The sequence below is a fragment of the Sarcophilus harrisii genome, chromosome 3 (genome assembly GCF_902635505.1).
Source record: "Sarcophilus harrisii chromosome 3, mSarHar1.11, whole genome shotgun sequence".
NCBI classification, from domain to species: domain Eukaryota; kingdom Metazoa; phylum Chordata; class Mammalia; order Dasyuromorphia; family Dasyuridae; genus Sarcophilus; species Sarcophilus harrisii.
Genome location: NC_045428.1, coordinates 592,199,478 through 592,268,903, shown reverse-complemented (window position 1 = coordinate 592,268,903; position 69,426 = coordinate 592,199,478). Strand labels below are relative to the sequence as shown.

Below are 69,426 nucleotides of genomic sequence, written 5' to 3'. Positions count from 1 at the left end.
ATGTGTGTGTGTATATATATATACATATATATTATAGAGAGTGGGGGGGGGAAGGGAGAGGGGAGTTAGGTTGTATAGGAGATAGATCCCCGGGGTTAGAATCAGGAAGATATGAATTTAAATCTGCTTTCAGGCACTTCCTGTCTATGTGACCCTAGAAAAGTCACTCAACCCCTATTTATCACTCCACTTACCAAGAAAACCCCATAGTCAAGTCCCTGGACTCACTAAGGTCAGATATGACTGAAAGGTTAAAGAACAATGGGTCTGTGCTCAGCTGATACAATACTGTGCTTGAAAGGGGCCTGGGAGCCTGCTTCCACGAGAGTACTCATGATTTATCCAGGTAGTGCTTTGCAGAAGCTCTACAATCTGTTTCAACCTCAGAACTCACACCTCATCAGTAATCCCTCCTCCCAGGATCCCTTGATCTGACTGGAGGTTGGGGGCTCCTCCCAGAGCTTCTGTTTAAGGAAGGCACCTAGACCAACTGTCTCTTTTTTTTCCACCAGCAGACTCCTCCATCATGCCCCCACTCTGGGGACCTTCTCTCTCCATCCCCTTTTAAGCTTCCTTTTGGACAGTGTCTTCACCCCTTAAAATATAAGTTCCTTGAGGTTTATATTTGTATTCCCAGCACTTAACAGAGTGTCTAAAATATGGTTAAGTACGTAGCAATTGCAATGGCCTTTTTAAGCTAAGCTCCTTCCCAGGTCTCAGTTTGTCTGAAGCAACTCCTAGTTCAACATCGATTCCTTTCTAGCAGTCAGTCAACCAGCAGTTGTTATTGTGGTTGTTGTTTGTCCTTCCATCGGGAAGGTAATGCCATGAGAGCAAACTGGATCTAAGACGGGGAGAGCTGTGCAAGGTCACCGGCCTCACTTTACTCTTGCTTGCTGTAAATCAGGTACCATGCTAAGAGCTGGGGACACAAAAGGAGGCAAAAGGAAGGTCCTGACTTCAAGGAGTTCCCAGTCTAATAGGAGAAGAAACCTGCAAATAACTGTACAAACAAGTTATAGAGAGGACAAATTGGAGGCAATCTCCGGGGAAGGCAGCAGTGTTAAGAAGGATCCAGAAAGGCTTCTTGCAGAAGGTTGGATTTTAGCGGAGACTTGAAAAAGCTTGGGAAGCCAGAAGCTAAAAGTAAGAATAGAGAGAGTTCTAAGTATTGGGATAGAGGAGAAAATGCCTGGAACCAAAGGATTATCTCAGATTTAAGGAACAACAATAGTATCACTGGATCTTAGAGGGTGTGGAAAGACAAGAAAACTGGAAAAGTAAGAAGGGGCCAAGTTAAGTGAACTGGAAGAACCAAACATCATCTTCTGTTTGATCGTGGAGGCAATAGGGAAGCACCGAAGTTTACTGAGGAGGGGGGCTGACATGATAAGACCTGTGCTTTAGGAAAATCATTTTGGGATCTGAAGTGGAAAAGTGGAGGCAGGGAGACCCAACAGAGACTGCTTCAATAGTCCAGGTATGAGATGATGAGTGTCTCCTCCAGAATGGGCCAGGATTGGAAGAGAGGAGGCCCATTGGAGAGATATTATGAAAGTGGAAATGACAGGAGCAGTGAGTGGGGAGAGGATGTATCTTACCTTTATATTTATGTCCCTGGCAGCTGGCACGGTGCCTGGAACAAGGTGGGCACTTAATGAACCCTTGATGATTGACTGATTTAGCTCCACCACCCCCATCCTCCCTTGCATCATTGTAGTGAGCTATTTGGAGAGTTCAAATTCAAGAGGGGCTATTTCGCAACTCAAAGAGTGTTTCCTTTCTGGGTGAGTCCAAAAGAAGACCCACAGAGCCTCCTAATGCAATCCACAGTCATTTTCCTCCCACTCCTCTCATTCCTCCTGGCATCTAGAACCAGAACATACAAATTAACCCAGGAAACGAATTATTCATTTAACAACATTAGACTAGCCACCTTTGTTCTTCATTACTGAAGTTATATTCAGCTTGTTAACTTCTTACCAAAAAACCATTCAAGAAAATATCTATAACTATTAAGCCATATGCTCACTTTCCCAGCTTCTCCATTAGACTGGGAGCCATCTGAAAGCAAAGATTATATTTGTATCCCCTGAACTTAGCAGAGAGCCTAGCACACAGCAGGTGCTTAATAAATGTTCCTTGACGGACCTGTATGTGCCAAAATGTTTGTGGCAGCCCTGTTTGTAGTGGCCAGAAACTGGAAACTGAGTGGATGCCCATCAATTGGAGAACGGTTGGGTAAATTGTGGCATATGAATGTTATGGAATATTATTGTTCTGTAGGAAATGACCAACAGGATGAATACAGAGAGGCCTGGAGAGACTTACATGAAATGAGCAAAACCAGGAGCTCATTATATACCTCAACAACGATACTGTATGAGGATGTATTCTGATGGAAGTGGATTTCTTCGACAAAGAGAAGATCTGACTCAGTTTCAATTGATCAAGGATGGACAGAAGCAGCTACACCCAGAGAAAGAACACTGAGAAATGAATGTAAACTGTTTGCATGTTTGTTTTTCTTCCCGGGTTATTTCTACCTTCTCAATCCAATTCTCCCTGTGCAACAAGAGAACTATTGGGTTCTGCACACATAGATTGTATCTAGTATATACTGCGACATATTTAACATGTATAGGACTGCTTGCCACCTAGGGGAGAGGGTGGAGGGAGGGAGGGGAAAAGTCGGAACAGAAGTGAGTGCAAGGGATAATGTAAAAAATTACTTAGGCATATGTTCTGTCAATAAAAAGTTACAATAAAAAAAAAAGAAAAAAGAAATGTCCCTTGACAAATTGACTCATTCCATAAAATATTTATGAGATGAATCTGCAAATGTATCAAGGGCATCATTAGTGAAGCTCTGAGAAGGGAACAATCGGCTTTCACAAAAGATATTCTATCACAGATATCTTCATGGTCACAGAAGAGTACAGAAAACACGAGATTTGTTTTTGCTTGTATGATTGTGATCTGTTTTTTTTTCTCTAAAGCACTGAATTTTATAGAGCAAGATGCTGCTTTAATGCTCTCCTCCTTGAAAGATTTAATAGAAAGAACGTTGTTAAAGTATTCCTTAGGTTATTAACAAGGGAGGCACGAAGAAGGAAATAAGTGTTAGCCCACTCTCCTGTAATAGAAAGCCCGAATGGAAGATAATGAGCTCCTCCAGGTGCTTCTGTTTGAGCTGATTGCATTCAGCCCCAAAACATTACAGAGTTTCTAAAATGAGATCCATAATCATTCAAAAGTATAACCTAACACCAGTCCTGGAGCCAAGAGGATCTGAATTCAAATCCAGCTTCAGATACTTAAACTACTAAGATTGCCTTTTTTAAAAGAGTGTGTAACCTATCTACACAGAAAAAAACCAAGTGGATGAAGAATATCAATTACTCACACTATGTTATACAGTTTGGATGATCAATTCAGAGATCTAGATAGCTAAGTACAGGCAACATAAACACTGCAGATAAAGACCTGGGCCCAGAATAGACAGAGGCTTCCTTTTTAACTTCACTCTTTTTCCTATAGAGCTAAAGACCACTCCTATTTCCAGATCTCCACCATCCAATCCATTCTCCACACAGCTGCAAAAATAATCTACTCGGATCATGTCATTCCCCTGCCAAAAACTTTCATGAGCTTCCTTTCCTCTAAGCTAAAATACAAAGTCCACCAACCCTGGCATTTAAATCCCTTGTTCCCATTCTGGCTTATTCCCATCTACTTTTCAAGATATTTTAATCCCTTTTATGTGCTCTACATTCCAGTAAAGCAGATTTATTAGCTGTCCCATGCCCAGATTTATTCCATTCTTAAAAAAAAAAAATCCTGGGGGCAGCTAAGTGGCACAGTGAGTAGAGCACCAGCCCTGAAGTCAGGAGGACCTGAGTTCAAATCCGACCTCAGACGCTTAACAAATAAGTGTCCTAGCTGTGGGACCGTGGGCAAGTCATTTAACCCCAATTGCCTCAGCAAAAACAAAACAAAACAAAAAAAAAAAACCTTTACTTGTCCCTACCATAAATCAATAAGCATTTATTAAGCACCTACTATGCCTCAGGCACTGCGCTAGACAATAGGGATACATCGACAGAAAAGTAAATTATCCTTACTATCAAGGAATCTACCATCTTTTGGAAGGAGATAACATGCATATATATGAAAACACAGAATATATGTATGTATGTATACATATGTAGTATACACACATATATAATATCTATATAAATATATAATATCTACATATAAAGTATTGCTCCTTTCTTACATGGATATTTTCTTTGCTAAAAGGGGTAAAAATAAAAAAAAAAAAAAGACATTTACGTTACAAATATGGGGGTAAGCAATTTGAGCAGAAACCCAGACAGTTCTGAGAGGATTTGAGACAAAAACAGCAGTTCAAAGGTAAAATTGTACTAACTAATGGTACTTGTGGCTACATGCATTGTTCCCCAGCTGCTAATATATATATTACTTATTTAACATCTACTGGTCATCCTGCCATTTAGGGGAGGGGGGGGGGTAAGAGGTGAAAAATTGGAACAAGAGGTTTGGCAATTGTTAATGCTGTAAAGTTACCCATGTATATATCCTGTAAATAAAAGGCTATTAAATAAATAAATAAATAAAATAATAAAAAAATAAATAAATAAAGAGGGAGTCAATAATTTAAAAAAAAATAATATATATATATATATTACTGTTTTTAAACATGGGAATTTTGTACATGGGAAATTTTGGATCAAAGAACCCTCTAAGGATTATGGGACAATTGTATATTGACTATTTATGTAATATTTGACAGAAATGTGGATTGGGTTTTTCCTAAACCTAAGCTAGAGAAGGAAACCAAGCTTTGAGATAGGAAAGAGATTAAAAGCCAATTTTTAAAAAGCCAAAGAGTTTGAGGCAGAGACATTAGAAGCCAGAAGCCAGAATATAGATCACAAAAGCTGGTGGAGTTAAGAAACCAGCAGAAACAAAAGAAAGGAAGACGATAGAAGCTGCTTCAAGTTAAACCTAGCTAAGATCAGATCACTAGAGATAATCAATGCTCTAAATCTGTTGGTAGGGAACTGATCTGATTGGAGGAAGAAAAAAGGATGATGTTTGAAAGAACTGATTGTAAGTTAGAAGACACTTGTGGTTTGAAGAACTGGGTGGACTTATCTGCCTTGGTTTTTAGCACCATCGACACCTTGAAAGGTGGAAAACCCCTCAGAAGTTTGCCCATTGTCCTCTTCTGATCAAGGGAGGGAAATCCCGAAAGCCCCCTCAAAGCCTGAATAGCTTTGCAGATCTCAGACTTGTGGCTAAAAGAATAGCAGATCCATGACTTCACCTAGTAGATTACAGAGGCCCAAAAAAGTGGGCCCAGGCAACAAATGATCCATGGTGCGAGATGTTTCTTACAGAGATCAAGGACAATAAAGTTTGTCTAGGAGTTTGATTTACTCCAACTACATGGATTTCCCTATTCACCTGTGTCACTTCTGGGTTCTTTTCAGTTTGTGCCCATTTTCCTTATGGAAATTGTGTGTATTTGTGAGAAAGTGTGATCCAGGCTTATAAATAAACCTTATGTCATGATTATTATTACTTCATATTCTATGAATATGAGTAAAGTTGATATATTTAATAATTAATAGTGTCATCTTCATTGATTTGTCTAAGTGAGAAGCACATTGGTGGGGGCTCAGGATTTATAGTTGTAAGTAAAAGAGGTATACATCCTCCACACCAGGATTCTGAACTGAATTCAGTTGTCATCGGTAGAGGTGGGCTGAGTAAGCTAAACAAGCCTAGAGAGAGAGAAGAAAAAAGGAGCAGCTAGATGGCCCAGTGGATAGAGCACCAACCCTAAAGTCAGGAGGGCCTGAGTTCAACTCCAGCCTCAGGCACTTAACACTTCTTAACTGTGTGACCCTGGGCAAGTCACTTAACCCCAATTGCCTCAGCAGAAAAGAGAGAGAGAGAGAGAGAGAGAGAGAGAGAGAGAGAGAGAGAGAAAATAAAATAAAAGGTGACTTGGGAGAGCAGGAAAGGCTTCATATAGCAGGTAGTACATGACCATCCTTGCAATCTATATCTTGCCCCAGTGGACCCAGATGGCTCTGGAGGAGAAAGTGAGTCAGACGACTTTGTATGACCAGCTGTCCCTTAAATCAAATTTACTTGTAACTTTTGCAAATTTACTTACCCAGTTTACTTGCAAGATGCACATATGTGAAGGAGAATAATGTGCACAGTGCATAGAGCTAAAAAGGAAGATTGCATCTCATAAGTAAACTGACTTCCTGTCTGTTCACACATGGTACTCTATCTTTCATACCTGTGTCTTTCTCTAGTCATCCACAAGTTACTGCCCTATTTAGAAGTATGCTCAAACCACGGAGCCAATTGTTAAATTTTCAATATGTGAGCCTTTATTTACCTGCGGAAATCAGCAAATTCTACAGATCAGGTCTTGATTTATTGTTTTGTTGACTATCTAGAGTTAAGAACATGACAGAGAAAATACTAGTGATGCAAATTAAATTTAAAAGTGTGTCATTCGTAGATTTTTTTTTAGAGGGCCACTTGTTAAAGATTTGCCAGTTCACTAATGCGTATATCTCTCCTGCTCCCTTTTATGGCCAAACTGCTAATGGAAAGAAGCTATCAATGATATATATTCATTGGCTCCATTTTCTCAACTCCCACATGCCTGCCAGCCTCTTACAATTTGGCTTTTGTCCCCAACTGCATCTCCAAGGTCTCCAATGATTTCTTTATTGCTAGAATAAAGAGCCCTGCGGCAATTGTTGTGGTAATAAAGACTTGGAAAGAAAGTGGGTTCCCAGACAAAAAAAAAATCAGAAAATAAAAATAAACTCTTCCCTTAGCTCTACTATTAACCAACCAGCATGTGCTGAATTCCTACTAAGTATCAGGCACTGGAGATCCATGAACCAAAAAAAGTATTCATGCGATAGAACAGCACCATACAATAAGCAATGATGGGTGCAAACAATTTGGGAAAACATGGTAAGAGTTGTATGAATTGACACGGAGCAAAACAAGGGAGAAATCTGTATTAGGACCGCATATGGTATAAGTGAAAGGTTTCCTAAAAGGCAGTTGAACTATGAATGATGGGGGAAAAAATGGTGAAGATGGAAGAGCAAGAGAGAATAAAACAAAGCTGCTCCTTCTTGGGAAAAGTGGGGATTACTAGAATAGGGTATCATTGACAGAGTCAAAATTGTTCCTGATTTGTTTTTCTTGGTCACTTGGGAGAGTTGGATCTCAAGGGGAGCAGGATGGGAAATGATTGTGATATAAGTACCAAAAAAAATCAAAAAAACTTATTTTTAAAAAATGAACCCAGTAGCCTTTCCTCAGTCCCCTTCTTTCTAGGTTTCTGTGACACTGTTTTCTCCTGACTTTCTTCCTGCCTGTCTGACCCTTCTCCCCTTCTCAGTCTCTTTTGCTGGTTCATCATTCAGATCACTCTCTGTCCTTCTTCCCTTCTCCCTCCACACTCTCTGGGTGACCTCCTCTGCTCTCACCGGCTTAATTCCCATCTCTATGCAGATGACTCCCAAATCTATCCCACCTGCCAGATATTGTCATAGATCCCAATAGATCCCATAGATCTCATAGATCTCAAAATCAATCTATCCAAATCAGAACTCATTACCTTTTCCCCAAACTCTCTTCTCTTTCTGGAGAAAATCCACCACCATTCCAGTCAACGAAGTTCACAACCTAGAAATTATTTCCAATGAGTCGCTCTAATCCCTATAGCCAATCAACTGCCAGTCAATGAGTACATCAATCAAGAAACATTATTAAGCACCTACCATGTGCCACTCATCCCATGAGCCTCCCTCACTCAGGGCTTCCTTAGAGAAGCCTCCCTCCTGCTGTTCTCCATCCAATCTCTTCTTTCTTCAATCCATTCCCTACATCCCACTCAAATGGATATTTCTAGCACATGTCTGACTATGTCATTCCTTCTCTCAATGACTGTCGATGCTTTGTAGGTACCCTCTAGGAACAGGGAGATAGGAACAGGACCTATAATTTCAGTGGTCTAGGGAACTCCTGGGTGGGAAAATCGCCACCACCTTTTGTGAATAGATTTTGGGGAACTGTCTAAAATGTGGAGAAACTGAATGACTTGGCCAGGATCACGCAACCGGTATAAGTCAGAGGAAGCACTTGACCCTGTGTCTTTCTGACATGTCCCTATGTCAGACTTTGTCAACTTCAGAGTCCTCTGCCTGGTGTTTAAAGTCCTTTACAATCTGGGTCCAGGCCATCTTGCCAGGCTCACTTCATGCTGTCTAATTATCTCAAACTGACCTGCTTGCAGTTTGACTTTTGGGACATTCATTTCCAGCTAGGGAGATTTTGTCCAGGCTTCCTCTCCACCCACCCACCCATCAGTCCTTGCTCTTAGAGTGCTCTCCCTCCTCTGCTCATTAGCTCCCTTTAAGGCTCTGGGCTCAAGCATTTCCTTCTCCCAGAACCCTTTCCAGATGCCCCCAGGTACTAGCTGGGTATCCACACAGAGACACAAAATGATTACATGCTCCTCAAACCTTGTGGGTCAGATTGGGCTTTTCTTTGGCACATTCCTCCAGTTTATACACAGAAGGAGCTGGAGGGACGAAAGACTCTGTGGCATCTGGAGGCTGAGCTCTGGAGGCTAAAATCTGGAGGCTGAGCTCTCAAGGCTGAAGTCTGAAGGCACATATGTTTAAAGCTGAACCTTTCTATAGAGGCCTGGGCTTTTTTTTTAAACTGGGAGTAAGTGATCTAAAAATCAGGGAGGAAGGAAGCAGAAAGGCACCCTACCCCCAGTCCCTCAAATAAGGCCATTGTGCTCCTCTTCATACTGATTATTCTTAATAATTAGGTCTTCAAGTCAGTTGTTTCTTCCTGTTTGGCATTCAATTAAGAGACTTATTTCTAGGAACTGGAGAGAAGTGGGGGGAAGAGAGAGAAGAGAAAAATGTAGAGAGGAGAGAGATAGAGAATAGAGACAGGAGAACAGAGAAAAACAGGCAAAGAAAAGCAGGGGGAGGGTAAGGAGAGGGAAAGAGGGAAAGGGAAGGAGGGAGAGGAAGGGAAGAAGGAAGGGAGAGACACAGAGAGAGAAACAGGGAAAGGGAGTAAGGAGAGGGAGAGGAGGAGGAGGAAGAAAGACAGATAGAGACAAAGAAAGGGAGAGAGAGACACACAAAGAAGAGAAGCAAGAGGACAGAGAAACAGAGAAACAAAGACAGGAGTAAAGGAAAGGGGGACAGAGAGAGAAGAGACAAGAAGATAAACAGAGAGAGGGGAGGTGGGAGAGAAAGAGACAGACAGACAGACAGACATAGGCAGATAAAGACAGATGAACAAAGACAGAGAGAAAAACAGAGAGGAGAAACAGACAGAGACAGAGAGAGGTAACTTTGATAAACAATAGATAAGATGCTTCGGGGATGGGAGCTGTGAGAGGACTTGGAGCTAATCCCTCACAAAAATTCCTCAGATTCCCATGAGGGAGCTGGCAGATACCTTAGGGATAACAAATTTTGACCCGAAGGAAGCTTCGAGGTCATCTAAGCCTTCATTTTCTAGAAAGGAGAACAGAGGCTCTGTGGGTTAAGGGAAGTATATGCCCAGGACCACTCAGATAGTAAGTACCGAGAACAGAATTTGAAGCTCAGTGATTTGGCCAAAGTCCCACAGGTAGGACTCACCCTCCAGACCCAGCAGCTTTCCCTTTATACCACCACGTAGACCAATTTCTTAATTTTTACAAAGATGGAAAGTAAGATCTGAGAGAGGAGGGGACTTTCCTAAGAGCTAAGAGGAAGATTCATTCAATTCTCACTGGGATGGAGGTCGGCCCTCCTTGTCCAAAACCCTTATTTCCCAGCTGGGGAGCTTCTCTCTGTGAGCCACTTTTAAGTGGTTGGGGATGAGGGATTTGGGGAGTGGGAGGCAGGGAAGTTGGCCTTTTCCCCCTGGGGAAGGAGAGGTGATCCAAGGCAGCCCCTGACCGTAGCCAGCACTTGACCTCATCTCCTTCCCCATTTCACACCTTTGACACACCCAAGAGAGACAACAGGAATGATGAGATCACTGCAAGGTCTATGGTAAGAGCAGTTCTGGCTATTAAATAGGAAATAGAGATTCCTCTCTCTCCTGGGCATCTATGAGTCAGAGCTGACAGCTTTCTAACTAATAATAGCTAGCATTTATATGGCACTTAACTGTGTGTTGGACACTGTAATAGGTGCTTTACAATTATTATTTCATTTGATCTTTGTAACAATTCTGGGAGGTAAGTGTTATTATTATTCCCATTTTACAGATCAGGAAACTGAGGCAAGCAGGTTAAGTGCTTTGTCCAGGATCACACATCTAGTGGGTAATGTCTAAGACTAGTTTTGAACTCAGATCTTCCTGACTCCAGGATACATTACAAAACTCAGATGGCCCTAACATAATGGCTGATTGGACAAGAATTATACCAGCTAAGTCCTAAAGGAAGACTACATCCGAGACATACCTGCTAGAAATAGAGTTCCTTCATCAGAGAATATGACCACCAACACTGTTTTGGAAGGAGACAATCCTGGTCCTGGCAGAAGGCATGAAATGAGAATTGTACAGTGAAAAGCCAAAGTGAAATGTGCAGCGCCCCAAAGAAGGCCCACTTACTGGTGAGGTTGAAACATCAGCCTCCTGAGAGAGGATAACAATAGTTGCAAGTTAAAAAGATGTGTTTTAAGTCTGTCAACGCACCCTTGTAAGTTCTTTATCCTTTACCATTTGTTTATAGAAAATAAATATCCATCCCACACCTGACTTATATTGCACACTGAGTACCTTTCTACTCTCTCCTCTCGGGAAGACTCTAGACATGAGCCAAAAATCTCTACTTTAAACAATTTTCCCCCATGACACCAGAATAGAGACGTAACAAGCAATCTTATCTCCCCACCCAGTTGCCACGTGTCCCTGAACACATGGAACCTGTTTCTCCCCCCCTTTTTATTCTGTTCTGATCTTGACTGAAAGAGTATCTGGAGACACTAGAACAGGTTTGTAAACTTCAAATGATCAGAAGAGCCAGAAGACATCTCCTCAACAATCAGAGATAGTAGGAGAAATTGTTGAGCCAGCCAGCAGCAACATTAACCGGATTGTGCAAGATATCCCTGAGGAACAACTTGAAAAAATCCAAGAACAGGTTGCTCCATCAGCCAAGGCACTACGTCCTGCAAGGAGCTAGGCCAGATGAACAAAGAAGCAATTTCTGCCACCTGCAGAAGCAAAGTATGGAGACTCACTGATGGAAGAAAAGGATTCCCCAGAGAGGACCCATGAGGCACTCCCTCATCCCCACATGCTCCCTATATGTAGTCCTTTACAAACTTTTCTTGTCTATTTTTGTACTCACCCTAATTTCTGGGTCACAGATGAAGGTTCTTGGTTCCACTTTCAGGTATCAAAATGTAATATTCTCTCTAAAATGTAATGTTCTTTGTTGAGGTTTCCTTGGGGTCTCTGGGAGCCTTTGTTTCAGTTCAGTAATCACTGCAAGTGCAGCCAGGAGTTAAAGTCCAAATCCTTTATTATCTCCTTCGAAGTCTTGTCTCCTTCAGTTGGGGCTCGGCTAGTTTTTCTGGAGGCCTTCCAGAGCTTGGTTTCAGTGGAGAAACGAAGGAGGACAGCCTGCCACCACTTCTCTGGTCTTCCCTTGTTCTCCTTCTGGCTGAGTTTGTCCGAGCTTATATCCTCTCTCATCATAGGTGTGAGTCTTGTGGAACTATAGTAAGTACTAAGTACCTGTACTGAACTAGAGACCTGCTGAGCACTCTGCTAAATTAGATAACTATTGTCGCTATCAATTCCACTGCCTTAGCACCTTGTTTCAAGTTCTGGCCCATAAAACCGTTAAGTTATTCAGCCATTCCCCAACTGATGGACATCCACTAAGGTTCCGGTTCCTTGCCACTACAAAAAGGGCTGCCACAAACATTTTTGCACATGTGAGTCCTTTTCCCTCTTTTATGATCTCTTTGAGATAGTAACAGTAATGATACTGCCAACAGGTTTTTTTTTTTTTTTAATTTTTCTTGATAGCTTTTGTTTTTCAAATACTCAAATTTTTACCTAAATTTCTTCTTGTATTTCTCCCATTCACCCTTCCTAGAGATCCATTTTGTATAATAATTAATTTAAAAAAAAGAAAGATGAGGAAGAGAAAAAGTGAGCAAAATCCTATCACTATATTGAAAAAATAATTCTGACAGAATGCAGTATTTCAAATTCACAGACCCTCTACCTCTGCAAGGAGGGGAAGGAGGGAGCAATATCTCACATCTCCTCTCAGGAGCCAAGCTGCTTCTTTGTAATTGTGCAACATTCTTTTTTTCAAATTAATTTTATTTATATCTTTTTAAAAAACATCATCAGAATTTCTCCCAGTAACCGTCTTCCTCTCTTGCCATGCCACATAACAAAAGAAATAATATTTTTCTTTTTGCTGAGGCAATTGAGGTTAAGTGACTCGCCCAGGGTCCCACAGCTAGGAATTATTAAATGTCCGAGGCTGGATCTGAACTCAGATCCTCCTGACAAATAATATTCTTAAAGAAGACCAAAAAACAGAAGGAAAAGAAGAAAAATCAGCAAAAAATAACCAATACATCAGAAAATATATGCAATCTGTCACCTAATCGGCCTCTCACCTTTGCCAAAGAACAAAAAAAAAATGGTATTTTCTCATCTCTCCTTTGGAGTCATACTTTTTTTGGCAATTTTGCCACATTCACATTTGACTATTTTATGGAGATTGCTTTTTTCCCTTTTAGATCATTGAAGTCATTGTGTATATTGTGTCCTTGATTCTGCTTACTTCTCTCAGCATCAGATTGTGTAAATCTTTCCATGATCCTTTTTATTCCTCAGATTTGTCCTTCCTTACAATACAGTAACATTCTAATATGTTCATGAACCACAACTAATTTTGCCAGTCCCCAATTAATGACCATCTACTGTTTCCACTTTTTTGCTACTGTGTAACTTTATTCCTCAGATTTGTCCTTTCTTACAATACAATAATATTCTAATATGTTCATAAACCACAAATAATTTTGCCATTCCCCAATTAATAATCATCTATTTTGTTTCCACTTCTTTGCTACTGTGTAACTTTATTCCTCAGATTTGTCCTTTCTTACAATACAGTAATATTCTAATACGTTCATAAAACCACAACTAATTTTGCCATTCCCCAATTAATAATCATCTACTTTGTTTCCCCTCCTTTGCTACTGTGTAAATCTTTCCCCAATCCTCTTTATTCCTCAGATTTGTCTTTTCTTACAATGCAGTAATATTCTAATACATTCATGAACCACAACTAATTTTGCCATTCCCCAATTAATGAGCATTAACTTTATTTGCACTTCTTTATCACTGCAAAAATGAAATACTTCTATAAATATTTTGGTGCATGTGGGACCATTCTTTTTTCAATGACTTCCTTATTTCCATGCCTACCAGTGGAATCTCTGGGTCAAAGGATCGGAACATTTTAGTCACTTTATTCTCATAATTCCAATTGTTCTCCAGAATGCTTGTACTAACCAAGTTCCACCAAGAATTCATTAGTGTGCCTATCTTTCCACAATTTCTCCTACACCAATTATTCCCATCTGTCATTTTTACCAATTTGCAGGGTATGAGGTAAAATCTCTGGCTTGTTTTGGTTTTCATTCTCTTCTTGCTAGAGATTGAGAACATGCCTGCATACGGTTGTTAAGAGTCTGCAATTTTTATTGTTAAGTAAGAAATGACCAACAGGGTGAATAGAGAGAGGCTTGGAGAGACTGACATGAACTGATGCTGAGTGAAATGAGCAGGACCAGGAGATCATTATATACGTCAACAACGATACTGTATGAGGATGTATTCTGATGGAAGTGGATTTCTTCGACAGAGAGAAGATCTAACTCAGTTTCAATTGATCAAGGATGGACAAAAGCAGCTACACCCAAAGAAAGAACACTAGGAAATGAGTGTGAACTGTTTGCATTTTTGATTTTCTTCCCGGGTTATTTCTACCTTCTGAATCCAATTCTCCCTGTGCAACAAGAGAACTGTTCGGTTCTGCACACATAGATTGTATCTAGGATATACTGCGACATATTTAACATATATAGGACTACTTGCCATCTGGGGGGGGGGGGGGGGGGAGGAGAGAGGGGGAAAATCGCAACAGAAATGAGTGCAAGGGATAATGTTGTAAAAAAAAATTACCCAGGCATGGGTTCTGGCAATAAAAAGTTATTAAAAAAAAAAAAAGTCTGCAATTTTTCATTTGAGCGTAACCCTAGGTTAAAAGCCCACTGGTATGGGACTCTCCTCACTGGTGGCAAGGAATGTCCTGCCGTGGTGGAAGGGCTGAGGAGAGTTGGTGGCTCCAGTTCTGGGCCAGTCCCTTCTGAGCCTCATCAACCTTCAAGTGTTCTTCAGGACTCCAAGTTTCAAGTTGCTTTGGGTGCTTCTGGTTTCTTGTTTGGGAGAAGCTGAAAGAGGCCAATCCCACTTCAGGTTGTTAAAGGAAAAGACAGGAGAGAAGTGGGCAGTCTCCACTGTCCCCATCCTTGGCTTTGTTTCCCTAGACACTGTAGGCGGTTTCCTCTTAGTGAGATCAAAAACTCATGTAAGTTATGCCAACAGGAGAGTTCCTTCACTCTGTATATGTTCTCCTTTGTATATCTTCTCTTATTTTTGTTTTATTATATAGGGTAAATGGCTTTCTTCGCTATTCACTACTGTGTTCATTATGGAACTGGTGTTAACTGGGAAAGGGTCAAGCCTTGGATCTGGGGGGGGGGGGAGCCTCCCTCCCCTCAGAAATGAGGAAGTGATAAGAAGTTTGCATATCCCCTAAATCAATATTTAAAGGCACAGAAAGATATAATTTTAGCCCTGTACCCTCCCCTCTCTAGATTACAGACCAGACTCCAGGCCCAACTTCCTGATTCCCTTCTTGGCAGGAATTGAAAAAGGGTGGGGAGAGAAGAGGATAAAGATGTCTATTTTTTCTCCTTTCAAATCATACAATGACAGGCTTCAACATGTGTGAGCCCCTGTCCATATATGAGGCTTGCCCCTTCTTGCTCTTTGTTCATCATGTTCTAAATTCTAAGGCCTCTCCCAGCCCTGACATCGCCTGTTCTAAGGTCCTCCTCCTAACCCTGACATCCCCTGTTCTAAGGCCCCTCCCACCTCTGACATCCCCTGTTCTCAGGCCCCTCCCAGCCCTGACCTCCCCTGTTCTAGGCCCCTCCCAGCCCTGACACCCCCTGTTCTAAGGCCCCTCCCACCTCTGACATCCCCTGTTCTAAGGCCCCTCCCAGCCCTGACCTCCCCTGTTCTAGGCGTTCTCCAGCCTTGACTTTGCATGAGCTGAATAAGAGGCTGGAGCTGATCAGGTGCTTTGGGTTCCCGCGGTTCTGGATCTCACGGCCCAGGGTTCTGAGCGCGTCCCTCCTTAGACTGGGGGCGCAGCACTGAGAACCTACCCGCCTCCGGGTTATCACCGAAGGTAGGGGGAAGGGAAACCCACCTCTGTCTCCCTCACCCCTTTCTCCTCCCTGGGGTGTGGCTTTCTACATTCACGTGATCGCGTGGCCCCGCCCCCGTCCGAATCCTGGCTGGAGCTACGTGATGACGGCATCCTTCTGGTCAGACCATCTAACTTGTGGGACGAGGGCAGTGTGAGGGTCCCACTCTCCCAGTAGCAGGTTTAGTTAGAAGAAAGAGACAACTATAGCTTTAAAATTTTAAAATCCTCTGTTAGCTCTTTGCTCTCGGGAGATAATCTTCTCCCAATTTATTCCTTTTTTCTCCATGTTCCCCTTTCGCCCTCACACGGTGGCGCGTCCTTGTTTGACGCATTGCAGGGAACGTCGGACCAATGGGCGAGCCCCTCTCATTTCCGCTGCTATTGCGGGCCAATGATGGCTTAGTTCACACGGTGAGGGGGAGGAGAAGAGAAAACGTATCACGCACTATTAGTAATCCTCCGCCGAGCCCGCTATGGCTAAGAGAGAGCAGACAAAATAGTCCCGGAGCCGCGAACGGGGGCGGGGGTGCGCACCACCCCGGCAGTAGATCCGGCTCGAGTCTGGACTGACCGGGCTTGGAATGGGGCGGGCGGAGGAATTCTGCACCGCAGTGCGGCGCTGAAGCAAGGAGGGAGGGGACCTGGTGGGGGCGGGGCCGGCGGGCGGACGGGTGGGGCGCAGGCGCAGGCGCAGGGGGGCGGCTATCGGCGGCGCGCGCTGCAGTCTGTGGTGGCGCGAGCGCGCAGCGGCGGCGGCGGCGGATCCGGCAGGAGCTGTGCCCCCTGCTGCGCTCGGAGCCTCGTTCCCAGCGCCGCGCGACCCCTGCTCTTCCCTCCTCCTCCTCCTCCTTCCTCTCCTCTCCGTCCTCCTCCGGTGCCCAGAGCGCCCGTGCCCCGCCATGGTGAGTGTGCGCAGAGGGGAGGGGGGGACCGTTAGAGTGGGGGAGGGGAAGGCGGCGGGGGGATGGTCAGTGTTCTCCCGCGAGGCCCCGGGGTGGTCGGGGGAGGGGAACGGTCGGTTCCACACCCAGAGGACCCGGAGGGTAGAGGAGGGGAAGAAGAGCTAACTCTTGGGGGGAGGGGGCGCTGATGATGGGGGAGGGGGCATGATCAGTTTCCCACCCAGGGAACGGGGTGGGGAGAAGGGGGGGGAGAAATGCTGACTCGGGCCTTCAGGAGCGGGAGAGGGCCGGCTTGGGGGAGAGGAGAAGAGCTTTGGTTCTGGGCATCGGAGATGGCAGTTTCTGACGGGGTGGGGGAGGGGTGGCTAATTTCCAGGGGGGGGAGGGAGTGCTGTCGGGGCGTGGCGGAGTGTCAGTTTCTGCGGGAGGGGGCGGCTCGGGCCTGAGGAGCGCGAGGTGCTGATCAGGGTTAGGGGGTGTCATTTTTCTGCCGGGGAGGGGATGGTGGGAAAGAAATTCATCTGGGCCCGGGGCGGGGGCATGGGATGCCTTGGTGCTGGAAGCTCCTGGGGGCAGAATCCGGAGTCTTCCTTGGGCAGGGGAAGGCAGAAAAGGAGGGGACCCCGGGGACCCCGGGGAGGGGGAGGGGACCCCGCAGGGATTTCCAGGGGGGGGGCAGATGTTTGGGAGTTGGACCCCTGGGGGAGAAGGGGGAGAAGAGTTTGGTCTGTGGAAGGCGGGGGAGGGTTAGACCGACAGGGAGAGAAGCTTTGAAGGGCAGAAAATGAGTGAGGGGGAGGGAAGGGAGACTGAGCCCTGAGGAGGAGGAAGCCTCCAGGGGGAGGTGGCTGATGGCTGCTGGGAAAGACCTCGGGGAGTTGGTCTCTGGGGAGGAGCCGACGGCCGAGCCCCCGGGTGGGGGAGGCGGAGGATTGGTTCCCGCTGAGAGGGGGAAAGAGTTAGGACCCTAAGGCAGCTGAAGGGTGAGGGGCAGCTGGCTGGGGCCCTTGAGGACAGTTGGCTCCCGATGAAGAGCCCCGGGGTGGGGGATCGTTCCTAGCAGAGAGGACTCTTGAGGAGGACTGAGCTGAGAGGGAGGCGGGTGTCTGGTTCCCAGAGGACAAGGAGGTGGGCTGGTCTTGGGGGGAGGGGAGGCACAGCTGGTTCTGAGAGAATCCAGTCCCAGGGGGGCAGTCCCTGAGAGAGGACTTTGCCTGGGGGAGGGGGGCCCCCACAGCTGGTGGCAAAGCTGGACCCTGAGAGGTCATGTTAGCCCAGGGAGGAGGGCACGAATTGGAGGGACCCCTGCCCAGGTCTGGAAAGGATGAAGGCAGTTCTGAGAAAAGGAGGGGGGGGGGGCTTTTGGGGGAGGCTAAAAGGATTCTGGTGGAAATGGCTGGTTTTTTCCAGGAAAGGGGAGGGGTCTTGAACCTTGAAAAAATAAAGGGTTGTTGGGAGGGTTAAGGCTGGATTTCAGGAAGGAGCTGAAGATGGGCCAGGGAGAGAGCAGGCCCATGCTCTGGGAATGGGGGCAGCCTGTGCCGTGGGTGGGGAAGAGGCTCCTGGGGTCTTGGGGCAGGTGGTCTGTGCAGACAAAAGGTGAGAGTTAATCCTGCAGGCAGGGCTGGGATGCTGATTATAGCCTTTGCAGAAGGAACTGGAAGAGGGAACGATCCCATTGGTAACAAAAAGATGGAGGCCAAGTTGGGGGGGCTGAGAGGGCAGGCCCCAGAGCAGAGGAGAAAGGTGGGATGGCAGCCTGGAGGGAGGGCTGAGGAGAGAGGGCAGGGATGGGTGGTAATAATCGGAGGGCTTTGGGGCATTGAAGAGGAGCCCAAGCAGAGGTGACAGCTGGGGTGTTTGGGAGGAAGGTCGAGCCCCTGTCCTGAGTGTGTGCCCCATGGGGTCGGGGTGTGGGGAGCAGAGGCCGGCCCGCTGGGGTCAGAGAAGGGCGCTCTTCGGTACTGTGACGTGGAATTTAAAATTGGGAAATGAGGCTTTGAGAAAATGGGGTTGAGGGTGGGGGAGGGGTGGCAGGCAGTTTCCAAGGAGGTTGAACAAAGAATTTTCAGTCTGGAGGGGGGGGGGGGGGGGGGGGGGGGGGGGGGGGGGGGGGTCCAGACAGAATAGGATTTGGCCAAGGACAGGTAGCCAGACCCCCGCTCCCACCTTCTGATTCAATGACAGCCCCCAGCCTCTGGCTCGGGAGGGAGGGGTTACCGAGGCCCCATGGGGCTCAGCCCCAGAATGTCAGACCTCAGAAATGATCTTCCTCCAACTCCTCCATTTTCTAGCTGAGGAGATGGTGAGTGACTTGTCCCAGATGTTGGCTTCCTCCTTGGCACAGCTAGAATTTTGAGAGAAAAAAGGAAGAATCCTCCTTCCCCTCCCTGTGACACACCCCCGCACCCTCCCCACACACGTACCCAAAAAAGCCCTGCGCCCCCCTCCCTGCTCAGCTGCCCGAGCTCCCTTCTCCCTCTGGGCCTCCTTCCCACCTGGTGCCCGCTTGGGGTGCCATGGGCAGCTCCTGCCTCCCTTGCACTGGGGGTGGGAGGGGAGGACGCCCTCCCCCTCCCCAGGGCTCCAGCCTCCCTCAGAGCCAGTGACCAGGAGCTGGGGCGGCCTCCCGGCACTCCGTGCCCTGCTGCCGATAAAGGCTCCCAGTTTAGAGCCCAGGCCTGGCCCTGAGCCCTCTCCTCAGCTGTCCCGGTGGAGGGTCCGGGGCAGATTCTTGGCCTTTTGGAGCCCCTCACGGCCTTTCTGAAGGGCTCCCACGCTGCCCTCGGCTCAGCTGCTGCAGCCTCCACATGGAGCCGGGGAAGAAGCAGCTGGGAAAGGCCAGGGCCTCTTCAGAGTGGGTGCCTGGAGGGCCCCGCTCTATAACTGTGGCACCCTCCATGGGCCTGAACGTTCCTGTTTCCAAAGCGGATAAAGTGCTCCCGGGCACTGCTGTCCCGAGAGGAGGCTGGGGGTGCCCCTGTGCCCTCACTGCTTTCCCCCGGCCTGGCCCAGAAGGGTTAATGAGGCGGAGACTCCCCCCCATGCCCCCAGTCTGAGGAGGAGGGGCCCGGGACCCCCAGCCAAAGCGGGGGCACTCTGAGCCTGGTGGGCGGCCTCCTGTGACTGGAGGTGACAGGATTTGGGTTAATGGTGCAGGTCTGTGTTCCGCTCCCTCCCCTGCTCGAGAACTGACCTGCTTCAGTTTGGCAGAACCTTCTAGACCTGCTAGATTAGGCCTCCAAGGGAGAGGCTCCAGCCTCCGTGGGGCGCTGCTCCCCAGGCAGGACCCAGGGTGGGCACAGACCCGGGCCCGCACCCCGCCGCCCACCTCTCTGTGCCCTTCAGCAGTGGAGAGGAGGGGGGCATGAAGGGGAGAGGGGGTGAAGGTCGGCTGGCCCAGGGACAGACTTCTCCTTTTGGTGCTTTTCCAGGCCGACCAGCTGACTGAGGAGCAGATTGCAGGTGAGCCCCCTCCCCCCCCCGAGACTCCTGCATGTACGCCAGGCATCCCCCTACCCCCGTAGTGGTTGTTGCTTGTCTGCCAGCTCTGGGGATGGGCAGAATGCTCCGGAGGCTCTGAGGGGACCATCGTGGGGCATCGCTGTCTCCTGTGGCCCCTTGCCCCAAGGGTCTGGGAGCCAGGCACTTTGGACGCCGGGGCCTGGAGGTGTGGCAGCTCAGCTGTGCCCACGAGCCAGTGAGGGCCAGGATTGCCCGGTGACCAGTATGGGCAGTGATCAGGCAGCTGGGGCGGGGCCCACTCTGGGCTCCCCTTCTGAGGCTCCCTGTTAGGGGCCATGTCAGAAATGGAAGGAGGGACCCGAGGCCCGGCCTCCCCCATCCCCACTCTGCTGCTCAGCCATGCGCCCAGGGGCCCGCGTCCTCCGAGGCCATCGGTGTCATGTCATTGAACATCCCTTAAGAGCAGGACCCCCGCTCCGGAGGAACCGTGGGCTTTGGCCAAAGAGTGGTGGGACACCCTGGGGGAGACGGGCAGCAAGCAGCCCCCACCATCTTCCTCTCCCCACTAACAAACCACTCCCTGCCCCCCCCCCCCCCCCCCCCCCCCCCCCCCCCCCCCCCCCAAACCCCCCCCCCCCCCCCCCCCCCCCCCCCCCCCCCCCCCCGCCCAGACAACACCCTTTGGGCAATGGCAGCTGGACATCAGTTCTCCTGGCTCTGAAGAGGGCTTGGGGTATGGGAGCATCTGGTGCCGAAGTGCACCCGGTGGGAGGAAGGAGCTGCATGCCAGCCTGGCCCCAGCTGTGGCCTCCCACTCGGCACCTCCGGCTCTGGCCCCCGCGCCATTGCCACCCACCCCCACGCATGACGGCTCAGCTCCACCCATGGGCAGCCCTGCAACAGTTGGGGTGGGTGGGGAGACGGGCAGAATCCGGCTCGGCCTGGGGGCGGCTGGTACCTCCTGTGGCCTTCTCCCCTGAGTTTGGGAAAGCTGCTGGGAAAAGAAGGGGCTTGGAGTTAGCTGCACCCTCACGTGGCCCCAGAGGAGACCATGGAGCTGCTTAGGGGCCGGGGGTCTTCCAGACACTCTTGCTCGGATATTCTGTGGCTTCTCTTCCCCTTGACCCACTCAGCGTGGGTGGGCTTGAGGAGTCCCAACAGCTTCCTGTGGCAGACCCTGACCCCCCCAGCGCTGAGCTGACCCTGTGATCTCATGTTTTAGAGTTCAAGGAGGCCTTTTCCCTGTTTGACAAGGATGGAGATGGGACCATCACCACCAAGGAATTGGGCACAGTGATGCGGTCCCTGGGTCAGAACCCAACTGAGGCTGAGCTCCAAGACATGATCAACGAAGTGGATGCAGATGGTGAGGAGGGTGGGAGCTGGGGCGGGCACCCCCAGGCACCGGCTGAGGGCCTTGCCCAGTGGGCATCCTCCTGTGTCTGCTCCTGACCCGGGCACCTGCTTACAGGCAATGGGACCATTGACTTCCCTGAATTCCTGACTATGATGGCGAGGAAGATGAAGGACACGGACAGCGAGGAGGAAATCCGAGAGGCATTCCGCGTCTTTGACAAGGTGGGCCACCGGCCCTTCCCTGCCTTTGCTCCCAGGCGCTCCCCAGCTGCGGGGGGAAGCCCACCCCCAGCACTGGGAAATCCCATCTGGTCCCATGCCCAGATAACTTGGGGTGTCTGAGGATTCAGTGAGGCAGTGCATGGACAGGGCTCAGGACAGGTGAGCGGGCACAGTGCCAACTCGAGGCCTTTTCCATCTGCCCCCCTCCAGGACGGCAACGGCTACATCAGCGCCGCGGAGCTCCGCCACGTGATGACCAACCTTGGCGAGAAACTGACTGACGAGGAGGTGGACGAGATGATCCGAGAGGCGGACATAGACGGGGATGGCCAGGTCAACTATGAAGGTGGGTCTGAGCCCCCAGCCCCAGGGGCAAAGGTGGTGAGGTGGGCAGGGATGGCCTTGAGCGGTCCTTCCCCGTGCTTGATCCTCGGGGCTCACGAGCCTTCTCTGCCCATCTTGCCCCGCAGAGTTTGTACAGATGATGACCGCAAAATGAAGGCCGCGGGCAGCTGGCGATGCCCGTTCTCCTTGGATCTCTGTTCTCGCGCGCGCTCTCTCCGACACTCTTACTCGCATAACCTGGTTCTAAGCCAACCCTGACTGACGACTGAGAATCCGACATAAAGCAACTCGAGATTTGTCCCACGCTGCATGACTGCTCTCTGACCCCCTCCGTTCTTCCCTCTCTGCCCCTGAGCTGACCCTCAGACGGACCCCCCCCCAACCCCAGACCACCCCGGGGGTCCCCGCCTTTGTGGCTCTCGGTAGGGCCCCCCCCTCTCCCTTTGATCTCTGACCCTGTTTTCGGTGGCCAGGAGCTGCAGAAGAGCGAGCGGGGAGAGTGTCCCTAGCGGGCCCGGAGAGCCAGCCCTTTAATGTTTGCATGCCTACCTTGGGGGGCCGCGCTGAGAGATCTGGAGGAATCAGGCCCGGAGGTGTTGGGGGGGCCGCCCTCGTGGCCTTTGGGATTGGAGGAGGGGATCGTGGCACTGGCTGGGGCGAGGAGGAACGTGAGGGCGGGATGAAACCCATTGGCTTTTACCCCCAAATATCAGCAATTGGCTCCACCACATTGTGGCCCATGGGAGAGGCGGGGAGAGAAGCCCCTGCCCCCTTGGCACCTGTCCACCTTGTAAATGTCCCCTCCCCACAAGCAAGCTCTTGAGCTGTTCTGTAAATATCTGGTGCTAACCCCCGCCGCCCCCCGCCCGGCCGGCTTCCTCCGCTCCAGCCCCGCAGTTTTGAGTGAAAGTGTCAGTGGTCGCTTGGCGATGTGCTCAAGTCTTGGGATCGTCGTTCTTTTTCAGGCAAAATCCATATATAGCTTGGGGGGGAGGGGGGTGACCCAGCTACCGTTGTGGATCCTAGCTGCAATAAGAGCAATGTAGGGGACCCCGTCCCCGCGCCCCCCTCGCGTCTCCGTCGTGGCTGCTCGGCTCTCCTGTCTGTGCTGTGTCTCTGCTCGGCACCCTCCGCCCGATAGCATGATCAGCGAGCCCCCCTCTGCCAACAGCCGCTTCTCCAGCCTGACCCTTGGGACGAGGATGGGCAGACTGGGCTCTTCTCCCCCTTAGGCTCCTTTCTCTTCCCCTCTCTCCCCTCCCAACCCCCAATGCCCCGGTGGATCGGATGGGCCCTTCTGGGGCCTGGCACACAAGGTTTCTCCCTCCTGCCCACCCAGGGAAGGGCCCTGGCGGGCTGGCAAGGCGCAGTGAGGCTGGGGCTGCTGGGGGAGTGGGGGGTTAGTTTTGTTCTATTTTTTAAACCGGGCAATATTGTGTTCAGTTCAAGCTGTGAAGAAAAATAATATAGATCAATGTTTTCCAATAAAATACAGTGACTACCTGGGCTGGCTGGCTTCCCCCTTTGTGAAAATCCACAGCCAGAGAAGGTTGGGTGGTTTGCCGGTGCTGCACCCCCATTTTACAGATGAAGAGACAGGCCCCACCGCTGGTGCCCTCCGAGCCACTTGGCCCAAGTCTGGGCTCCCCAAAGAGCCCGGCTTGGAGCAGCCCTGCTCACCCGGGGAACCTGGCACGTTGTCGGCAGCGGGAGCGTCCCGAATGTCTTGTCCCCGGAGAGACCGCCTCGGAGGCTTCTTGGCAACCACTGGAGTATTGACCGTTTCCCTCTCCCAATGAGGAAGCTAGGGCAGGCACTTGGTGACCTGCCTCGGGTCCTGTGATCTGTCTGTGGCTAGTTTTGAACTCAGGTCCTCCTAACTGCAAGGCCTGGCTCTCTGGCCGCCCAGAACGGTTGGAAGAGCCTTCAGTTCCAGATGCTACTGAGAGAATGAAGGTTACTTGTAGTTTGGTTCTGGGTAATAGGAGCAGCCGGGCTCGGAAATTGTTTTCAATTCAAACATTTATTAAGCACCTCCAGTATGCAGAGACCTAGGAGATGGGAAGGGGCTGCCATGACCAGTGAGAACAGCGGGCAAGGGGCCCTCGAGGACCCAGTGAGATATGGTGCAGGCCCCAGTCGTGCGATCAGTACAGATGTGTCCAGTGGGTGGAAGCAAAGGGGCTGGGGGAAGGTCTGCAGGGCCAGGAACGGGACCAGAAGGACTTGGATGGGGGCTGGTGGTGGCCCCTGGCACGGGAGGCAGATGCCGTGTCCCCAGGGGGGGGAGAGCTGGGCCCACCTTGGGGGCAGGAACGACTTCTGCCACGGTGTGCCATTAATCCTGTGGGAGGTTGGGTCCAGGTGGGCTTTCGGCAGGTAGTGAGGCAGCTGAGAAGGGGAGGGGCCAGATGGGGGATGAGAATAAAGGCAGAGCATGGACTTAAGGCAGGGGCCTTGGGGGTCATGAGTCTCGTCCCCCATTTACAGTTAAGGCTGAGGCCCAGGGGGAGGAGTCTGGGACTCCTGTGCCCTGCTGCTTGTGGCACTTTGGAGGGCATCTGGTCAGCTGCCTTGTTGCTAGACACAGGAAGCGAATGTGGGCGCCTCTTGGGGGGCCTACGAATGTGGGCGTATCTCTTGGGGGATACGTAAGAGCCGGAGGCATGTCCTGGGTGACGTGAGGGTGGCTGCCCAGGGGCACTGAGGGGACGGCTCCCTCCGGGCCAGTATCCGGCCAGCACATCTCCCAGAATGCCTCGGGTACAACTGCTGGGGCCTTGGATAACTGAGCGTTTCAATGGCCTCAGAACCCAGAGTGGGGCTTTGGCTGGATGCTGGGGGAGGGGGGGAAGTCTGCCCCCAAAGGCTGGGAGGTCGGAGGGTGGGTGGGGCAAGCTGATGCTGAAAGGAGAGGCTTGGGGCCAAGTCCAGGCTTGGGGACCCAACCTCGTCCTACAGATGGGGAAGATGGGGCCCAGAGAGGAAAGTGGCTGTCACATCCTCGGGTAACCCCCAAACAAGCCTAAGCTGAATGACCAAGTCATGGGCGCCAAGCTGGGCCCCTCCAGGGTGGATGGAGGAGTGGGGGTGGACAGCCTCGGAGCCAAGGACCCTGAACCTCTGGCTCCCGGGGCCTCTGCAGCGTCTTTAAACAGCTTGCACAACTCGCCATCGCCCCGCCCAGAGCCACTCATTGGTAAAGTCCAAGCCTGGTCTGGCCGGGGACCTGAGGGGCCCCCAAAAGGGACAAGGCAGCTCCCATGGGGGACAGAAGAACACCCCAAAGAGGGAAAAGGGTCTTCTCCAGATCACACTGCGAGAGACCCCAGAGACGAGGCTCCCTCTCCTCTCAGGATCCTGGAGCTGGCAGGGACCTAAGGGGGGGCCAGCCCACCCCTCATTCACAGATGAGCAAACTGAGGCCCCAGATAGTCAAGCACTTGCCCAAGGTCTCACTTGTTTTGTCAGAGATGAGATTGGAGTAGGGGCCTCTGCTCCAGAGCTAGTGCTTCCGGGCCCCAAATCCCACTCCCCAAGCCCCACCCCAGGCCTCCTGGGCGTTCTGACCAGTCAGGGCTCCCCCTGCCACGTCCGAGGGCTCGGGGTCCACGGGTTTCACATCCACCTCGCCTGTCCTCGATGCCAGCCGGGAGTCGGTGGGGTTTCAGCACCCCCATCCATCTCCTTCCACCTCGTTCCCAGCATTGAACACTTGCCAAACATCAGAGGGACTGTAAGGGGCCATCCAGACCAGCCCCCCAAAAGGACCAGGCTGGGCACAGCCCGGGAAAGAAAGGACTTCCTGCCCCCACAAACGTTCATCAGCCGTGGCCTCTAGGGGCTGTGAGACATTCTGGGCCGCATACAAGGGCAGGGGTCCCGGGAGGTTCCTCCTGGCTCTTGGGGGTCTGGACCCATCATAGCCCCTCCCCAGGGCAGCGTCTTAAACACTGTGATCATCAGAGCTTCTCTCCCACGGTGGGATGGCAGGCTACGGGCATTGTACAGATGAGCAAGTGGGCTCGGGGCTTAAATGGGCCCACGACTGGGACTCCTCAGAGGGAGGGTTTGGATCCAGCCTTTGTGACACCGTGTCCAGGACGGAAAAGGCTGGACATCCCTGTGCTGAGGACCCTCCCAGCTCTGATACCCTGGGTTCTAAGGGCCCTCCCAGCCCCAACATCCCCTGTTCTAAGCTTCTTCCCAGCCCTGACACCCACTGTTCTAAGGGCCCTCCCAGCTCTGATACCTTGGGTTCTAAGGGCCCTCCCAGCCCTGATATTCTCTGTTCTAAGGCTCCTTCCCAGCCCCGATGGTCCCTGTTCTAAGGATCCCTCCTAGCCCTGATAATTCTCTGTTCCAAGGGTCCTTCCCAGCCCTGATATTCTCTGTTCTAAGGATCCCTCCCAGCCCTGATAATTCTCTGTTCCAAGGGTCCTTCCCACCCCTGATAATCTCTGTTCTAAGGCTCCTTCCCAGCCCTGCCGGTCCCTGTTCTAAGGGTCCTTCCCAGCCCTGACGGTCCCTGTTCTAAGGGTCCTTCCCAGCCCTGATGATCCCTGTTGCAAGGGCCCTTTATACTCCATCGTATGCTGTCTTAGAACACTCCACCTGACACTACTGTTCTGTGACTTTGGAACCTTACATTTATCTAGTCCAACTGGGCAAAGGAACAGACCCAAAGTAACGTGACCTGCCCAAGATCACATCGGGCATGAAGTGGCCCCAGAAGAACCAAGGGCTTGCTAGTTCTTGGGCCACAAGCCAGACTTGGGGGCTCTTGGCCCGTGGTCCTTCCAACGCCACTGGGTTGGAACCTAGAATTCCTGCAGAGCCCTAGCCAGCCTAGGAGTCTCCGGAGGAGAGGGGGGCTGCCGCCCTCCCCACGCCCCTCGCCCAGCCCCGAAGCTTGTTTGGCTGGCCAGAAAGTGTCCCCCAGTGGCCGATGGGAAGCCTGCCCAGGCCCTGTCGATCCTGGGTCTTGCTGACCCAACTGCCGAGTCTGAGCGAGCTGGGCTCAGAAGAAGGAGGTGTGGGGCTGAGGGTGGGGCCCCCATCAGGAAAAGGGAAGTGGGATTCTGCCCTTTTATCTCCTCAGCCTCCAGCCAAGATGCCAATTCATCATTCCCTCTGGCGCTCCAGATTAGGGGCCCCCAAAAGCGGGCAGCCGCCCCCCCACACACCGGGGACTGGGAATTGGGGCAAGAGAACAGCCACTTGGAGAAGCTGGGGGAGAGGCTGGCCCGAGACTCGGCGTTCCCCAGGGCCACAGATGCTCAGGGAGAAATGAGTGCTTGGAGATCCCCAGGGTTTTGCCTGTAAATAAGCTCGCGATGCCCATTTATTTGTGACGCGGAGGCTTAGTGCTGTGGGTCTCTTGGCCCTTTTCCCAATGTCTGGATGGGAACATGCTTCCGTGACAGAACCACCCTCTCTGCCCGCCCCACCCCCACGCTGCCACTGCCCTCTGCTTTCCTGCTTGGACTCGGCCGCTCCCTTTTCATCCCTGACAAGCCCCACAGCTCACCCCCAGCCACCAGCCCACTCCATCCTCTTCCTCCTGGCATCCCTTTCACCATCTCCCCTGGGGAAACCTTGATTAGGGACAGGGGCCGGGGCTGGAGTCCATGAGATGACTTTTCAGCGGGTGCTGATGGTGGTGGGAACCCTTGAGATGTGGGGGTCTCCCACCCTGGAGAGGGGGAGGTCCACCCGTGGGGAAGATGGCAGGGATCGGTCCTGGGCGGGGGGCTTCACGCTGAGGGTACAGAAGCCGTTGAGAACCTCCCTGCTTTTCCAAATATTTAGACAGTGAGATGGAGAGCTTTGGGAGTGTTGGGCCAGGCCGAGCTGGGGCAAGGGACCAGAGGAGCTGGTTATTTTAAGATCACTATTCTTTTTGGGTTCCAGGACAAACTTTGTCCCCTTCTTTCTCTGTCGTCCGGCCTCTATGGGGGCAGCTACTTACCGGGGCGAGTGCCGGGGCAAAGCCCGAGCCTGGAGGATTGTGCAGACCCTGGCAGGGCGGATGCCCGGGTCCCTGGGCTAACACTGAGGAAAGCGGCCATATCTGTCCCCGGGCTCCCGCCCTGGCTGAGCCCCACCCAAGCAGCTGCCTGTGGCCCCGAGAAGCTCATCCGCTCTTGAAGCTGGAAGGGTCCTTGGGAGCTATTCTAGGGTTGCCTTTTCCACAGGAGAAAACTCAGATGGGGCAGGGACAGAGAGGCACACAGAGAGTTGAGATTTGGTCCGTTTCTGACATGGGTTGGGGGGCAAGGGGCCGACTCTGCCTTGGGTACCAACAATCTGTCCTCCCTCCTAGATCCATCCCAGTGAGCCCAGCCCTCCCTCCCCCCTCCCCCAGTCTGGCAAGAGCTGAGTCGGTAAATGGAGGCTGGGGGATGGAACAAGAGCAGGTGCCTGGCGCTTCATCCCTGGGTTGTGTCGGGAAAAGGGAAATTATGGACCTTAACAGCTGCGGGCCCCCTGGGCGGGGCTTGGCGGAGGCTGCAGAGCACCTGCTGGAGCCTTCGGAAAACGGCTTTTCTGAACAGGATGAACACCCAGGGGTCCAGGATGGGGTTGAAGGCACTGAATCGGAAAGCAGTGAGGTCGCCCCCGTCCTTGGGGTCAGGTTTGAAAGCCTGTCTGAAGCCACGAATCTGGGGGAGGGAGGAGACCGAGGGAACAGGTTAGTGGGCCCGCAGGACACCTGGGGTCACACCTATCCTGCTGCTTCTCTGTCTTTGGGGGACCCAGAAGCCCTAGCTCTCAGTTTCCCCATCTCCTCCCGTTCTGAGCCCCTCCCTCCACCCAAAACCAAGCTGGGGTCGAAGGCGTCCTGCCCTCCCAGGAGTCAAACCAGGTACCCCCAACTTCCCCAGAGTGGAAACTGGGCCAGAGGGCTGAAGTAATTCACCCGATGATCACGAGGCAGGGGAAATTACACAAATTACAAAACCGAGTTTTAACCCGGGCCTTCTGACTAAAATCATCCGGCGGATACTTCCTCTCCCTGCCTGCTTCTCCGCACCCCGCCCCGTGGCTCCCACATCCTCGCTTCTCGGGCGAGGGGAACAAGGGGTCAAGAGGGAGCGATAAGAGAGGGAAGGAGAGTAACTCAGAGGGAGGGGGAGCCAACCGCGAAGAAGGGGCGCCCCGGGCGCCGAGAGCCGGGATCTCGTGCCCGGCGAGGTTCGGAGGACCTCGAGGACACCGGGGGCGGGGGGGAGCGGTGTTAGAGGCTCAGCGCTCGGGGGGACTTCAGAGGTCATCTGCCCCCCCACCCCACCGCTAGCCAAGCCGTCCGGCACTCGCCACCTCTTCCCCTTTTCACAAGGAGCGAGGAGCGGAAGCCGAGGTTTTCCCACCACAAAGCACCCCTGAGGCCAGACGCGGAGCGAGCCCCAGGTGAGCAGCCGAGTCACCACTGCCCCAGAGCGCGGGGCGAGAGGGGGACTTCGGGCTGCAGAACAGCGCGGGAGGGGAGGGGGCGAGGGAGCGGAGGTCCTCCGGAAAGCGGCGGAGAGTCCGGGTTCGAGGGCGTCGTAGGGCCCTTGGCGGGTGCCGGAGGCCCGGGGCGGCCGGGGCTTGGCGCCCGGGCCAGGTGCGCTGAGTGACAGCAGCCGGGAAGCGGCGCCGCTCCCTCCCCGGCCCCCCTCTCCGGGGCTCTCACCGTCAGGGGCAGCGAGCAGATGGCCAGGATGCCCGTGGTGAGCGCCAGCAGGATCAGGTGGTCCAGCTCGTCCTCGCCGTCGCGCGGCCCGGGCCCGGCCCGGCCCGGCGCCAGGGAGCCCCGCCGCCGCCGCTGCTCGCGGTACATCCGCCACAGGCTCCGGGTGACGGAGCCGTTGCACAGCACGATGGCCCCCACCAGCAGCGCCACCAGGGCGGCATAGGCCAGCGAGAAGGCGCGCACGGCCGCCTCGTCGGAGCGCATCTGGATGAAGCACCAGCTGCCGGGGCAGTACTGCTGGTGGCGGCCCAGGCCCAGCAGCGGCAGCGAGCAGAAGAGCGCGCAGAAGGCGTAGATGGCGGGCAGCGCCCGCTTGGCGTAGCGGCAGCTGTTGAGCTGGGCGTAGCGGTAGGGGTGGCTCAGCGCCAGGCAGCGCTCCACCGCCATGGCCCCCAGGATCAGCGTGGAGGCCAGGCCGAAGAAGGTCATGGCGAAGGCGAAGCAGTGGCACAGCCCCGGGCCGCGGGCCAGCCCCACCAGCGAGCTGTTCCGGGCGTACGCCACGAAGACGGCGGGGCTCAGGAAGCATGTGCCCAGCAGGTCGGTGCCCGCCAGGCCCGTGACCAGCACGGCGAAGGCCGAGGAGCGCGCGCGCAGCACCCGCCGCCGCGCCGCCAGGATGCCCAGGGCCAGCCCGTTGCCCACCACCCCGGCCACAAACATCAGCGCGCTGGTCACCGGCCCCCCGTTGCCCTGGACGTAGGTGAGGTTCTTGCACTGCTCGGGCATCCCGGGAGGGCGGGGAGCTGCCTCCGGGCTCGGGGCCCCCGGCGGCGGCGGGGGGGGACGGGGAAGGGGGGCGGCGGCGGCTCCGGGCCCCGCTCCCGACGGCGCCCTGAAACCGCTCCCTGCTCTCGGCTGCCGGCTGCTCCGGTTCCCCTCGCGGAGAGCGCCCTCACCTCTCTCCCAGCATTGCTGCGGAACGTCTTGGGCTGCCCATGGTCTGCTCTGAGTCTGACTCAACTCTCCCTGTGCACTCTCTCTCCTTCCCTAGGTTCTGTATGCACCTCCCCTCCCCTCCTTCCTCCCTCCCTCCCTCCCTCCCTCCTCCTCCTTCCCCTCTCCCTCCCTTCCTCCCTCCCTCTCCTCTCAATCTCTCTCTCTCTCTCTGTCTCTCCCCTTTCCCTTCACTTCGTCCCTCCCTCCTTCTCTCTGTCTGTCTCTGTTTCTCTCTCTCTCACTTTTTCTCTCTCTTCCTCCCCTTCTGTCTCTGTGTCTCCTCTTTCTCTGTCTCTGTTTTCCCTTTGCGCGCTCTCTCTCTCTCTCTCTCTCTGTCTCTCTCTCTCCTTCTCTTCATTTCCTCCCTTCCTCTCTCCTGCCTTCTCTCTCTCCTCTCACTCTCCCCTCCCTCTTTCTCTCTGTCTCTGTTTCTCCTTTCTCTCTTCTTCTCTTTGTCTCTTCCTTTCTGTCTGTGTCTCCTCTCTATCTCTTCCCTTTGCTCTCTCTCTTTCTCCCTTACCTCTGACTCCCTTCTTTCTGTCTTTCTCTCCTCTCTCCCTCCCTCCCTTTCTCTCTGTCTCCCCTCTTTCTCCCTCCCACTCTCTCTCTGTTCTCCTTCCCTCTTCTCTTTCTCTTCCTTTCTGCTTCTCTGTCTCCTCTCTGTCTCTGCTTTCTCTCTCTCTCTTCCCTTTGCTCTCTATTTCTTTCTCTCTCTTTCTCCCCTCCCCTTCACTCCCTCTCTCCCTCCTTCTCTGTCTCTTTTTCACCTCTCTCCCTCCCTCTCCCTGTCTCTCCTCTCTTCTCCTCTCCCTCTCTCCTTCCCTCCCTCTCTCGGTCTGTTTCTCCTCCCTCTCTCTCTTCTTTGACTCTTCCTCTGTCTCTGTGTCTCCTCTCTCTCTGTCTCTGCTTTCTCTCTGTCTTTCTCTCTCTCCTCTATCTCTCCCTTTCTTTGCCTCTCTGTTTCCATCTCTTTTTGTCTCTCTCGCTCTCTTTCTCTGTCTCCTCCCCCCACTCCCTCCCTACCTTCCTCTCTCCTTCCTCTGTCTCTGTCTCGCTTTCCTCTAACTCTTCCTCTCTCTGTCTGTCTCTCTGTCTCTCATTTCTGTCTCTGTCTCTCTCTCTCTCTCTGTCGCCTCTCCCCACTCCCTCCCTTCCTTCCTCTCTGACTCCTCTGTCTCTTTCTTCTCTCTATCTCTTCCTCTCTCTGTCTCTGTCTCTCAGTTCTGTCTCTGTCTCTCTGTCTCCTCTCCCCACTCTCTTCCTCCTCTGTCTCTCCTTTCACTCTCTCTCCTCTATCTCTCCCTCTCTGTCTCTCTCTCTGTGTCTCCTTCCCCCATCCCTCCCTTCCTTCCTCTCTCTCTCCTGTCTCTTTCTTCTATCGCTCCCTCTCTCTCTGTCTCTCCCTCTCTGTCTCTCTCTCTCTGTGTCTCCTTCCCCCCTCCCTCCCTTCCTTCTTCTCTCTCCTGTCTCTTTCTTCTCTCTATCGCTCCCTCTCTCTCTGTCTCTCCCTCTCTGTCTCTGTGTGCGTCTCTCCCTCTCTGTCTGTGTGTGTGTGTGTCTCTCCCTCTTTTACAATTTCTCTCTGTCTCTCATCTCTCTGTATTGCTCCCTTATCTTTTATTTCTTGTTATATCTCTTCTAGGAATCTGTCCTGTTCTCTGCCTTTTTCCTGCCTCTCTTCCCTGTGACTCTCTCGCCGCCTCTTGTCTGTCTCTGCTGTCCGTCCGGCTTTGCCCTTTGCTTTCCTCTCCATCCCTCCTTTCTCCCTCGCTCACTCCTCCATCTCACTCGATTTCCCCTGTGCTATTTTTTGTTTCCTCTCTCAGCCTCCGCCCCATCTCCCTCCCTCCCTCCATCTTCCTCCTTCCTCTGCTCCCCACCCCATCATCCCCATCCAGCTCCCTCCCTCCATCGCTCCCTCCCCCGCCTCTCCTCTCCACTTCTGTCATTTCCCTCAAACTCTTGTTTCTCCTCTTTTTCTGGCAGTGCACTTCTCCCCCACCACGTTTATCTCCTAAATCCCCAGCCCACATCTGTCTCTCCCCCACACCCCCTTCTTTTCCACTCTTTGCCTCATCCTTTCATTTCTCCCCACATACTGACCTCCATCCCTCTCCCTCTGCTCCTCCTTCCATGTCTCTACCCCACACCCCCCAAGTCCCCCTCCCCTCCACATCAATCTCTGCTCCATGTTGGCATTTCCCATTGCTACCACCTGGACCTCCTCATCCCATTCCCCCCCCCCCCCCCCCCCCCCCCCCCCCCCTCCTCCCCCACCCAACCTTCCCCATTTTTCCTGCCTTTCTCACTGTCCCCCCAGAACCCATCCCCTCCTGTCTTCTCCCCCCACCCCCATCCTCTCCTAAGGGAACCTTCAGCTCTAAAGAGAACAGCCAATGAGCGGCCAGTGATTCTTTTTGGGATAAGATCGTCCAATCAGAAGGGGGGGTGGCAAAAGGCCAGCTGAGAAGGAGGGAGGTCAGGGTTTCTGGATCTCTTCTGGGCTCTGGCCGGGGAGATGAGGATGCCGTCCAGAAGTTGGGAAATAACCAGGAAATGCCTTTCCGCCTTAATGTATTCCAGGGGCCATGAGCTCTCTCAGCCCCTTTCACCCCAACCGGAGAGGGAGGCAGAGCGGGAAGTTGGAGGGAGAGAATCTTGATTTCCTCCAGCTAAGTACTTGGAGATCCCCTTTAAGGAGCCTCAAAGGAGAAGGTTGCCTGAGGAGAAGAGGTCACAGCTGGAATATATTTGAACCACCAGTTTTCCTGGGGAGGGAAATGGAGACTTCCACACAACTTCCAACCCCCCCCCCTCCCTTCTTTTCATGAATCCCAGGCTCTGGGATGGAATTTCCAAGAATAATATTTGGGGCCCCGGAAGGTCTGCAGTGCCCTCACCACTCACTGGCTCCTTCCCCTAGGATGGGGGTAGGGCAGCGGGGGCCGACAGCTGGAAGAGCCCGGCTAGCTGAGATTCCCTACCTTCCCACACATCCCTCTCTTGATGGTCAAAATGGAATGAGTCCGGATTGAGAGCACAAAAACCTGAGTTATGGCTCCGGCTCCCGTCTCTCCCCCCTCAAGGGGTCATTGCCCCCCTCAACCTCCTTTCCTCCCCTATCAGTCGATGGCGTTGGGCCAGACAGACTAAATGAGTCCTCAGCCCGTGTCCAGAAGAAGAGAAGGATCCAGGGGCCCCCTCAGATAAGGTGACGTCCTTCCCCACAATGGAGACGATTCTCCCAGACCCTAGATTGCACCACAGTCCTGCTCTGCAAATAAAGTCCTATCTCCCCCTACTTGCTGCCTCCCTCCCTTCCTATCTTCTGCATCCAGCTGGCATCCCACGCTTCCAGCAGAAACGGGGTTCCGAAAGAAAGACACCGGCCCAGAGACTGACAGCTCCGGAAGTCTTGGCCCTTTAGCCCACTTCTGTTGCCCTGACTCTTCATCCCAGGGCACCTTCTGCTTCTGAGGTGAATGGGATGATGGGGGACAGATTAGAAACTGGAGGTCTCTGGTCCCAGCCTGGTCTGCTGCCAGCTGTATGTGCCTGCAAAACAGCCCTTCCCCCTTCTGGGCCTCTTCTCTGGAAAATATGGAGAGGCTCAGGCAGCTCTCCTTCCATCTGGGAGAATCCAGGCTTCTCTGACTGGGAGATTGGAAGGACATGATCTGATTAGTTCCTAATATTCTAGCATCCCAATCCCGAGCATCCTTCATCCTGAGCCTCTCGTAACTCTGTGCGCTTGGGAGTTTCTCTCGTTTTGTCATTCTCGGCTCATCCCGTTTGGGCTCCAAGCCGATGACATCCTGTGATTCTGTAAGAGGCACTGGGAGTACTAAAGAGCCTGGCTCCTCTGCATCCCAGCTAATGGGCCCTGGGGAGGAAGGGGCTATGCCCCAAGCTAGGAAGTCTTGAGACTCAGCTTCCTGGTAGTCTCTGGTCCCCTGCCAGCCCCCACCCCAGACACTTTCCTTGGAAGCTCAGGATTGGGGTGGGTTCCACATGCCCCCTGACTAAATCATTTTCCCTACACAGACCGGGGGGGGGGGGCATCACTCTCAGTTCACATGGGTAACCAGGGGGCCCTCAGTAACCTGGGTGCTTAGTGTGTAGGTGGAGAAGAGGGGAGATTTCCGGAGGAGCAGGGACCAGGAAGTCCTTAGGGACAGTGAGTCAGCAGAGGCAATGGCCTGAAAAAGAAACGGCCCCTGTCAAGGAATTGGTCTCAGGCCTTCCGAATCCCTAGGCCAGAGCAGAAGAGCAGAGGAAATCCTGGGCTCACAGGTTTGGACGGAGACCCTCGTCCAACCATGGTGGGAAATAGAGATCCCCTTCCCTACCTGGATCTCATCCTAATCTAGGGAGGCCGGGGAAATCTGGAGGGACCGACTGACCCTCCTTAAGGTGGTTTAGTGGAAAGCCTCAGGACTTGAACCCTGCTCTATTTATCACCTGGTTTTGAAGTGTATTTCTTAACCTCCAGACCTCAGCTTCCTCACTGGGCTAAGCCATCTCTAAGGGACTTTCCAGAGTCAGATCCCACGATTAGCCCAGGATATCAGACCCAGAGCAGCCTTCCCTTCTGCCAGCCTCCCCTCCTCCTCCATACCAGTAAAGATCCCGTACTGACAACTGGCAGCACAGCCTGATATCTGACACTTTCGAAGTTCCACCAGCCTCCTGGCCTCTTACCCACCCCCACTCCCGGGCGGGAGTTCTTCCTGTGCTTGCATTCATCAGGTAGGTCACAGTTTCTCTAGCCTTGCTCAGGCTCCTAATGCCACCTGGCTTGAAATGGCTCTTTCTCTGTGCCCATCCCAGCTCTCCTCCAACAAGATCCTTCCACCTGGACATGAACCCTCCTTCCTTGGAGCTAGCGTGGCTCGGTCTACCACTGTCCACCCAGAACTGAAGTTCTTAACCCCATGGGATCCATGAACTTGGACGAGAAAAAAATACTTTATTTTCATTGTCATCTCACTGAAACTGAACATTTCCTTCAATCAGAACTTGGTGAAAACATAGTAAAGTCATTTTGGGTCCTCTTGGAGAACAAAGGGCAGCAGCCAACAGCCAAGACAACGAGCACTATCAGCAGTCTCCGAGACTTAATCGCTGATAGAAATTGGAGATATTTTCATATCACGTGACAGTGGCCACAGATTATCTCAGAATAATCCTCTCTTGTCATCACTGCTTCAGAATGACTGTAGCTATTAAACCCACTTCTAGATCTTATGTGCCCGGCCTTCTGATCTGCAGATTGTATTTCCAAAGGATGGCTCTCCTCTCTGATCGTACAAATTTTCTTTTCTGCTTTTAAAAACATGATCTGAGAAGAGTGTCAAACGTCAAACCTCCCTATTTCTCCTGGAACTTAATGAATCATCTTAGAGTTTAAAGGAACCACATAGGTTGTATATTCCAGTGATGTCAAACTGAAATAGAAAGGAGGGGGCAGTTTGGAAAAGGAGGAGGCATTAAACCCGTAAGCCTCATATTGACTTAGAAGCCCACATATTAACTAAATTAACTAAATAGCATCATCAGATTCCAGGCCAACACTTTTTTAAAAATTTTAATAGTATTTTATTTTTCTGAATACATGCAAAGATGATAGTTAACATTTCCCTTTACAAAACCTTATGTTTCCAATTTTTCTTCCTCTTCTCCCCTTCCCCTCCCCAAGACAAGAAATCCAAAATAGATTAAAATCTAAGTAGTTAATACTTATGATTTGCAATAAACAATCCTTCTCTTCAAGATGTTTAATTGGTTATTGCAGTTTACCTGGTAGATGAGCTTATCTCCTCTACTATAGACATGAGACTCACAAATGCATCAGTCACTTTTATGCCTGGGTTGGTGGTTTCCCATTTTGAAGTTGTCAACTCATACAACTCGGGATCCACACCTTTTAGTATAAAATGACAGTCAGTGATGGTAGGATAAAACATGAGTGATTTCTTCTAAATATATTTCCCTATTTATCAATATGTGCAAAAAAAAAAAAAAATCAGATCAAAAGGGGAAAAAAACACGAGAAAGAAAAAAAAAAAACACAAACAAACAAACAATCAACCACAATGACAAGGTGAAAATACTATGTTTCAATCCACATTCAGTTCCCATAGTCCTTTCTCTGGCTGCAGATGACACTTTCCATGCCAAATCTATTGGAACTGCCGTGAATCACCGCATTGTTGAAAAGAGCCAAGTCCATCTCAGTTGATCATCACATAATCTCGTTGCTGCTTGTACCATGTTTTCTTGGTTCTGCTCACCTCACTTAGTGCATGTAAGTTTTTCCAGGCTTCTCTGAAATCAGCCAGGTCCAACACTCTTTGGAACACACAAACTGATTTAAAAACAGAAGAGTTGGAGCAGCCAGGTGGTGCAGTGGATAGAGCACCAGCCCTGAAGTCAGGTAGGACCTGAGTTCAAATTTGACCTCAGACACTTAACTTTTCAATTGTGTGATCCTGGGCAAGTCACTTAAACCCAATTGCCTTGCAAAAAGGAAAGACAAAACAAACAAAAAAATAGGAGAGTTGTCTCTTTAGTGACGAGCAAATTGAGTACACCAGGAGAGATGTTTCAAAGAAATACTTTTAATTTGCCTAGAAGTGATTTATTCCCCATTCCCCATATTCCTCTCCCCCTTCAGGTTGTGGGAGTCAGAGCATCAGAAGCTGGAAGCATCTAGACACTAGAGACAGAACCTGCAGAATCCCAGACAAAAATAGGCAGAGACGGCATCTCAAAGTAATAAGCAGAGAATCTGGGCAGGAGAGAAATGGAAAATAACATCTCCCAGGAGAAAACCAAAGTGGTTCCTGACCCTAAGTTCCTTGGTTGCCTGCTTCTAAAGCCGCTGAAAGACATTACGGATGTTGGCAAGACAATTCTTTCCCTTTCCCCCAACGATTTTGAAAATGGAGAACAGCTTTTTGTCGCAACAGATTAGATACCCATCAACTGGGGAATAGCTAAACAAATTATGGCTCGTTAATGTAATGGAATATTACTGTGCTGTAAAACACAACAAATATAGAGAAGTATGGAAAGAGCCAGATCAACAGATGCAAAGTGAAGTAGCAAACACAATGGTTCAGTCAGTAAAACACTTATTAGGAACCTGTTAAGTGTCAGACACCGGGGAGACAAAGAAAGACAAAAGACAGCTCCTATCCCCAAGGAGCTTACATTCTAACAGGGAACTCGATAGGCAAATTATACAGGATAAGAAATTAGTAACACAGCAAAGGCTTTAGAAATAAGAGAGATTGGAAAGGACTTCCTGTAGAAGGTTTTGCCAAGGTGAATATTGAAAACTATCTTTGCATATATTTGGAAAAATAAAATGCCATTAAAAAAAAGACTTCTTTATGAACTGATGTTGAATGAACAAGCAGAACCAGGAATATCATACACAACAACAGCAAAGATGCGATGATTAACCACGAAGGACTTGGTTCTCCTCAGTGGTTCAGTGATCCAAAGAATCCCTTTGGACTTTGGACACAAAATGCCATCTGTATACAGAAGAGCTACGAAGATTGAATGTAAATCAATAATGCTATGTTCACTTCTTTTTTCTGGGTTTTTTTTTTTAATCTCTTCCATGGTTTTTCCCTTTTGCTCTGATTTTTCTCTTCCAGCACGATTCATAAAGCAATACTATATATTATATATAAATAATATAGTTAAATATATAAATTAAATTAAATGTTAAATAATATATAATATAAATAATAAATATAATAAAAAATAATTTAAAAAAAGGCTTCTAGTGGAAGATGAGAATCTGGCTAGGACTTGGAGAAAGTCAGGAGTCAAGGATGAGGAAGGAAGAACATATCAGGCTATGGGAGACAGTCAGTGACAATGTCTGCAGCAGAAAAATGAAGAGAGTTTTTCATTCAGAGAACAGCCTGGAGGCCAGTGGCACTGAATTTGAAGAGCATACTTGGGGGTGAGAGTAAGGTTTAAGATACCAAAGGAAGGCCAGGTTTTGAATGCCAGAGGATTTTATATTGGATCCTAGAAGTGAGGGGGAACCAGCAGAGTTTACTGAGAGATGACATGGACATCTGAGTAAAAGCTGGACTGGAGTGGGGAGAGACTTGTGGCAGGCACCCCACTCAGCGGGCTATTGTGGTACTGAGTGTGAGAGAGTCCCTACCTGGCAGTGTCAGGGAAGAGAAAGTGTCATTTGTGAGAGATGATGCAAAGATCGAATCTACGGCCTTTGCAAAAACACAATAAAATATAAAAAACAACATATGCAATATAGGAGGTAAGAAAGAGTGAGTAACCATCAATGGCACTGGATGAATGAGAGGATGGGATTACTCTGAAAAGTTACAGGAAAATTAGAGAGAGGACAGGGCTTGAGGGGAGCCATTACAGTGAGTTCAGTTTGGGATATGTTCAGTTTAAGATGTCTATGGGACATCCAGTTCCAGTTCAAGATGGAGATGTGGAGGCTGGAGATCAGGAGTTAGAGCTGGATAAGTAAATAGAGATCGATGAGATCACCAAGTGAAATAATGGAAGAGGAGAAGGGAAGACCACCCAGAACAGAATCCTGTGGAGCCAGTGGTTAGCAGATCTGACTTAACAAAGAACCAGCAAAAGAGATTGAGGATGTTTATATAAGTAGGAAAAAGAACCAGGAGCAAATAATATCTGGAAAACATGGGCTGAAATATCATTAAGGAGAAGAGGTTGGCCAAAATGTCAAAGGCAGCAGTGAGGTCAAGTAGGATAGAGACTGAGAAAGGGTCGTTCACTTTGGCAACTTAAGAGATCTTAGTTACTTTGGACTCCAGTTTGACTGAAGGGTGACGTCAGAGCCAGACTTCCCAGTGTAAGACAGTGAGAGGAAAGAAAATGGAGGGAATCATTGTCAGTGTGGTTTCAAGGGATTTGGGGAGGAGAGAGAGGGGATGATACCGGAGGGGTCGATGGCTCAGGTGAGGGGTTTTTGAGAATGAGGGAAACCTGGGCATGATTCTAAGCCGCTAGTAGACAAGGGGAGTTTGAGGATTAATGAGAGAGCGGTCGTGACGAAGGAAGCAATCGCTAGAAAAGACGGGATGCAATGGGACTGGGTTATTGAAAGGAATTTGTCTTGGCAAGGAGAAGGCCCGCTCATGGGAGACTGGGCCGAAGGAGGAGAGAGTGGCAGAAGACATCTGGATAACAACAGGAAGAAGCCCCAGCTCTTGGGGAATGGCCCGCACATGGAAAGAATGACCACAAAACAATAGAAAATGAGCGTTGCATTACAGCTGGGGATGCTGTTTTTCCCATGTAGGTTATATGACATGGTCTTTCTAGACATGGCTCTTAGGGAGGCAAAAATAGATCTTTCTAAAGCCTCCTTCCCGTCCCCTTCTCCAAGGGAGACATTAATTCCTGCCAAGAAAAAAAGGTTTGGGGTCATGAGACTGGCCACTCTTCTCTCCTCAGAGAGAGGGGATAAAACGATAGCAATCTGATCCCTTAAGTAGTATTATTATTAAGGACATACACACATACATATATATGTATATACATATAATATATTTCTATCTATCTGTATTAAGTTCAGGTTTTGCTTGGATTGCTGTCCCTTAATGGGGAAAAAGTGCTCCAAGGCTTGACTCTGCTCATCAAATGCCAGTTTCACAAGGAATAAGAGTTTACTGTTGTTTTTGTTCAGTCATTTCAGTTGTGTCCTACTCTGCATGATCCTATTTGGGGTTTTCTTGGCAAAGGTTTTGGAGTGATTTACTGTTTCCTTCTCCAGTTCATTTTATAGAAATGGAAACTGAGGTAAATGGGATGGAGTGACTTAGCCAGGATCACACAGCTAGCAAGTGTCTGAGGTCAGATTTTAATTCAGGGCTTCCTGACTCCAGATCCAACACGCTATCCATTACATCAGCTAACTGAATAAGCATAACATCAGCAAATAAACCCATTTATCCAAATCAATAGCAAACAGAAAACAGAGAAGATATACATATGGGAATATATACCAGACAAATGCAGAGTGAATAAATTCTCCCATTGGAAGCTAGATAATTCAGCTCAAACAAAAGAGAGAGCTCCAGAGCTTATCCAAAGAGAAATTCCTCCAGCTCTCCAGGGGAATAAATTGGGGGGAAAGACATAACTGAGGTTCCAATTCTTCTGTGACAGTTTTTTCCATGTCTTTCTCACCCTTCAGGAATTTGAAGAGAGAATCAAGTGCCTTTTTCTTGAAGATGAAAGCCTAAAAACCATGCCCCCTATTCTCCCAAGCTCTCATCAACTCTGGGTTTCAGAAATTGTGAAAAAATAGAAAAGAAATAATGACGGGCGTGGCTTCAAAGAATGGGAAGATTTGTACCAACATCCTACTCAGCCCCAGAGAAAAAAATTAATGGACTTAAAATGAGGACTAAGGTGTATATTTTTGGACATGGACAATATGGGAATTTGTTTTGTTTAAGTACACATCTTTGTAACAGGTTTTATTTTTCTTGTCTTCTCAATGGAGGGGAGAGGATGCACGATGGTGAGAAGTAGAAAGAAGAGAAGTTAGAATTTGGTAAAAACAAAAATAAAATTTAATTTAAACAAACAAAAAAAAGAAAGCGGGAAACATGGAGTGATTAATCTCCAGTAGAGAGATGTGCCTTATGCAAATAGGTAACATTGACAAAATTATAAAGCACAAGCTTGGCCCCAAAGCAGGTAAATGAGAAAACACTTCCCTTTGCTCCCTTGGATGGATATGGAATACTGTAGATAACATCAGATTTTTTTTTAATGTACTGATTATTGGTTTGTTTTTTCTCTCTTCTCTTTTTCTTTATCTAAAAAAAATTTGTCATTATGAATGATTCCCTGGATAGATGGAGAGGGAAGGATACTAGGGAAAATTGAGGTGAAATAGAATAAAAGATAATAAAAAATCATTTTTTTAAAAATTAGGGGTAAAAATTAAACATTATATAATAGAGATATGTTTTTGCATGTAATCTTCTTTCTGTTCTTTTATGTGGAAGTGTTACTTGGTTTTTGTCAAATTCAGAACAATAAATTAATTATCCTTTTTCAAATGGAGTGCAATAATAGACTCTCATAAAAGGGTATCTAGATACACCAGGAACACTTAAAACCTAAGAATGGGAGTTTCAAAAGTAGGAATTTTCAAGTCTTTAATGAATGGAAATGCTAATGTTGTGTTTTATAAATTTCAATTCTATCTAGCTTTGTTTATTTCTTTGGATCATTTGAAGTTTGGAAGTCTTTCTGATAAATTTATGAAAAAGAATGATGAAGCTAAATGGAACCTAGGCAGATATTGGGAAATTAGAAGTGTTTCCTGGCTCCTGAACAGAGAACTAGATAAGCAGTCTATATTTACCCAAGTGAGAAAGAGGCCTGGAACTATTAACTCAAGTTTGGAGCACCACCTGGTGGTTCATACTGAGTTTTATTCTGACTAGGTATTCCAGGACACACCCCTGAGAGGAACATGGGCGTTGACACCCATCCACCTGCCAAGGAGTGGATCCTTTAGTACTGAGAAAAGTCTTGAACATTTTATACTTAAGGTTGTTTCATTTAGGCTTAATTTCTTTTCCCCCATTTAACTGAAAAATAATTGTCTGAATTTCATTTTTTTGGTTTTGTTTTTGTTTCTTTTATTTTAATGGTATTTTCTTTTTTCTAATTGCATGTAAAAATAGTTTTCAACATTCATTTTTCTCAAATTTTGAATTCCAAAATTTTCTCCCTCCCTCCTTTACTTTTCTCCTCTCCAAAACAGCAAGGAAGCTGATATAGGTTATCTATGAACAATCATTTTCAACATATTTCCCATATTAGAAACGCTGTGAAAGAAAGAGCAGAACAAGAGAAAAAACACGAGAAAGAAAAAACAAAATAAAATTTGAAAATAATATGCTTTTATCTGCACTCAATTTTCATAGTTTTTTCTCTGAATGTGGTTGGCATTTTCTATCCCATATCTATTAGAATTGTCTTGAATCACTGTATTGCTGAGAAGGGGGAAGTCTGTCATAGCTGACCATCACACAATCTTGCTGTGACTGTGTACGATGTTTTCCTGGTTCTGCTCACTTCACTCAGCATCAGTTCACATAAATCTTTCCAGGTTTTTCTGAAATCAGCCTGCTCATCATTTCTATATATTTTGGAAATGAGGCCTTTATCAGAATCTTTAACTCTAAAAATGTTTTCCCAGTTTATTGCGTCCCTTCTAATCTTGTCTGCATTAGTTTGGTTTGTACAAAAGCTTTTTAACTTGATATAATCAAAATTTCCTATTTTCTGATCAATAATGACCTTTGGTTCTTCTTTTGCTCATCATTTCTAATAAAATACTAGCATTCTATTACATTCATATACAACTTATACAGCCATTCCTCAGTTGATGGGCATCCCCTCAATTGAATTTCATGTTTTCATTTTTTAAATTTTTTATCTTTTTTTCTTCATTATATTTATTTCTTTTTTGTTTTGTTGGTGAGGCAATTAGAGTTAGGTGACTTGCTTAGTTTGTCATTTCCTTCTCCAGCTCATTTTACAGATGAGGAAATCGAAACAAATGGTTTAAGTGACTTGGCCAGACTCACACAGCTAGTACCTATTTGAGGTTGTATTTGAATTCGGGTCCTTCTGACTCATGACCCAGTGCTTTATCCACTGCATCACAGAATATAACATGACTAAAAATAAAACCTTGAAAAGAAGTATCAAACATTTGAGAATAAGAGTGATAACTAACAAATTCAACCCAACATTTGCCATACAATTTTTAGACTCACAGATTTAGAACTGGAACAGACTCACTGGTAAATCCAAGGCCTCATTTTATGGATGAGACCCCAGGGACACATACATAGGAAGTATCTGGAGCAAGATTACAATCCAAGCCTTTTTGCCTCAAAGTCCAACAATCATCCACTATAACGGCTTCAGGCTATTTTTGGTGTGAATTATCAGACATATTTGATCTTTCAAAAATTCCTTATGTGGTAAGAGTAAGGAATAGTACTTGGAAAATTATCATTAAAGAAAGGAAAGACTATACATCTCAGATTGGCTAAGATAATAGGAAAAGGATAATGACAAATGTTGGAGGAGATGTGGGAAAACTGGGACACTAGTGCTTTGTTGGTGGAATTGTGAACCGATCCAGCTATTCTGGAGAGCACTTTGGAACTGTGTCCAAAGGGCTATAAAACTATGCATCCCCTTTGATCCAGCAGTGTTTCTACTGGGTCTGTATCCAAAAAGATCATTAAAAAGGGAAAAGGAGCTACATGTGCAAAAATGTTTATATATGCCTGGAGGGGCATCCACTCACTTTCCAGGTCCTTGCCACTACAAAAAGGGCTATTATAAACATTTTTGCACACGGAGGTCCTTTTCCCTTTTTAATGATCTTTTTGGATACAGACCCCAATTGCCTCAACAAAATAAAAAAGAAAGAAAGAAAAAGAAAACTATCTTTGCATGTATTTTGAAAATCAAATCAAATCAAAATAATAAAAAAAATTTTTTTTAATCTTCAAATGCCTCCCCCCAAAAAGGAAAGACACAAGCATATTTTGAGCACTTAGTATGTGCCAAGCATTTTATAAATATCTTATTTGATATTCACAACAGTCCCAAGAGGTAGATACTATTGTTGTCCCCATTTTACAGATGAGAAAACTGAGGCAGACAGCAGGGAAGTGACTTTCCCAGAATCTCACAGCTAGAATGTGTCTGGGAACTGGATTCTTCACGGACTTCTTACTCCACCCACTGTGCTATCTAGCTGCCTCCCCCTGAAGAAAAGAAATTACTTAAATGATTGGAAGCTTTAATAGGAAAACAGGGTATGTATTGAAAAGATTGATTAGGTCTCAGATTCCTATTCACCAATTAATTCTAAGAGGATCAAAGGACTATAGATTGCTCACAGGAACAGATCTCAGACATTATCTAATCCTGAGGTGTCAAACTTTCATCAGCTTCCAAAACTCCAGAGTGAGGTCAGAACCAGATTAAGATGCAATTGAAATATGGAAATCTGTTTCAAAGGATTGTACATACATAACCTACTTCAGATTGCTTGCTATCTTGGGGAAAGGGAAGGTAAGGAAGAAAGAAAAAATAAAACTCAAAATCTTACAAAAATGAACATTGAAAACTATCTTTAAATGTAATTTGAAAAAATTAAATTTTTTTTATTAAATTGAATACAAAATTTAAAAAACAATAGAAAAAGAAAGACAGAAAGGGAAAATAAAATATTGTTATATGTTCAGCAGAACATCAAGGAGGATTCAAAATATATAACAATAAATTTCCATTTTGTAAAAGCATATATAATTTTTTTGACTTGATTTTTTTATTATTTTTTTTATTTAATAGCCTTTTATTTACAGGTTATATGTATGAGTAACTTTACAGCATTAACAATTGCCAAACCTCTTATTCCAATTTTTCATCTCTTATCCCCCATTCCCACCCCAGATGGCAGGATGACCAGTAGATGTAAAAACATATATAATAATAAAAGAAATTATATTCATGAGTGTCCATCTTTCCTTTGCTTCTTTGTGAGGGATTCTTTTGGTCTTTGCTATGTTCTTTTTACTTTATCCTCTTTCATCCTTTCTCACCTCCCCCAAGCAAGCTACAGTTAAGCACAGACATAAAATACTATTGCCCCCCAAAATGTAATTGAAGCATGTTTAACAACATGAATAAAAATAGGATGCAATAGAGTTAATTTGTGGTTTTCTAAGTCAATTTTCCTCCATCACTTTATGAGTTTGAAACCACTAACAACCACGTTTTACAGAGGAACAATTTAGGGCAGAAAGGTGAAATAGTTGCCCCCAAGTCAAACCTCAGAGCCGGGCCCTCTGCCTCCAGAGTCCCTGACTACACTCCCTGTCTTTTCTAGTGCTGGGGTCTACATTTCTCTGACACAGAAACCACAGGCTCAATTTAGTTCTGAAAAGACAGCTGAGGAAAAAATCATTAAATTTGTATGTCATATAGCCAAATTACAACACTGTGGATCTTGCAAGCTACTGAGTCAGATAAAAGAGGGGAGAGGGAAGCATAAACATCCAAAGAGGGACATCTTCTATATATGTACCAGCCCTGAAATCCCCAAATACAAGGGTTGCAAAAGCTAGAGCAATTTGGCAGGGACCAGGATGTGCTGGAGGCAAGTGCTAAATTCCAGATAATTCCACTCAGCAAAATCAGAGAAGACCTCTGATCTTGTGGTGGAGTAGAAGGACAAGAGTGGGGAGGAACAGTGCAAACTGAAGAAATGCACAAGCTAAGAATGGGCACGTGGGTCACTGAACGACAGAGATGACACCCCTTGTGCTGATGCAAGAACAGAAATGAATTGTTTGTAAGCAGATGCTACAAAAGATAGGAAAGAGGCGATGGTGTTCTAAAGGGAATTGATATACGAAAACCGGTCTTCAGCTTACTCCAGAACATCTGGTCACATCTGGGTTATCAAAGCAAGACAAGGTCACCCAAACTTGAAAGCATAACCTCACAGAAATCCTTCCAATAAGTGGAACCATGAGCAGAATCCATTTTCCTAATAAAAATAATACAGGTTCTTGAGGTCCCACTGGTGGAGTCAGTCACAGAGAGAGCACAACTGAAGAAACTACCCAATTTTCTGCTGCGGATGTAGACAAGGTAGCCACATATAGATTAAGTGCCGGCAACGGGAGAGCCAACCACAGGTTTATCAGACATTGAATGGGATCGGCCTACCTTTGGGAAGCAAGCATAGGATAAGAGGCAGAAGTCACCAGGTCCTGAAAACATTAATTCTGACTTCCGCACCAATGATTTCTGACTGAAAATTGAAAATGTGCAGGATCCTCCCTAGGCTAAAGTGCAAGTCCCAAGTGACTGTTGTTTTCTAGACATCCTATGAGAAGAAGCAAAGGAGACCAGATGAAAAGCCTCATCCCACACAGAGATGTCTAATAAATTTTCTTGCTGAGTTGTTGTTGTTCATATTTTGTTTTGGAACAGGACCCAATGACACCATGGGGGAGGTCTTGACTTGTACATGAATTGGAATTGAGACAGAGTTGCGCAAAGTTGTCAGCCTCCCTCCCTCAAAGCCCAGTAGCAGGGCAAAAGTCAAAATGACTAGCGATGGCCCCAGATGACCTTAGCGTCTTCGATATCTGACCACGTCCTAAATGCTCCAGTGATTTGGCTTAACTTTGTGGCCGTTGGAAAAATTGTTCTCATCTACCTGTTCTGCCAAGAGATGTTTTCCCTTGCTTGGGGTAGACATTCCCCTAATTTAGCATCCAGTTTGAGGGCTCTCAAATTTTAAGTTTAAACCTGGTTTAGTCCACCTACAAGATGGTTTCCTGGAACATGGCCACTGTACGTGCCTACAGCTTCTTGGAGCTCACAGGGAAAGGTGAAGAACACCAAAGGTAGATAAACAGCTCTCATCCAAGGGTATTTACACTCCTATAGAAAGGAGAAAAATACAGTCTCAGCATGTGGCCTCCATGCCCAAGGTTAGCAACATGTACAGGAAGGATGAAGCCATGGAAGAGGGATCTATATCTCAGACAAAGGTGCCTAGAGCACCTCCGGGCACATCCTTATTTAACAGTCATTTGAGAGGAAGAACCAGTATAATGCCAATGAGAGGCTAATCCTTAATTTATAGGACCAGTAAAAGGAAAGTATTTTCTAAATAACCAATGAGGAGAGAATGAGGAACAGGGAAGTATGAGGTAGAGGAGAATCCAACACTGTTACAGGAGAGAGAGGCTGAAACAGTGCAGGGCCATATCACTCAAACCATTTTTCACTAGTTGACAGAGATGCATTTGAATAAAGAACCTTCACAGATTATGAAAGGGCTAGGACTTTGGGGAATGATGAAAGTTAAGTATATTTAGAATAAACCTAAAATGTATTAAGGGAATAGGAATGTAATAGAATATTATTGTTCTATAAGAAATAATGAGCAAATTCATTTCAGACAAGCCTGGAAAGATTTACATGAACTGATTCTGAGGGAAATGATCAGAACCAAGGGAACATTAGACACAGCAGCAGCAAGATTGTTTTAACGATCCATTTAACCTATATCAGATCGCTTGCTGTTAGGGAGGGATCAAGGAGGACAGGGAGAAAAATTTGGAATGCAAAGTTTTGTGAAGGTAAATGTTGAAAACTACCTTTGCATGTTATGGAAAAATAAAATGCTATTACATTTTTTTTAATGTGATGAGCAATTATGATAAACTTAGCCCTTCTCACCAATACACTGATTCAAAACAATTCCAACAGACTTGAGATGGAACATGCCATCAGCATCCAGAGAGAGAACTGTGGAGACCGAATGCAGATCGAAGCGCACTTTTTTGTTTGCTTGCTTGCTTTTTGCTTCTCGTGGTTTTTCCTTTTTGTTCAGATTTTTCTTTCACAACGTGACTGATATGGAAATCTGTTTAAAATGATTGTACATATATAACTTATATCAGATTGCTTGCTGTCTGGGGAAGGGAGGAGGTAAGAAAGGGAGAAAAACTACTGGGCTTATACCCCAAAGAGATACTAAAAAAGGGAAAGGGACCTGTATGTGCCAAAATGTTTGTGGCAGCCCTGTTTGTAGTGGCCAGAAGCTGGAAAATGAATGGATGCCCATCAATTGGAGAATGGTTGAGTAAATTGTGGTATATGAATGTCATGGAATATTATTATTCTGTAAGAAACGACCAGCAAGATGAATACAGAGAGGATTGGCGAGACTTACATGAACTGATGCTGAGTGAAATGAGCAGAACCAGGAGCTCGTTATATACCTCAACAACGATACTGTATGAGGATGTATTCTGATGGAACTGGATTTCTTCAACAAAGACAAGATCTAACTTAGTTTCAGTTGATCAAGGATGGACAGAAGCAGCTACACCCAAAGAAAGAACACTGGGAAATGAATGTAAACTGCTTGCATTTTTGTTCTTCTTCCCAGGTTATTTATACCTTCTAAATCCAATTCTCCCTGAGCAACAAGAAAATTGTTCGGTTCTGCACACATATATTGTATCCAAGATCTACTGTAATCTATTTAACATGTATAGGACTGCTTTGGGGAGAGGGCGGAGGGAGGGAGGGGAAAAATCGGAACAGAAGTGAGTGCAAGGGATAATGTTGTAAAAAATTACCCTGGCATAGGTTCTGTCAATAAAAAGTTATTTAATTAAAAAAAAAAAAAAAAAAAAAAGGGAGAAAAAAGTTTGGGACTTGGGATTTTTTTTTAGAATTTTTCTTTTCATTTTAATTTTATAAGGGAGCTCAAAATATATACCACAATTATGTAACCGATTCTTACATCAACCCTAGATAAAGAAAAATTTTCATAATAGCTTTTTAGTTTTCAAAATACATGCAAAGATAGCTTTCAACATTCACCCTTGCAAAACCATGTGTTCCAAATTTTTCTCCCTTCCTCCCTACCTTCCCCCCTCCCCTAGACAGCAAGTATTCCAATATAGATTAAACATGTGCAATTCTTCTAAATATCATTCCACATTTATCATACTGCACAAGAAAAATCAGATCAAAAAGGGGGGAAATGAGGAAAAAACGAGCAAACAAACAACAAAACAACAAAAAAGGTAAAAATACTATGTTATGCTCTATATTCAGTCCCCATGGTCCTCTCTCTGGCTCTCTCCATCACAAGTCTATGGGAATTGGACTGAATCATCTCATTGTTGAAAAGAGCCAAATCCATCACAGTTGATCATCATGCAATCCTCTTTTGTGTTTTTTTTTTCTTTCGTTTCTACTAATTTCATTCAGCATCAGTTCCTGTAAATCTCTCCAGGCCTTTCTGAAATGAGCCTGCTAATCATTTCCTATAAAAGAATGGTATTCCATAACATCCATATACCATAGCTTATTCAGCCCTTCCCCAACTGATGGACATCCACTCAGTTTTCAGTTTTTGCCACTACAAAAAGAGCTGCCACAAACATTTTTGCACATGTGGGTCCTCTCCCCTTTTTTATGATCTCTTTGGTTTACAGACCAAGTAGAGACGCTGCTGGATCAAAGGGTATGCACAGTTCTGCAGTCCTTTGGGTAACTCAAAATATTACAAAAATGAATGTTGAAAACTATTCTTATATGCAATTTTTAAAAATAGTATATTAAAAATTTTTTAAATAAAAAAAATTAAGAGATTTAAGATCACCAAGGATGTAGATAACATATTAAAAGTATGTCCTTAGATGCTTTAATGTACTTAACATGTATTGATCAACCTGCCATCAGGGACAGGAGATGGGGGGGAAGGAGGGGAAAAATTGGAACAAAAGGTTTGGCAAATGTCAATGCTGTAAAATTGCCCATGCATATAACTTGTAGATAAAAAGCTATAATTAAAAAAAAAGATACTCATAGACATCTGAAAAGTAAAAAAAAATAAAAGTACGTCCTGCAATTGGTGGCCATCTGTGGACTGTCAGTATTTGATTAGGACCAACCCCAGTCTTTTCATGATCTTGGAAGAGCATTTGAACAATATAAAAGGATTTGCTACCTGAACTCCTTAATCATCTAAGTGACTTATATGAAAACTTATAACACAAAAGTATTGACTCCTCCATTCAGAATGGAGCCATAGAATTTTTAAAAGCTTTTTTTTTATTTTCAAAATATATGCATAGTTTTCAACATTCACCCTTGCAAAAACCTTGTGTTCCAAATTTTCCTCTCCCCCCTTCCCCCACTCCCTCCCCTAGGCACCAAGTAATCTAATATATGTTAAACATGAACAATTCTTCTATACATATTTCCACAGTTATCAAATTGCACAAGAAAAAATCAGATCATATGATATAATTTATTCAGCCATTCCCCAACTGATGGGCATCCACTCAATTTCCAGTTCCTTGCCACTACAAAAAGGGCTGCCACAAACATTTTTGCACATGTGGGTCCTTTTTCCTTTTTTATGATCAGAAAGTTCACATTTTAAAAGGGACAATGACGTGCAGTGCCTGTGTCCCACAAAGAGTGTGGCTGGTGACAAGGCAGAAAGAGAAAAGGCTAAAAGGTATACCGGACAAATTGGATCATGGGTTTAAAATCCAAGACAAACTATAAGAGTAGCAATAAATATTTTTAAAAAGAGACTTTGGAAGCACAAACCTGAGAGCTAATCAATGTTATCACAGACCATGAAATTAATAGCTTCTATAAATTAAAAAATATGTCATACCAAAAATTTAAGTAGAACACAATTTTATTCAGACCATTACCTTTTTTCCTCTTTTTCTTTTCCTCTTTCTTTTTCTCCCTCTTTCTTTCTTCCTTCCTTCCTTTCCTCCTTTCTTTCTTTTGTGATTAATCTGTGACCATAGAGCTAATAATACCAAATCTCTGAGCTCATATTTGAACTCAGATCCATTGCTCTCTCCACAATCCACCTAGCTGCCTTTACCTTTTTGTTTTAAAGGAGAAACTGAAAATCAGGGAGGTATCAAGAAGAATAATGTTTGGAGCAATCTGAAACACATAGAACTTTTGATAATTTTGTATATAAACTTGTTTAGTTATTTAAGCCCATTATAGCTATCAAGTGAGAAATAAGTCTTCAAATTGAACAACTGCCTTCAGAGGAATTTCAGAACTAAAGATTTGATTTACATGAAAATCTGAAGGGAAAGTAGTTGAAGAACCCATTCATAAAACTTCTGTTTCACTTAGATCACACATGTTCTTAATAATTATTCTTGGATTGTTCCGGAAAATTTTGTAAGAAATTAAACAAAGCTAGCCATCATCTCATATTTATGTGTTAACTATTTTTTATAGTATGCAAATGTTAGGCAAGTATTAAAAAAAATCACAAAAAATAAAAATAACTAAAAAAAAGTTAAAAACCTGGTTTGTCATTGCTGTGCTTGCTATACAGTGACTATAAAAATCAAGCAATGCTTTTTTGTGGTAATCGACAGCATATTTCTTCCTTTTATTTTATTTTTTAATAATAGCTTTTTATTTTTCAAAATACATGCAAAGTTTTCACCATTCATCCTTGCAAAACCTTGTGCTTCTAAATTTTCTCCCTCCCTCCCACCCTTCCCTAGACAGCAAGTAATCCAATATAGTTAAACATATATAGTTCTTTTAAACCTATTTCTACACTTATCAAAACTTCATTATTACTATAACTTTACCTGTACGTTTGTTCTTAGGCTACCTAAACCTTTTAAACCTATTTTGAGGCAATCAGGGTTAAGTGACTTTCCTAGAGTCACACAGCTTGTAAATATCTGAAGCCAAATTTAAAACTTGGGGCTTCTTGAGTCCACAAACTGTGCTCCATACCCTGTGCCATCTACTTGGCCCCTAACATCTAAATACAAATAAAATAAGGGTGACAAAAGCAATGAAAGCAGGCAACTTTACTAATAATGCAATGTGAATCGTTTCTGTATAGCTCCAGAATAAAATGACTGGGCTAAAACTTTGTCTTAAGGGCCATTTTCGCAATTGCAATCATAAAGATGTCCATGTTGGGATTGTGTATTCCCCAGATACACATGGAATGACACGTAATCTCTGCGGGACATCTGTTTTTACCACGGCCATGAGTGCTCCAGCTCTAAAGTAACCACAATAACGACACTGAAGGTTGGAACCAATTAGCCCTCCTCCCCCTCCTCCCACCATGACAGGCCAACATGGATACTAAAGCTGTTTTAATATAAACCTCGTGAGACATACGATGTGTCCCGAGTACTATGACAGACCAGTAAAACATGCATAAAAATTCCACTCCTCCCCTTTTCCAGCAAGACAAATCCCCACATGTTAACTGGCTCCACTCCCCTTATATTAAGTATAAAAACCACATGGGAAATACAAAAATCCCCAAAGAAGTAACATTAACTTGTCAAAAATCATAAACAAAAACTATTTGTGGTACAGTCCGGATGACTAATGGTCTACTGAATAAATGTTAGAATGAGGCTGACAAAAGCTGGAGGCTGGTTAATTCTCCCCTCCTCCTGCCTGCCGCTTCCTTAGCTCTATGATATTCAAGCCATCTCTCAGTAATTGCATTATTAGCTTTTGCCTTTGTACAGTTCCTCACTTAACAATCGAGTCTAGCAATGGCTTCATCCAAGCTGATTTTGCAAGTGAGCAGGCTTTCTCTGGAGAATTCTAATAGAGCATAGAGAAGGGCAGATCCAATCTTCTAGGAAGCACTGATTGCATCTGCTTGGGGCCGATTTCAAGGCCTCCCAATATGCTCTTTGTGAGTGATCGGTGGCTGTTCCTTTCTTCTCATCACTGGCAGCCACCTCAGTCAAAGAACAGTCTCCTTTTATTTTCTAATAGAAAACTTTGCTTTCTGCTTGTGAAGCTTTAGGAATCAATAATTTTTCTAATAGAGACAGTACATCGTGGGTCTCAATTTTCTTTCTGTATTTTCCTGCCATTTACTATTTTTCTCAGCTTTTCTTCCATCTTTTGCTTCATATTTGAAACGACCCTCCAAGATGACCTTTGGGCCCTTGTGACATTTTTGTAAGCAACAGAGAGAAGCTTCCTCTTCTCGTTGAATAATTCAGCAACTTGTTCAATTATAGACTTCATGCAGGCTGCCTTTTCATTCCTTCCCTCCGCCTTCTCAGCCAATTTGGCCTCATACACCAGCTCATTTTTATCTGAGACTGAATACTCTGTGTCTGGAGTCAGTGGCAATGGAGGCAGAGAGATGGGCGTTCAGTGGCTTCTGGAAGGCGGCGGTAGCAGCAGCAAGGCTAGCCGGCTGTATATCTCTCAGGTCCTATAGACACCATCTGAAAATCTGTCAACCCGTAAACATTTAAGTACTTAATAATATAACAGATACTGTATAGGACACGAGAAAGAACAGAAAGACAGACAGGCAGAGGAGTAACTAGGTAGATATGTAGACAGGAGAAATACATGGGTATATAGATGGATGATGGAGGGAAAAAGATAAAAAGAAAGAGATAGACAGATGGATAAATAAGTAGATATGTAGATAGGATAGATTGATTGATTGATTGATAGACAGATAGATGGATGGATAGATAAAGAGACAGACAGGTGAATCAATAGATATGTAGACAGATTGATTGATAGATAGATGGATTGATGATAGATAGATGGATATATAGATAAAGAAAGAGACAGATATATGGGGTAATTAGATGTGCAGACAAGATGGATAGAGATAAAAAGAGAGATAGATGAGTAAATAAGTAGATATGTAAACATGATTGATTGATAGATATATAAACAGGTAGATGAATGGATTGATGATAGATGGATAGATAAAGAAAGAGAGGCAAGTAGATGGGATAAGTAGGTCTGTAGACAAGATGGAGAGATACATAGATAAGTAGATAGATAGATGGAGATAAATAAAAAGAAAGAGAGATAGACAGATGGGTAAATAAGTAGATATATAAACATGATAGATTGATAGATAAATAAACAGGTAAATAGATGAATGGATTTATGATAAATGGCTAGATAAAGAAAGGGAGGCAGGTAGATGGGATAATTAGATATGTAGACAAAATGGATAGATAGATAGATAGATAGATAGATGGAGATAGATAAAAAGAAAGAGAGATAGATAAATGGGTAAATAAGTAGATCTATAAGCATGATAGATTGATAGAAAAATAAACAGGTAGATAGATGGATGGACAGATGATAGAGATATGGATGGGTAGATAAAGAGAGATAGATGGGTTATAGACCAGATGGATAGGTAGACAGACAGACAGAGGCAAAAGAAGATTCTGATTTCAAGAAGCTCCCAGTCTAATGATTTCTGGTCAATGGCATCATTAGACAGTCCAGCAATCTATAAGCTTCATTGATAGCTGGGGTCCCGGTTGTATAAAAAAAAACTATGTGTTCATGGCCTGGAAGATTTTGAATAGGAAATCTAAATTGGATCAGGACAGCATGTCGGGAGCTAAAATGCCTGGATTATCTGCCAGGCAGCCGTGGTTCTCAGTGCTGGATTTACAGAGCCTGGATCCAGCCGGAAGAAGACAAAGAATGGCTTTCGTTTGCCCGGCTGGATTTCAGCACTTTGAGCCTCTGCCCCAAGGTGTCCTGGGGGCACCTGCCACTTTTCTGTGGCTTATGGAGGAAGTCGTTGGAAACATGAAATCTGAACCTAACGATGGATATCTGAATGGCGTCATCAATGTCCTGCAAAGATAGGAGAAAAGCCAGATGGAAAGGTTGTGTCAGCCACAGGAAATAGGTCTGAAACTGTGACAAACTTCAGTCGCACAAAATTCTGTCTAATATGTGAATCATGGAGCATCTCAGCAAGGAGAGAGCACAGGAGAAAACGAAAATAGTCCTCAAGTGGCCACCTGCAAAGGGCCTTTGAGTCTGGGGGATTTCTCTAGGATTTGGTGGCCATTATCACAAATGGGTAATTGTTGTGCTGTTGTTGCTTAGCCCACTGAGGTGATGCAATGGGAAAAGTGCCAGGTCTGGAGTCAGATTCATCTTCCTCAAATACTTACTAGCTGTGTGACCCTGGGTCAGTCACTTTACCCTGTCTGCCTCAGTTTTCTCATCTGTCAAACGAACTGGAGAAAGAAATGGCAAGTCACAGCAAGCCAAGACAGCCCCTGAAAGTAACCAGAATGACTGAACAATGACAAGTCTCCCTTATGAGCATTATTGAGATTCAGAAGTAGATGGGCATTTGGGAGCTGCCTGAGACCAGCAGGGGATGCTTGGTTGGTAAGTGTGTGGTAATAGCCTAGCCTGCTGCCCCCGGATACACCCCCGTGGGTCTGGACGGTTCTAAGGGTGCCTTGACCCGCCTGCAGATCCGTGCTAGCCTGAGAACCTTGGGAGCTGTCCTGTTCCCACAGAGCGACTGTTGTCCATCTCATTTGCCAACGGGATGACCCTGGTTTTGGGGGGGGCGGGACTTATCCTTTCTACAGTCTAGAGTTCTTGGGCTTAAAGTGGGCTATCACTGAGAGGGTCAAAGGTCAAAGGTCCCAAGTGTGGCCGGACACGGGTGTGCTGGGCTGTATTTTAACCAGCACCCGGGAAGCTGTTGGCTGCCAGAGATGAGCCGGAGCCCACGACTGCGGAGCAGGCTTCCCTTCCCTGTCATGGAATGAGAAGGGAAATGCTCTGCCCGGGGCCCGGATGACCCGGATGTGAGGGTGAGCCTTGTTGTAGGGATGAAGGGGATTTGGCCCCGATGGGAGGCACCAGAGTTTGGCGTTGGCAGCAGAGTTCCTCCTGGGTGTTTTTGCAGCTTGGGAGACCACCTTGGCAGGAGGGAGACAGCCAGGCCAGAGCCCTGTGGCTTCCTCCCATTCAGCACCGAGCTCGCTGAGGTCTGGACTCACAGGACACCCCGAGGCCTCCCGGGAACTGTCCTGTCTCTGACCTCTCGGCTTCCCTCCCCTAATGCTGAGCTTCCTGCCCCTCCCCTCCGTCGCCATTTCATCTGTTTCAGGGCTCCTCCTCTTTTCCAGTTATCCATCCAAGTCCCCGCCTTTCTGGAGCCCTCATTTTATTTAAACCAGTCAACCCTTAATCTTTTCCATGGGCTTCATTTAAAGGTTTTACCTTGCAGGAGGAATGAAAAATGTTAGAATAGAGACTTTGTGTGTGTGCGTGTCTCTGTCTCTCTCTCTGCCCTCCCTTTTACTCTCCCCTCTTGCTCTTTCCCTCTCCCTCCCTTCTTTCTGTCACCGTCTGTCTCTCCCTCCCTCCTTCCCTTCCTCTCTCTGTGTCTCTCCCCCTCCCTTCCTCTGTCTCTCTCCTTCTCCCCTTTCCTTCCTCCCTGTTTCTCTTTCTCTAACACCCCCACACCCCCACACACACCCATTGCACAGTTGGGGACGTTGAGGCCCTACATCCGGGGGAACCACCCAGTCTACCCCAGTCTCCTGAAATGGAATTCGGGTCCAGGCCCGCTGATCGGCCCCTTTGCCCCTCCCCACCCCTAACCTTCCCCCTCCCTGATTTCACACCAAGAGACTTGCACCTTCCCTTCTTTGTTTAACCTAAGCGATGGGACTTTAAGGCCCGGGCCCGGCCGGGGTTCCGGGGCCCTGAATTTGGCCAGCCCCGGTTGCCCTTTCCCTCCCCTTTGGGCCCATTCCCCGCGCCCCCCGCGGCCCAGCCCCCCAGAATGTGCCTCCGTCGCGTTTCCCCGGGGACTCCGGCAGACAGATGCAGCCGGGCCCGGAGCCGGCGGCGGGAGGGGCTGCCGAGAAACCACAGCCCCGCCGGGCCCCTCCCCGGGGAAGGAAGGGACCCGGGGACCCAACTTTGAATAATGGCCGGTCCCTCCCTCCCTCCGTCCCTCCGCCTCCCCCCACTCCCGGGTGGGGGAGGGAGGAGGGGGCCCCCCTGCCCCGTACGCAGCCTGAGCCCCTGCCCTGCCCCCAGGGCGCCCATCCGAGCCGGCCCGGGCGCCGGCCCGGGAGACGGGAGCGGGAGGGGCGGTCCGGGCCGGAGGCCCCCGTTTGGATGAGCGGTACCGTGAGGCCGGCTGGGGCGGGACACTGGGGGGGCACTGGGGGCGGGCCTGGGGGCGGGAATGGGGGGGCGGGAACTGAGGGCGGGATATGAGAGGACGGGACAGGGGTGGGACACGGGGGGGAAGGGGGCGGGGAACTGGGGGCGGGAATTGAGGGGCGGGATACTGAGAGGACGGGACACGGGGGGCCGCGGGACACTGGGGGGGGGACAGGGGGGGACACTGGGGGCGGGACTTGGGGGGGGACATTGGGGCGGGACGGGGGGGGCATGGGGAGGGAACTGGGGGCGGGACACTGGGGGGGGAATGAGGGCGGGATACTGAGAGGACGGGACACGGGGGGCCGCGGGACACTGGGGGGGCGGGATACTGGGGGGGCGGGACACTGGGGGGCGGGATACTGAGGGGCGGAAGGGGGGCCGCGGGACACTGGGGGGGGGGAACGGGGGCGGGACACTGGGGGGCGGGACATTGGGGGCGGGACATTGGGAGGGCGGGACACTGGGGGGGCGGGACACTGGGGGGCGGGACACGGGGGGCGGGACACTGGGGGGGCGGGACACTGGGGGGCGGGACACTGGGGGGCGGGACACTGGGGGGCGGGATACTGAGAGGACGGGACACGGGGGGCGGGGACACTGGGGGGGCGGGATACTGGGGGGGGACACTGGGGACGGGAATCTGGGGGCGGGATACTGGGGGGGCGGGACATTGGGGGGGCGGGATACTGGGGGGCGGGATACTGGGGGCGGGAACTGGGGGCGATACTGAGGGCGGGACACTGGGGGGACACTGGGGGCGGACATTGGGGGCGGACAGGGGCGGGATACTGAGGGGACGGGACACGGGGGGGGCGGGGCACTGGGGGGGAACATTCAGGGAGGGACCCGCTTGGAGCCCGCGGGGGACACGGGGGAGCGCGGCGCCCCGGGACGCGGCGGCTTTGCCCGCCGGGAGATAGGCCCTTGGTCTCCGGGAGCGTCCCGGAGCTGGCAGGGGGGGCGGGACCGCCCACGGAGAAGGGGGCGGGGCGATGGGAGGAGAGGGCGGGGCGATGGGAGGAGAGGGGGCGGGGCGGAGGGCGGAGCCCCTCCCCCGGCATTCGCTCCCCGGGGAGGGCCCGGGGGCCGCCCCGCTCCCTGCCTCGGTTGCCCCACCAGGTCGGGAGACGCATTAGCCACTCATTTTATTTCTGTGTTTTTGAGGGCCCGGGGGCTCAGAGGAGGACGCAGAAGAGTCGTTTCTCGCGGAAGGGGTTCTCGGCCGCGGGCAGCGGGGTCACCAGCGGGTCCTCCTTCACGTGCGCCTCGCAGAAGGCCAGCAGCTCGGCCGCAGCTTTGGACACCTGAGGCGGGACGTAAAGGGTTAAGAGCCTCGCCGGCCACCACCCGCCCAGGCTCGCCGAGGCCCTCTCGGGAGACACCTTCTGGTCGAGTCTGGAACTGCACCGAGCGGTGCCGGAGCGCAGCGCCACCACGTGGCCAGAGCTGCGATCGCACTCCTTCCCAGATCTAATGAGAGCCGCGCCCCCGCGTGGCCGAGCTTAGGCATGCAGCCTCACCCTGCCGCCTGTCAGGGACCCCCACGGGCGGGGCCGGTCTAGGCTCCCCGCCCAGTCCTGGTACCCCTAGCGCCCCTCCCTGGCCCAGCCCTAAATCTCAGCCTCCCTCTTTTCCTCCCGGCAGCGACACCCGCTGGCCGATCCCAAAACTGCAGCAGAGATGGGAGAACATGAGTCTCTTCTGGTGCCTGATGTCAACAGTGACAGCCTGGCGAGTGCAGCCCTTGGCGTTACAGATCAGAAAACTGAAGAGATCAGGGAGCAAGAGGAGGGGCCAGGATTCACACCCAGCCAAAGCCAGCACTCCCCTTCCCCCTGCACCCATTTTACAGGGAGGGAAACTGAGGCTCGGGAAACGGACCGGCCGGATCCTCAGCTCCAGCCGAGGTCCCTGCTAGAGCCCTGACCGCCAAGAAGGACTCGCGTTCGTACAGAGAATGTCCACCTCGGAAGGGACCTCGGTCATCAGCTGCCTCAGGGCCCCCGCCCTCCATGGCCGCCCAGCCCCGCTTGAAGACTCCCCCTGAAGGAGAACCCACCCCCTCCGAAGGAAGCCTAGGTTTCCCTGTTTGCTCCGAGCTTGCCCTTTGCGTACAAATAAAACAAGCCCAATCTCTTCCACACTTAAGTACTCACAGAGATATCATAGAGAGCCCCCAGCCTTCTCTTCTCCAACCCCCCCTTCTCCAACTTATGGCCTTGAAAGTGGGGGAGGAAGGGGGAACTGAGGTGTGTACCTGGCCCTGGGTCCCATAGCCAAGATATGCCCGAGGCAGCAGGGAAACCCAGGCTGAAATCAGGAAAACCTAAATCCAAATCCTTCATCAAACCCTTACTGTCCGTGTGACCCTGGGCAAGTCACTCTGATGCTTTGTGACTCAACGTCCCCACTAGAAAGGGCCAACACAGGTTTTAAACCCAAGCCCCTGTGACCATGGCTCTGAGGCTAGTTCTCGATTACACCACACCGGCTCTATCTGGAGTATATTGCCCTTTTATCCCCTAAAATTATGCTTTTCTTCATGTGACTCGTGATGGCATCACTCCTTCTTTCCTTCCTTCTTTCTCTTTCCTCTTCCTCTTCCTCCTCTTTTTCTTCTTCCTCTTCCATATCACATTGTTGATTCATACTAAGTTTATAATCCATTAATGAGCCTGTTTTTTTTTCCACATAAACTTCTATCTAAGCATCTTGAGTGAAGGTTCAAGAAGGTTCAAGAAAACCTAAGTATAAAGCTTTACTTTTATCCTTATTGATTTAGCTCTAGGTCCTGATTAGTGTGGATAATGAATCCCCTGAATTGGTCCTTTATTTGAATTTGCACTGCTTATTTCCATTGGGCTGAAACCAGTTACAATATTTGACATAATCGTATCTTCAAATAAATACGTTTAACCTCTTCAGGGGATTTGTTGTTTTTATTCATTAAAACCTGGCTGAACATCTCTAGCCTGTCAAGATCTTTGGGAATCCCAAAGATCTTCACAAGCTAGAGATGTGCAGCTCATCTAGGATTTGGGACTCCTTTCATTCAGAGCCAGCTTTCCCTCCTAGCTTTATATTACCTCCAAATGCCACCTATGCCTTTATTTAAGTCATTGATTTAAAATTTCAACATTGTAGACCAGTTACAGATCCCTCAGCCACTCCACTGGAGACATTTCAAAGTTGCCCAGTGCATTAGAATCCATCCAATTATACCTTCATCTAGCTCACATCATGCCTTTTTTAAAATAAGGATTGAATGAGATCCTTCACGAGATGCTTTTAAGACTTACAAAGCACTCTTCTTTGTAACCCCTGCAAGGTGGATGGCACAAGTATTGTTATTATCCCCATTTCCAGATTTGGAAATTGAGACTCTAAGAAGTAAGGACTTATCATTAACCACAGAAGAATAAGTGTCTAAGGCACCCATTCTCCTGACTTCAAGTCCAGTTCTTTTCTCTGATCCCACTGGATAATGCAAGTCCCAGGCTGAGGAACAGATCCCTTTATCCCCTGTTTTCCTAACCTCCATTTCCATCTCCCAATTCCCAAATTGTACCTTCATACGTTCGATGTTGACCTCCAACTTCAGCTGCTCCACTGTCTTGCGGGCCTCAGCAATCTTGGCCATGTTGTTGGACATTGTTGGAAGGAAGTGGTTAATGCTCCCACAGATGCTCTAGGGACAAAGGGACAGGGAACCGAAGACTGGGAGGAATTAGAAGGAAGGGGTCAGAGAAATGGAGGGAAATTAAAATGAAAGAGAGGGATAGAGGATAGAGACACAGAAAACAAAAATGGGGAGAAATGGGAGTGGGAAACAGAAGGAAAAGAGACAAAATGGAAGAAAAGAGTCATGAGAGAATATAGGAATACGCACAGGAATAAGGAATGGAAAAGGGATGGGGACTGGGGATTAGAGAAAGCAGGCACGGAGGGACAGATGGATAAGGCAGAGGGATGAAGGATCATGAATGGAAAAACAGAGGCTCAAAGGAAAGGGTTGAGGAAGAACAGGATGTAGAGAACTCGGGATGGAGAACAGTGGGCCATTGAAAGGATGAAGGAAAACAAGCATGAGTGGGCAGAGGGATAGGAGGAGGGAGGTTGGAAGAGAATGACGAAGGACCAAAGGATAGAGTGTCAGTAATGAGAAACAAGGGACAAGAATTGAGGAAACAAGAATGAGAAGAGGGATAGATTTGAAGGATAACGATAAGGGAAGGGAAACAAGACAGGGGTGGATGATGGGGAAATAGGAATGGAAAACCAAAGGGTGAGGGAGAATGATGCAAGAAAATGAGCATGGGAGAGAAGGATGGAGAGACAGAGTGGAGGGGCAAGAATGGAAGGACTTGGGGATGGGGACAGAGGGATGGAAGGATGGGGGGGTTGGATGATAGGGATAAAGAACAAAAGGATGAAGGAAAATAGAAACTCAATGAGAGGACAGAGGGAGGGAAATAGAAACAAGCAGAGAGATGAAGAGACAGAGGAGTGAAAGAGATGAAAGACAGTGATAGAAGAAAAGAGGAAGATGAGGGAACAGAGGAATGGGGGAAGGAATAGGGGACAGAGGGGTTGAGAGACAGAAGAAGCAAGAAAATGGAGGAAAGCAGTTATTGAGGATACAGGTAGAGGATGATATGGAAAAATAAATAAAGGGGAATAGGAAAGAAGAACAGGCTTAAGAGGGAGAAAGGGAGATGGGACATAGAATTGGGAACATAAAAAGGCGACTAGATGGGGGTGGTCTCCGTATTAGTTGCCCCCCACCCGGTTGTCCATTTCCTATCATTCCTCTGGAGCTTAGGGAGGTGGGGGATGGACTCTAATCATGTCTTTTTTGATTGTCATGGCCAAGGTTGGGGGGGAGGTGGAAAGGAGGGAGAGCACTGCCCATGCCAATTAGCACCAGCTCTAAAGCAAAAGGGAATTAAGGTCCTGGTGGGAGAGGAGGGGGGGACCCGGGGAGGTGGGCTAATTAAGAGCTAAGCACCAGCTGCCCCCTCTTCTCCTCACCAGGAGGCCCCCCACTCTTCTCCAACCCCCAGTTCCAAGTCACTGACTCATTAGCCAGCACTAGGGGAGAGAAGGGGCCAGCAAGCAGCTTCCCATCCCCCAGCACATAAATCTTGAGCTTCCACTCCTGGGAGAGAAGGACAGAGGGACAGAAGGAAGGGGATGGGGGGGAGGGAAACAGAGGGGTAGGGACAGAGGGCGGAGGGATGGGGACAGAAAGAGGGGGACCAGAGAGATTTGAAAACAACAATGGGGAATAATTGGATGGAGAAACAAGGGGATAAAAAGACAAGAAGATGAGAGGGGGAGAAGAAATGAAGGGATGAGGATAGAAGGATGGACAGACAAATGGTTGGTTGGAGACCCAGAGATTCGGGGACGGAAGGAAGACAAATGGAGTAGAAGGGGGCAGGAAAAGGCTCTTACCTGTTGCTCCTTCTCTGCCTCAATGGCAAAGGCTGAGGCTGGAGGGAGCAGCTGCCAGAGCACCCTGGGGACAGCCCCGCCCTTGCCCCCCTCCTCTCAGGTCTCTCACACCCTCCCCTGCTCTCCCAGTCCCCAGGGCCTCCTCAAGGCCTGATCTCAAGCGTGCACACGCGTGCGCGGGCACACACACTCACTGCCTGAGTGTCTGTCTCTCCTCTCTCTCTCTCTCTCTCTCTCTCTCTCTCTCTCTCTCTCTCACACACACACACACACACACACACACACACACTATCACAACACCCAGCAGTTTCCATACACTCACAGTGACTGTGCCATAAACACAACGGAACAGTCACAGGCGCCCACCCGGCGACCCCGACGCCCACAGGGACACGAGCACCGGGGGCTTAATGAGGGGCAAACATTGTGAGACAGTTAAAGGGAGCCAGTCCCACGTGCAAAACTTCACACACACACACACACACCGAGGACATGATGTCTTTATCAGATAGAGATCCCGCTCCGCTCCCGTCCCAGAACTGCCAGTTCTGAGCCCCTCTCCTGCTTGCAATGACCCCAAATTCCCCCGAGCCTGGGCTGCAGTGCTTGAAATAGCCACGGGGCGGTGACAAAGGAGCAAAAAGGAGGCCTCCTGAATCCCCAGAAGGCCAGGCTCAAAGATCTCAAAGCCCCTCTCGTAGCCACTATCCAAGGTCCAACTCTGGGGCAGAGTCCCAGTCTAGGTTGAATCCTGCACCCACTCTCTGTATATCTCTGTTTGTGAGTGTGTGTGTGTGTGTGTGTGTGTGTGTGTGTGTGTGAGTTTGAGTGTGTGTGTGATTGTGTGTGAATGTGTGAGTGTGTGTGTGAGAGAGTGTAAGTTTGAGTGTGTGTGTGAGTGTGAGTTTGAGTGTGTGTGATTGTGTGTGAATGTGTGACAGTGAGTGTGTGTGTGTATGTTAGTATGAGTGTGCGTGTGAGTGTGAGAGAGTGAGTGTGTGTGTGAGAGAGTGTGTGTGAGAGTGCATGATTGTGTGTGTTTGAGGGGTGTGATAGTCAGCACTTGTGTCTGGGTCCATGCAGCACCAGAATATTAAAGCTGATGGGTAGCTCAGATCATTGTGTTGCAGCCCCCTCATTTGATACCTTTGGAAACTGAGACCCAGAGAGGAAAACTGGGTCACCTGTGTCAGGAGCAGAGTTCTAAAAGTCCAGAGCACTCAGGGAGACTAGACAGCCTCCCCTGCCCCAATCCATGCCAGCTTTCTGTCTCTTGTCCTTTTCCTTCTGTCCTATCCGTGGCCCCTTCTCTTCTCCTGCCCTCCATCTCCTGGAGATCTCATCAGCTCCCAAGGGTTCAGGTATCATCATGATGGAGATGTCTCTACATACCCAGCCCTAATCACTCTCCTGAGCTGTATCCCCGCTTCTAGCTGCCCCTCAACTTCAACATGGCCAAAATGGAGCTCATATATCTTCTCCCCTGAACTCCCCCTTTTTGTCTCCAAATTTCCCTTTTCCTATTTAGGACAACCTCATCCCCTCAGTTCAGTGACCTCAGAGACATCTTGCACTTTTCTCTCCTACACCTTCCATGTCCAGTTGGTTGATAAGCCCTGCCTGTTCCAGCTGACTAACATCTCCTGCATATATGTCTCCTCCTCTCACCATTGCCAAACCAATTGAGGGCCTCTCCACCTTTCCTAGATTGTTCTTCTCCCCAGCCCATTTATAGATGCAGAAATAATCTCCCTAAGTCACAGGGCTGACTATGTCATTTTCCTGCTCTGAAATCTATAGTGACTTCCTATGAATTCTGCAATTAAATAGGGACTTCTGGGTCTCGTTTAAGGCCCTTTCTATTTTCCTTTGTGGAGGCCATCAGATATTTGGAGTTCAGATACTCCTGACATCAGGCCAGTGATCAAGCCACTCTGCCACTTCGCTGTCCCTATTTAGGACCCTCTCTAATCTGGCTGGGGCTGACTCGTTCCCTTATTTCACATCACTCCCTTTCGTGTCCCAATTGCTTCTCATGGAACAGAAGTAATAAAAGCGGTTGGTGACCTGAAGTCACCAGACTGAGGTCAAATGCCAGCTCACCCTCCTTCTATATGTGACCCTAGGTAAGTCACTTAAACTCTGCCTGCCTCGATTGTTTCCTCAGTTCTTAAATGGGGACAATCACAGGACTTTCTTTCTAGAGTTATGAGGATCTAATGAGAATATGAGGTCACTTAGCAGGGACCTGATTCTTGTTTCCTCCCCTCAAGCCCAGACTTTCATGTTCCAGCTGTTCCCTAATGAACAGAAGCAGGAGAGTCAACTAGATGGCAATGCAATGAGCTGGAAGACTTGGCTTAAAGTCCTCTAACCCTGGACAAATCACTTAAACTCTCTGCCTTACTTTGATGATCTAATCAATCATCATAATAATAATAAATAAAATTTTTAATAAAGGAATAAAAGGAAATTAATTAATAAAAAGTATCTCCCTCCTAGGGCTAAGGATAAATTGAGACAATATTTGTAAAATGCTTATAAACATGATATACAGATGCTATTTTGAGGAGGAGGCGTGAGAGAGGAATAAGCATTTATTAAGCATCTACTGTGTGCCAGTCACTATTTTAAGCACTTCACAAATACAAATATTTGAACCTCACCACAGCCCGAGATAAGTGCTGTTATTCCTCTTTATAGTTGAGGAAACTGAGGCAGATGGAGGTTAATGCCGAATATGCATTCTGAGTCTCGTTTTCATTGTATATACACGTTCTCCTCCAACAAGAAATGCTCATCCTCCTCTGTAATGTTCGGGCTAGCTTTCTGGAGGACCAGTGCAGGAGGCAGGAGAGCCCTCTGGAGGATGCCCAAAAATGGAATGTCTCTCTTCCAGTCCTTCTTAGCCCTTATAAACCTTATTATAATTACATCATTACGGCATACTGAGTATGTGTGAACTAGAGGACCATGTACTAAGTATTATGGGAACTAGAGAACCATGACATCACCACGCTGAACTATGGAACCATGACATCACCACGCTAAGTACTAAGTATCTATGGCAACTAGGGAACCATGACATCACCACGCTGAGTCCCAAGTATATGTGGGAACTAGAGAACCATTATCTCATCACTCCCACTGAGTTGACACCTTGTTCCAAGTATACTTGTCCAGAGTTGCGCCCTCTACGCTCCTCACCTCCCTTTGCTTCGCTTCTCGATTTCCCTCTAAGCTCAATTCAGGGATCCTTTCCCATGGCAAGTCCCCCATTCTATCTCAACCGCTTGCTTCTGTGTGCGTGTTGCATAGCGCTAGGAGCCTAGCGGTTATTTAATCTATCTTCCCAGCGCCCAGCGCTGTGCCCGGAGGTAGGAGGGAGGCGACGTTAGAATTTAAATGCCTGGAAATCGGCGGCCCTTTCAGAGCTAATCCCCCTTCCCCCTGGGCGTGGGCAAGCTGCCAGGGGCTGCTCTCCCTGCGAGTTGCCTCGCCTGTCTCCTTCCCTTCCTCCCACACTCCTTTTCTTCTGTCCCGAGGCCTGCGCTTGGCTCCGCTCCGATTTTGCTCCCCCCCGCCCCCCCCTCCCGCCTCTGTGTCTGTCTCTGTGTGTGTCCCTGTGACAAGCTGGAAATCCTCCAGGCCGGGGTGATGGGGCTTCGGGAGGACGCCGCGGGAGGAGCTGCCCGGGAGGCCATCCGGGCATGAGCCGGGTGCCCTGCAGAAGCCGCGGGGCTTGCGTTATTCCGCCTGGCCCCGGGGGGGGGGGTAATCTCCGCAAGGACAGGGGCAGATTGAGATTTGAGGCGGGGAAAACTGGCTCTCTATCCGCGAGCTGCCCAGCCCAGAGAGGGAGGAGATCGCCTCGGGAGGGAGAGCTCCCCCCTCCTTCCTCCCCCCCCCCCCCCCCCCCCCCCCAGGGCTTCTCCTTGCAGCAAAGACTCGAGTTGTCATTTGTCAGGGCTGTTGTGTGGCGTGGGGCTCAAGGAAGAGCTGCCTTCAGTGCCCTCGGAGGCGCCTGTCACCTCGCAAGATTGCGCTGGGTTTTCAGGAAGTGGTCTCAGAAAATAAAAAAGCGCAAATCACTTTCACCTCTCTGGGCCTCAGTTTCCCTAGCTGAAAAATGCGAAGGCTCCACAGAAGGGCTTTGTGTCTTTTCTTTGTCTCGCTTCCCTCCCCGCAGGCCCCACCTCCCTTAATTCCCCGGGTCTCCAGGGCAGGTGCGGAGCCGGGCTTCCAAATGATCTCGCGCCCCCCTGGGAACCACGACCTCGGGGGCTGGGGGGGAAAGACGCGGCTGGGAGCGGCGAGCAATGGAGAAGGGGCCCTGGGGCAGCGGCATCTGGGAAGAGGAGATCCCCGAGGGCCTGCAGAACCTGGACCAATCAGGGAACGCCCTGGAGAGGCGGCGACAGTGGAAGGTGGGAGCAGCCGAGGGACGGGGCTCGGGGAGGGGGAGGGCCCCAAAGTAGGGGTGGGAGGGATGCTGAGAGAAGGGGGCGAGAGTTCTCAGCTCACCCAAATTCGGTGTTTATTTATAGGGGTTGAGTCAGCCGGCGCCAGGCCGGCTATGAAGTGGGGAGGGCAGAGAAGAAAGGGGGGGGGGGGGCTTCTGCCTGCTCCGAGCCTGGGGGTTTCTGAGTCCTTGCCTAAACTGGAGTTTTGTTTTGGGGGTGGGTCGGAAGGAGGGAAGCCTGGCGTCCTCTCAGCCCCAGTAGTTCCAAGTCTGGGCGGGGGGGAGGGGGGAGACAGAGTAGAAGGTAACGACAGCGGAGGGGGAAGGGGCAGCGAGTCCAACATCTGGAACACATCAGGGGCGGCTGGAGCTGCCAGGAGGGATCAGGCCCCCCAATCACAGCGCGTTTGGAAGGAGAAGTCGGCGCCAGGACCCGGGGGGGTGGGGGGGTGGGAGCGGAGTTGAGAGGGGAGGGGGGAGGGTCTGTCCGCCGGCTGCTCCCTCCCCTCTCCCCTTCCCTAGCCTCTGGTGCACCTTTGGGGCTCGAACATTCTGAGGGGGGTGGGGGCGGCTTCCCACCCCTCGCCTGGAGGAGAAAGCGGCGTCTGTGCGCGGGAGCAGCATGGGGGCCCGCTCTGGGCTTCCCGGCCGGCCCCAACATCTGCTTCTCATAAAGCCCAGCCGCGGAGAGAGGACGGCCTAGCCCTGGTGCCCATCCCCCAGTGCCAGGAGGGGGCAGGGAGAGAAACCCCTTAGAGACGAGCTGGTCTGTAACATTCTCCCAGGCCTCCCAGCGCACCCTGCCCGTTTCAGTGGGGTACTATGTCCTCTATCCTTGCGGACCCCTCCTAACTGCTCTGCCCCGCATCACCTCCCAGAAGCCCCTGCTTCCTTCAAGGCTCAGCCTAAGCGCCCTCTCGGAGATGAGGCCTTAGGCTTCTACATGCCCCCCACCCCACCTCCCTTAGAGTGTGAGCTCCTCGGAGGCAATCCGTCAACAAGCTTTATTAGGTGCCTGCTAGGGGCCAGGCTCTGTGCTAGGCGCTGGGGAAACAAAGACAGAGGGAAACAGTCCCTGCCCTCGGAGAGCTTCCATTCTGTCAGGGGAGACAACGCGGACATAAATAAATATATACAAGATATTTACCAAATATTTACAAGGCCATGGGGGAGGGCCACTTAGCAGCTGGAGGGGGGGGAGGGAAGAGTATTAGGGAAGACCTCTTCAGTGGAGTCTTAAAGGAAACTAGGGCTTCTGGGAGATGGGAGTGAGAAAGGAGAGCATTGTAGGCACTGGGAACGGCTTCTTGGTCTCCTAATGCCTATCACAGTGCCTTGGAACATATCAGATCAATAAAGGAATTGACCGATGGGCGAGGGCAGCTTCTGTGCCCGCTGAAACTGAACGAGTATCTCCCTGCCCACACAGGGCACTTTGTGCCCTGGATAAATAGTCGGAGAGTGAGGTGGATGGCAGGACCACAGCTGGAACGACTCCTGGGGACACCAGAGACACACAGAATAATCGGCTGTCGGGCTTGGGAAGCATCCTGAGACCCAGCTTTCCCTCCTCCTTTTTTTTTTTTTTTTAAAGAGACAGAGGCTTATTTCAAATAGCCCTTCCAAAAGGCCTTTCCAGATCCTCCCGATTATCCGTGCTCCCCACCCAAATTACTTCCTATTTTGTAGGAGAGGCGGCCAGAGTAAATAGAAAGCTGGCCTCCCCGCCAGGAAGACGTGGTTTCGAGCGCTAGCTTTCACGCTCCCTGGGCTGTGTCACCCTGGACAATTCCTTGAAATTCTCCCTGTCTTAGGCAGCTCTAAAACTATAGTTTGCAGAGGTGTGTGGCTGCGATAATAGAGGGAATATCCTCACCTGGGAGTTACCTAAGGCCAGGAAATCAGTCCCTATCCTTACCCTGAATGGCTTTTCCTTTGTATTTACTTGTCTGTGGACTCTTCGTGGGTGTTTCTGCCCAGCACAACCTAAGTCTCCTATTTCTGGGTCCCCAGCTGCTAGTCCAGTGCAGGGCACTTAATAGGCACTTAATAAAAGACAGGTGACTCAAATCGAATGCACTCTCTCCTCACCTCCGCCTCCTGGCATCCCTGGCTTCCTCCAAGGGACCAGATGACTCCCCTGCTCAAGAACTCCTGTAGCTCCCTATTGGCACGCGGGTGCTTCTCTGACTAGAAGCCTGGAAGCCCTTCTTGGTGATTTAGTTATCGATGT

General features: G+C 48.8%; 4 protein-coding genes, 1 long non-coding RNA gene and 1 pseudogene across 7 annotated transcripts in view; 2 read left to right on the top strand and 4 right to left on the bottom strand.

The window, feature by feature from the left end:
• The first annotated feature begins 16,306 nt into the window (after window positions 1–16,306).
• CALM3 (calmodulin 3) lies at window positions 16,307–23,436 on the top strand. 2 transcript variants are annotated; one of them, XM_031963900.1, is made up of 7 exons: window positions 16,595–16,683; window positions 18,837–18,847; window positions 19,977–20,007; window positions 21,230–21,373; window positions 21,479–21,585; window positions 21,796–21,931; window positions 22,056–23,436. In XM_031963900.1, exons 1-7 carry the CDS (start codon window positions 16,605–16,607, stop codon window positions 22,082–22,084), a joined length of 537 nt encoding a protein of 178 aa, XP_031819760.1. In that variant the 5' UTR covers window positions 16,595–16,604; the 3' UTR covers window positions 22,085–23,436. The 2 variants fall into 2 exon arrangements, with proteins under 2 accessions (XP_031819761.1, XP_031819760.1); XM_031963901.1 differs by lacking the exons at window positions 16,595–16,683; window positions 18,837–18,847 and adding an exon at window positions 16,307–16,542 and having other exon boundaries at window positions 22,056–22,227.
• Window positions 23,437–27,243: 3,807 nt separating this feature from the next.
• On the bottom strand, window positions 27,244–30,680 carry PTGIR (prostaglandin I2 receptor). Its single transcript, XM_031963892.1, has 2 exons — window positions 29,609–30,680; window positions 27,244–28,595 (listed from the first exon to the last, which is right to left on the bottom strand). Exons 1-2 carry the CDS (start codon window positions 30,395–30,397, stop codon window positions 28,362–28,364), a joined length of 1,023 nt encoding a protein of 340 aa, XP_031819752.1. The 5' UTR covers window positions 30,398–30,680; the 3' UTR covers window positions 27,244–28,361.
• LOC116423043 lies at window positions 30,291–42,304 on the top strand. 2 transcript variants are annotated; one of them, XR_004233530.1, is made up of 3 exons: window positions 30,291–30,371; window positions 35,100–35,356; window positions 40,836–42,304. It is a non-coding gene; the product is annotated as an uncharacterized LOC116423043 (long non-coding RNA). The 2 variants fall into 2 exon arrangements; XR_004233529.1 differs by lacking the exon at window positions 40,836–42,304 and adding an exon at window positions 35,438–36,230.
• A 10,116-nt stretch (window positions 42,305–52,420) lies between these two features.
• LOC100913416 lies at window positions 52,421–53,440 on the bottom strand (annotated as a pseudogene).
• A 4,958-nt stretch (window positions 53,441–58,398) lies between these two features.
• On the bottom strand, window positions 58,399–61,064 carry GNG8 (G protein subunit gamma 8). Its single transcript, XM_031963906.1, has 2 exons — window positions 60,843–61,064; window positions 58,399–58,578 (listed from the first exon to the last, which is right to left on the bottom strand). Exons 1-2 carry the CDS (start codon window positions 60,924–60,926, stop codon window positions 58,450–58,452), a joined length of 213 nt encoding a protein of 70 aa, XP_031819766.1. The 5' UTR covers window positions 60,927–61,064; the 3' UTR covers window positions 58,399–58,449.
• A 7,114-nt stretch (window positions 61,065–68,178) lies between these two features.
• The window catches only part of DACT3 (dishevelled binding antagonist of beta catenin 3), a 15,696-nt gene continuing 14,448 nt past the window's right edge, over window positions 68,179–69,426 (bottom strand). The window contains exon 4 of the mRNA XM_031963850.1: window positions 68,179–69,426. This exon is cut by the window's right edge and continues 3,028 nt beyond it. The gene's annotated coding sequence lies outside the window, so the exon portion shown is untranslated.

What these genes read in the sequence shown, in the direction of transcription:
- CALM3 (XM_031963900.1), top strand. Translation starts at nt 16,605, where the DNA reads ATGGTCAGTGTTCTCCCGCGAGGCCCCGGGGTGGTCGGGGGAGGGGAA. An exon ending in CATTCCGCGTCTTTGACAAG is followed by an intron (nt 21,586 to 21,795) that starts GTGGGCCACCGG and finishes GCCCCCCTCCAG; the next exon opens with GACGGCAACGGCTACATCAG. An exon ending in TGGCCAGGTCAACTATGAAG is followed by an intron (nt 21,932 to 22,055) that starts GTGGGTCTGAGC and finishes CTTGCCCCGCAG; the next exon opens with AGTTTGTACAGATGATGACC.
- PTGIR (XM_031963892.1), bottom strand. Translation starts at nt 30,397, where the DNA reads ATGCCCGAGCAGTGCAAGAACCTCACCTACGTCCAGGGCAACGGGGGG. An exon ending in TCTGCTCGCTGCCCCTGACG is followed by an intron (nt 28,596 to 29,608) that starts GTGAGAGCCCCG and finishes TCCCTCCCCCAG; the next exon opens with ATTCGTGGCTTCAGACAGGC.
- GNG8 (XM_031963906.1), bottom strand. Translation starts at nt 60,926, where the DNA reads ATGTCCAACAACATGGCCAAGATTGCTGAGGCCCGCAAGACAGTGGAG. An exon ending in TCAACATCGAACGTATGAAG is followed by an intron (nt 58,579 to 60,842) that starts GTACAATTTGGG and finishes GTCCCGCCTCAG; the next exon opens with GTGTCCAAAGCTGCGGCCGA.